Genomic DNA, 67,854 nt, shown 5'->3' on the forward strand with positions numbered 1-67,854 from the left:
GCAGCCAGCGTGAGCGGCCAGCAGCCGCAGTGAGCGGCCGTCCAGAAGCCGGCGACTGATCTGCCTCGCCAGGGAAGAGCGCAATGATGGTGCCAACTTGGGCCAGTGAAGCAACGTCCTCCACAGCTAGACTGAAGAACAAAAGGACAGCGACTTGTCTGTTCCCCTTCCCCCAATTCCCCAGCGCTGTTCCCCTCCCCCAACTCCCCAATGAAAATCTTTTTTAAAAAAAAAGAAGTTCTAATAAGAAAGATTTTTCAGTGTTAATTTTCACTCCCTTAGTAATACAGCCGATGCCACTGAATAAATTAATTTTCTTTCTCGCTGTTGTCAGGGACAACTTGTATGACACTGTGAGAAGAAGACAAGCCTGTTTTATTGATTTGTCATAACTATATTTTTATTGAGTCAGAGAGCTAAAAAACAATAAAAGAATTCTGGCCAACACGGAACCCCATTTTTCTCTACTTTGTAGGTCATGGATGATTATGACTGCTTGCATTTTCTCATTATCTTAGCCTTAACTTAAGCTCTTTCGTTTTCACTTCAATTGTTTTCATTTAAAGTATTTTAAAGATATATTAATATTCATGTTGCCTTAGTCAATAGAATGTAAGTGATTATCATATGATCTTTCTTTTGATTTTGTGTATTCCAGGCCATCAGGCCTATCTCTGTCCACATCACCTATTTTAGAGTGAATGATGGATACAGAACATGTGGAAGACAAGTACCGGGTATGTACTGATCAAGGCAAACGTTCTAAGTTGATTTTTGAAATTTTACTCCCTAATTAGCAGCTTTGTTGATGTAATACTTTCTCAGAAAAGACAGTTACATTTTAAAACTCCATTTATTTAAGAACTCTGGCTAGGTAAAGCCAATATCTTATTATAGAAATCCATAAGCATGATGAAGCCTACATACACTGTTTTAGCCCCACTTCACTGAAATGATTTTATAATACAGTAAAACAAGTACAATTAATTAGACAGTGTCTTAAAGACTCCTAAACTTAAATAGAATTTAACCGCAGATATTTCTCAGGCTATAAAGTAAAAAACTATTCTATGAAAAAGAAAATGTTAATAAGGAGCCAGCCAATTTCTTCAAAGAGTGTATATCTAATAGAAAATGTTATGCAGCAAAATATGTGGCATTTAGAACATTTCTAGCTAGCGTTCTTAGTATTCAAGGCATTTGCATAATTTTTACCCAAGTGAAGACATAATTGGTAAATTTATTTCTTATGTTGTAGAAAGAGAAGGGAAAAGCCTTGGCTGAAATATCTGAAATTCAGCTATGTCTTCCAACATCACTTGGTCCTGTTCTGGGTCTCGCTTGCTTCTCCCTTTGTAAGCGTATAGCTCAGCTTGATCTCAGATTGTCTTGAAGTTAACAACTTCTGCACATTAAGGAAGCAAAATTGAGCCTCTGATCATTGGTATTCACTCTCACAACAGGGAAACACTGAAAGAAAAAAGGGTCTCACAGTTCTCAGAGGGAAAAGATGTTTTTTTTAATTCCAAATAGGTTTAAAATTTTGAAATAAAAGTTTGATTCCATTTTTTAATCTCATAGTTATCATTGAAAGATCATTACTGAAAAGTTGATTGAACCCAAAGCATTTTTAATGCATTTTTATTGTTAATTCATATCAAACTACCCGGGAGAAAATCCTCAGAAAGTTCTCCTTTCCTGCTTACCCAGGAAATACCTGGGCTGAAGAAAAAAATCAACTTCATCAATAAACATATGTATGTATGTGCCAACATAAAGGTGGCAAACTCCTAGAGTCTCTCAAATCTGTACAAAAACAACAAAGTTAGCAGCACATTGAGCCTCCCAACAGTCTGAATTTTCCCCACTGGGGCTCTTTTACTGACAAGAAGCTGTGATTTGTGTTGCCAAAAAATGTCGGCTCCTAATTTGGATGAAGATGAGGTGAATTATACATAGGTCATTAGAAGCAGTGTGGTCCGCAGTGAATGAGAGATTGCAACAAAATTCAACCACTGATGTGCTGAGTGCTTTGAATAAGGCAGTCATCATCCGTCTGCCTCAATTTAAGCATTCAAAACATGCGGGTTTGCAGACAACTAATTATTAATGTATGCCTGTAAATTATTTTGAACTTCTCTTAGTAAAAACATAGAACAAAGAGAAAATATTCTCATCTGTCTAATAATAACCATTATTTTGTTTTCCTTTGGGACAAATGTTCTTCACCTACATTTTTCCTGGCTCCCTGAGTCAGTTGCTCAGTTGTTCCCACCTGATTTATTTTCTAAATGATCATTTCTAATGATTTTCTGGTCATCACTTATAGGAGATTTTATATCATTCCCTACCAAAAAGAAGCTGGGTGTGGTTATAGGGTTGTCTGCATCGTGATACCATTTATGTCAAGCAATGGGAAAGTTCCAGTTAGGGGGACACAGTTATGAGTACATCTCTTTTCTGCAATGTAGATGGAAAAGAATTGGGCTAGTTTCATGATCCTAACTGGGAATGATATGGCTACCACTGAGATTAAATTCTGATACATTTCTCAATATGTGAAATCTTGTGCTCTTCCAAAGAATTTAGGCACAGACTAGGAACGGGACTGGGAATAGAAAAAATAACACAGAAAAATGTGAAACCATGAGACAGACAGTGATACACAGTTTAGCTAAGAATAGCCAAGTGTTACAGAGTTCTTAAGTTCTAACCAGAGGAACCACTGAGCTAGAATGGAAGTTAGATGAAATCCAAAATCCTGAACATAGTAAAGCCAAAGGCAATTAAATTCACCTGTCAAAAGGAATGGTACAGAGAATAATGCCAGGAATTCTAGACTCACATGGACCCAGCTATCTCACAAATAATATTTGGCTGATAAGAGAGTAGTACAGCTAGAGAATAAAGGTGATCTGTTCCATAAAAATGCATCATCTCCCCAGGAAAAGCAACTCAAAAGAAGTAGTTCATTTTTTTATACTGTTTAAATCTATGCTAACCAAAAGCCCCATCTTGCATGTATTTTCAAGCAAAATAAACAAGTTTTTATCTGATGCAACTTTCATATGAGAAAATATAGCTAAAACTGTCATAGTAATATGAGTCCATTCTACCAAAAGGTGAGTTTATACTTGCATCCCCAGCTCATCTTCCTCAGGGAGCTTTAGAGGGAACATTGTGGGGGGGGAAGGGGAGTGAGAAACCATTAGAACTGACATTACCGAAGAAATTCCAGTAGCAAAGATTTTTAAAAGCTAAAGCATAAGCAGGGAAACTTAGTCTGAGCCACAGAAGAAAAATAAGACAAATACAAATTTCATAAACCAAAGTCTGCTTGTCTTGGACATTTTGCAAATGGAAAACATTATATTATATTAAATCTTAAGCTGTTTATTTAAGGTTGATATTTTACATTTTGAATTTACACCACCGCCATTTCATAAACATCAAAGCAAGTCTGTTTAACTTTTTCTTCCCCCATCCTTACACTAACATGAAAGCTGAATAAGAAAAACCAACCCAGCCAACTACAGGTAACTCAATTTATTCTTGTCCGTGTTTCAATATGAAATATCAGGATTGTGGACAGAGAGGGGTACGGGGGAAGAGTAGATCTAAAAATAATAGTGAACAATGTATATCTGTTGAAGACCTGGCCAAGACTGACCAACAACTGACCATTGAAGCTGCCACCCATAATTGAAAATATTGAAGTTGCCCAATTTTGAGTACTTTCATCCATGGCAAAATCCCACAGAATGCCAGCTGTCATTGTTTTGGCACAGGCGGTATTGTTTCTACTCTTGCCAGGCCCACACATATCCTTTGCCTTCCTCCCTCAGTTATTTTTACAAGCCAGCCAGCCCCTCCTACCGCTCTTCCTGCTGTCTCTGAGGTGCAGATATTTCCTACTTAACTTGTTTATATTTCAGTGAGAATAAGCTAAAATTTACTGGACAGGAGAAGAATTACCCTTTTGTTATTAGGAGGAGGAGGAGGGGAAGGAGGAGGAAGAGGAGGAGAAGTTGTCTGAAGGTAACATAAAAGAAATTCTAAGGCAGGGCCTCCGCAATACGGCCACGTCGCTTAGATTGCACACCACACAACACCATACAACTCCATGAGACAACATTCAAATGGACTACATGATGTGAATGATGCCTCCAGAAGTTGTAAAACACAGTGGCTTTGTTCCGTGTCCAGAGAAGTATAGAGAGTTTAACAATCAGATAAAACTGATCCTCTTCTCAAACATCTTTCTAAGTATTCTTAAAAAGGTGTGTAAATTCTTCTTCCATTTTCAAGTTGTACAAAGAATTCCTGTAGAATTCAGTTTCTTTCATGAGGCATTATTAAAAGAACTAAAGAGGGAGAAAATCTCCAATACCTAATTTTCCTTACCAAAAAGAACATTTCAAAAAGAAGGAAAACTGTTTGGTTTGTTTGGTTTTTCAGCTGGTGCTCAGAAAGAGTCTTCTTTATTTTTTTTTATTTTTTTATTTTTTAAAGATTTTTATTGGGAAATTGGGGGGATGGGAACAGTGCTGGGGAATTGGGGAAAGGGGAACAGACAAGTTGCTGTCGTTTTGTTCTTCAGTCTAGTTGTGGAGGACGTTGCTTCACTGGCCCAAGTTGGCACCATCATTGCGCTCTTCTCTGGCGAGGCAGATCAGTCGCCGGCTTCTGGACAGCCGCTCACTGCGGCTGCTGGCCGCTCACGCTGGCTGCTGGCCACACACGGTAGCCCATGGCAATCCACTGCCACAGGGACTGCAGCCCACGCCGTCGCCGGCGACTCATGGCAGCCCAGCTCCAGGTTGAGCTGTTGTTCAGCATCTTAGCTGTGGAGGGCAGTGTCACTGGCCCTCATATGTGGGATCCGAACCGGGGCCCTCTGGCATCCCAAGCGAGTTCTTAACCATCGCGCCACTCGGCCGGCCCGAGTCTTCTTTATTTTTAATGTGCAAATGTACAAATGGCCTTTTCTGAAAAAAAAAAAAAGCATTTTAATTATGTGAGTAGTCTTCACTATGTTATTATGCTGAGTGGCAATTTTAATTTGTTAGGTTAAATCATTTCAAAGTTAAATGGTTCTATTCCCATCTACTCATCTTAAAAGGACAAGAAAATGATTGAATTTTTTTATTGGATTTAGTTTGTCTTTTTCCCAATCAAATTGAATGTGGGTCAATTGTTTGCAGGTTCTGTTGTAAATCTAAAAACGTTTATCTTAATGATGATCTCCTATTATATTTAAGAAAATAAAGAACCCTGGGAATGACACATCTCCTTTTCCTGTTCCCTCAAATAGTACTGAGAAGAAGGAAGTCAAATATATATATATATATATATATATATATATATATATATATATATATATATATAAAATGTCACTGATACACTCCAATCTGAAGGATATGGTCTTGTGAGGAGGAAAGCATGACAAGACAGAGGATGTAGAATGTCCTTCTAGATTTGAAATTCCTTCCCCCACAATAGAGAGATCATAACACATCAGAAGCCAGAATAATTTCTAAATCACCAAGTTGCTTCTTACTCACTTAAAAAGAAGCAAGAGAAGAACCAGTAGTGACTTTGCAAAAATAATTGTACCCACTGCAAATGCTGAACAAAATACAATAAGGAAAAGCGAAAAATGAAAACACACTGAAAGGTTAACCAACCTAGTGAAAGAATATTAGAAAACCCTATGTAAATATCATCTACTATGTTGCAATTAAATAGTACCAGAATTACCTCGAAGAATTTTTAATTTTTTTCTTCTTTCACCTCCACAGACAAAGGAAGAAAAGCAGAGAGACCACTGGAAAGAGAAAGGTGGATGAGGGCTGCAGAAGTGAAGGCCTGGCTGAATAGTCTGGAACCCAAGGACATCTTCCAAGGACATCTGATGCCAACAATCTCCATGGGGTACAGTGGAGGGTTCTTCACGTATATCTCATGGCCCAGGACACTTCCCTGACCCAGGACCTTCTGCGGGGTTTCTCTTGCCCCAACACTCAGCCCCATTGGGCTGGGTCCTGAGAAAACTCTAGCCTAACTATCTTCTCCATGTGCCCCTTTGGCCGGCAGGCAGACTCGAATGTTTGACTCCCAACATATTACAGCGTACAATTTAACCAGCTTCTGGCTCAATCCCTGAAGAAACACACCAGCCTGATTCCTGCCTTCAGGGTTTTCCAGCAAGAAGAAAGCACAGGCCTCCTCATTTTGCAAAAAGCTTTACTAATTTTCTGGATGGTTCTTTTGAGTCCCCTCTCACTTGACTTGAGGAAAAGAGAATGGACTACATTCTCCATCCTCCCTTTTCTTTCTCATGAATTAGAGGAAAAGAAATGCCATGGCATTCTCTACTCTTAAAAATTCTCTTCAAAGAGCTCACTTGACAAATCTAGCCCCTTGCAATACAGACTAGATCTGTGTGGTTGCCTGTAAGTGCTTCCTGCAAAGATGTATCTATCAATAGCATATCTGTTTAGGTCACAAAGTAGTTATCCATTGATCTTAACTGTGAGGGTTAGCCCATGTTCTAAACTATCAGAAAAAGTTTTATTTACTTTATGTTATATAATATTTGAAATAACTTTGTTGATAACATATGTTTGTGGCCACATATTTTGGGTTGGTCTAACTCATATTGGCTAAACTAGAATGCCTTGCTTTTCTTCAGAGACTTGGAAAAATAAAGCATCTACCTATACTGTAATGTCACAGAGGGGCCATGATTTGAATCTTATGATTTAATGGTTCACTGAAATGTCAAACAAGACATTCTCTTTTTAATTAGTTAAAACAACCAATGATTGCTAACTTTAATTTTAATGTCATGTAAATTGAATCTTCTCCCATTGTTCCAGATTTTCTTTTAAAATACCAAAAGAAGTAAGATATGGTTAGGTCTATTAAATGTATCATCTAAATGCCATGCTTCCCTGGTAATTCCAAATGGAATAGTCAGTCCTCATGTCTTGAACAGAGTACGGATGCTCATATCCACAGACTTGTAGATAGCTTTGGAGGCAAAAAGCAAGAAGCACATCATTATAGGGAAAAGTTGAACTTGAAGCTATGTGACCTTTAGCAAGGCATTCAATTTCTCTAGAGCTCACTTTCTTAAACATATAGCAGATATGCCTGATGCCCCTCAAAATTTGTGTTTCACTCTTCTTTCTAGGTACACAACTAGACTACATTTCTCAGCCTCCCATCAATTAAATGTGGCTAACTAAGTTCTAGCCAATGGAATGTGAGCAGAAGTGATGTTTGCCTTGGAAGCCTATCTCATAAAAACCTCCCAGCTGTGCTCTTCTCTGTTCTCTCTTCTTCTGGCTGGCTAGAAAGAAGATGCATCAAAAAGACTTTGCTTATTGGATACAAACCTATGTGCCTTCTCAGAATGTCTCGTTGCCTCATTCTTTCCAGTGATCCAATCACTGCCTGGACCACTCCATAGCCAAGTGTGCTGAAGGCCCAGGTGAATCCCCATGTCTGCATGGCCCTCATGGCCCACTCATGCCCCATGTTGCTCTGTGATCCTCTCCACTTCCACATTTGCATGAAATGCTACACTGAATCTTTAGTGGCTGGCTTCCTGAGTGGTCACTGCAGGTAAAACCATACAACTTAAAAGTGCTAAGGAGTTAGAGCCCTGTAGTATGAAACTCGAGCACTGAGAAACATGAAACAGGAAGACCAACCTTGGTTGGATAAATGGCTCCACATTTAGAGAAGCCCTCTATGCTGGGCTCCTTTTTTTCTAGCATGTCTTGAGGAAAAGGTCCAAAAGGGCATTTTCTACTTCTCTTTACCCCTTTCCCTTTCCTAATCCCAGCTACCTTGTGTCTTTTCTATTTACTCATTCTATTTAATATTCTTCTTTACTCCGTTTTTTAAATGTTTTTTGATTCCTGCCTTATCATATGGGCTACTTCTATTCAGAGTAGACATACTACAATCCATGCATGTGTTAGGGAGAAAGTTTCCATCATGTAAGCAAAGGGAATGGCAGATTTATCACAATGTATTATGTGTTATTTTTCATGAGTTAGCTTTTTCCCTTTGTTTGAAGAGTCAATCTGGTTAGCAGTAAAATGATGGGGAATATATTTATCTTACTACCCAGGCTATTTGAAGTAGGAAGAATGTGATGACAATTCTAGGTCAATAGCTTTAAAAATATGACCTTTAAACGAACAAAAACTTCCCCTGTTGTGAGAGAGGAATGAATTTGGCAAAAAGAACAAGGACACAGATAATTGTACACATCTGATTCTGCAAAAGAAGCGACCAAACTTTCCAAAAGGACTCCGGGCTGGTTTGATTACTTGTAGGTGTTGTATCCTCTGCTTCCTTCTAAGGCTGTCTTCGGGCTATGCTTTTGCTTTTATTTTGAGCCCCAGTTTACCAATAATCTCTACTTACTAACCATATCATTTTTGGAAAATAATTTAAATTTTTTGAGTCCCAACCTTTTACCATAAAATGTGAATAGTATTTATTTCCATAAGTTGTTGGGAGGATCAAATATGATAATATGCTTAGAATAGTCTAACATATGATTTGTCACATGGTAAGTACTCAGTAATATAGTATGTCGAGTCTCTCCTTTTCCTTGATCGTCATGTCTCTGTAGATAATTGAAACTATGAGTCAATGCTGAGCATGATCAGGAATGGTAGACTGCATCCATCTGCTTGCAAGTAAGAAAGTTAAACTAGAGCTGGCCGAGTGGCTCAGTTGATTAAGAGTTGACTTAAGAGCGTGAGCTCTGAGCAACAGGACCGCTGGTTCGATTCCCACATGGGCCAGTGATGCTGCACCCAAGCTGAATTGTCGCTGAGCTGCCAACAGGTGGCAGGATGTCTCAGCTGGTGTAACAACAAGATTGCCTGTTTGATGGTGGTCTACGCCCACCCGCAACTAAGACTGAACTTGGCACCTTGAGCTGAGCTGCCATCCAGATGGCTCTGTGGATAGAGAGTGCGCTCTTAACAAGGCTGCTGGGTTTGACTCCAGCATGGAATGGTAGCTACGCCCACCTGCAATTAAGATTAAACACAGCACCTTGAGCTTAGAGGCCATGAACTGCTGACAGGAAGCCAGGTGGCAACTGGCACCCTCCACAACGAAGATTGAAGAACAACTTGGCTGGTTCCCTTCCCCAATTTCCCAACACTGTTCCCCTCCCCCAATTCCCCAATAAAAAAATCTTTATAGATCAAATTACTCCAAATTTTTCTACAGTTTTTACTCAGAAATAACTCATAAGGCTATAAACTTCTGAGCTTTACATTTTTAGGAACTTGTTCCTTCAATTTTCTGGAGTAGATGCACATTTTGCACAAAAGCAAAACCTCTAAAAGAAGCAGAGTTGCTAAACAGGTCTCATTTTCTCTAGTCATGTTTTAATAGAAGGACATAATTAAAGATCATAGTCTATTTTTTTTCTTTTCATTTGGAATATTAGAAATAGAATTGAAGATTTTACGGTAGCTGCCAAGACCTAGGCACATATTGATACCTGTCAAAATGAAAATGCAATCAGCCCACATTGTTTATTGATTCTATACTTGCAAATTCACCGACTTGCTAAAATTTATTTGTAACCCCAAAGCCAATACTTGCTGTGCTGTCATATTCACAGACATGCACAGAGCAGCAGAAGAAATGGGGTCGTTCCATGGCCACGTTCCCAGCAGAGGTTGAAGAAGGAGACGCTCTGCCTTCTTGTTTTAGCTCTCATATTATAAACAAGTGTCCTTTTCATGGTCCATTTAGCACGATGTTTTTCACATATTTGCTTTTTGTTGGTCGTTTTACTATTTAAAATAGCCTCCAGGCAAAGTAATAAAGCTATCTCTAATGTTCCTAAGCGCAAAGAGGCTTGATGTGCCTTGTAGGGAAAATACATGGGTTGGATAAGCTTCCACCAGGTATGAGTTATGTACTGGTGGCCATGAGTTCAATGTTAATGAATCAACACTGTATATTAAATAAGATATCTTTAAACAGAAACACACATAAAAGAAGGTTATGTATTGATCCCTCACACACTGATTGATGTTGTGACCAGAGGATCACAGGGACCTAACCCTGTTTTCTCCTAGTTCCATATTCATTAATTCCATGTTTGAGGCAACTTTATAGAACACCACTACTGTGAATAACAAGAATCTACTGTAAATACTTGTGGTGAGAATTAGTCTACAAACAATCAGACGATGAATATGCTCTCAAGCTGCCCTTCAATATGATCCCACAGGTGCCTTCAGTCGAGCTTTTACCTCCTCCCACTTAACCAAGAGCTTTGCTCACTTTACCCCTCACCCCCACCTCATTTTTGTAATCACTCGTTAACTTGGGGTCTCCTAGGTAATATAACAGGCTCAAATCCCTATAGAAATCTGAAGCTAATCTTGGGATTTCTATACATACCCCAGGATTTTATGTTTTCTTCTTCACCTCTGGCTCATTCTACCAGTTCTGATTTCATGCAGTCTATGGACTACTTCACCATCCCATTTCCATCAAAAAAGATAAATACACAAAAATCTAGGGCCGGCCGAGTGGCTCAGTTGGTTAAGAGCTCGCTCAAGAGTTTGAGCTCTGAGTAACAGCGGTTTGATGCCCGGCCCAAGCTGAGTTGCTGCTAAGCTGCCAAAAGGTGTCAGGATGGCTCAGCTAAAAAAAACCAAAAATCTCATGTAAGCCATTGACAAGTTTCGTGATATCAACTGAAGTTTTGAGGCTGTGGAAACAAGACAGAATCATAGTTCTGGAAAATAAGCAACTTCACAGTAAACATTATTTATTTCATTCTTAAGATATCCCTCAGCCACACCATAACTGGAAAATTTTGGTGCTTAGCCCTCCTTCAACATGTCTTGGCCTCACACCACCATACTTCACAGAGAAGCAAAAAAAAAAAAAAAGAAAAAAAAAGTGTATTTTATTTTCTCCTACAGAGAAATTTACTATCTCATTATTTTGCCCTGGAACAATATGTTTTTCATACCTCAAGGGTTTTATCATCTATACCAAGTGAACATAAGGCCTTTTCCTGAACAAAAATAAAAAATGTCCTCCATAATAGGAATCTTATTACCAGCTATCGGTGAAGAATATGAGACTTGGAGAGGTTTAGTGCCCTCTTAGCATCACAGAGCTAGTACACAGACGAGCCAGGATTGTAGCCCACACATTCAGGTGCCACAGTCTGTTATCTTAACCCCAACATTATAATGTCTCTTCTTCACAAAAACCATCCCTTTCTCCTCTTGATATACTCACTAAATCCATCTTTCAAATAACAGCATAAGAAAAATTGTATCAATCTAATAGAAAGCAAGGAAGGTGAAAAGAAAAAAGAACAATAACCACAAAATACAAAGATAGTAAAAATAGCCCAAATATATGAATGGCCACCCCAAAACTTCAATAGTTCAAGTTATACCATTATCAACTAATTTTTTATTAACTTCAACCTATGCTCTGCTTTCAAAAAACCTCACTAAAACCAGGCCAAACTGGGAAATTGAAAAGAAAGGAACAGAGATACTATCAAAATACTAGTCTTATAAAAAGCTTGAATAACAATACTATTATTGGGCAAAATAAGGTGAAAACTCATTAACCAAGATAAAGAAGAAATCTACACAATAATAAAAGGAAGGATCCACTAAGAAGAAATAATATTCATGAACTCGTATGTACCTAATAGCATGGGCATAAACATAAAAAGCAAGAATTTTTAATTACTTTTATTAGAAATACATATCAAGAAAAACTTCTTTCTACTGCCACCTGGGAAACTGGCTAATTATGAGACCTCACATCAATCAGTTAAATTCTGCTCTCTCCTTGTGAAATGGTGAGATTCATCCTTGTATTACTAAATGCAATGTTTTCGTTTTAACTAGATAAAGCTTAATAGACATATATACCTATATGTATATAAGTATACATGTATATATAGGTATATATATTTACACATGTGATGCTAACAGACAAAAAATGAGAGGAAAAAAAGGAAAAACAGAAGAAACAGAAAAGATCCACCATAAAAATTTAGGCACCATCAGGTACAGAGGCCTACATAGAAGGAGATGGGTAAATCAGGAGGAAAGACAAGAACTACCAAAGAAAAGATGGATATTGGAAAGAAGGAAAAAAGGAACTAATTACACAGATCTTGATACAAGGAGTTACAAATAATAATTAAGTTAAACAAAAAATACATTTTCTTTGGGAGTTTGCATTATTTAAGTCACATATGAGATCAGACACTTAAGCTCTCAAACTTGTTGCAACGATGTTGCTAACCTTTTTTGATATCAGAAGATTATTCATTATGAATTTGTACCAACTGGACAAACAGTTAACCAAGTTTACTATTTGGAAGCACTGAAAAGGATGCGTGAAAAAGACGAAAATGACCTGAACTTTTCATCAACAATTCATGGCTCTGCATCACAACAATGCAGCAGCTCCCACGGCACTGTCTATGAGGGAGTTTTTAGCCAGTAAACAAATAATTGTATTGGAACATCCTCCCCTACTCACCTAATCTAGCTCCCAATGACTTCTTTCTTTACCCAAAGATAAAGGAAATATGGAAAGGAAGACATTTCTATGACATTCAGGACATCAAGGATAACACGACGATAGCTCTGATGGCCATTCTGGAAAAAGAGTTCCAAAATCACTTGGAAGGGTGAGCTAAGCACTGGTGTCAGTCCATAGCTTCCCAAGGAGAGTGCTTCAAAGGTGACCGTAGTGATATTCAGCAATGAGGTATGTAGCACTTTTTCTAGGATGAGTTTGTGAACTTAACTGTCAGAACTCATGGTAAATAACAAATAACGTTCTTGACTATTTCATAAGTGAACAAGTTATCAACATTAAAACAGAACTAATCCTTAGCTCTAAAGTATCTCCTGAAATCTCTTGATAAAAATACATTTTGATTGGATTGTGTCAGAAAGTCATGCCACAAGGCACTTGGTTTGGTGGAAGCTTTTTTCAAATGTTGAAGACAAAATGAGCTGCATCACAAAAATATGTAAAATCTGACAGTTTATATGACAGGTTAAAGAAAAATTTACAAAGGTATTTTGGTGCTTTAAGAATAGAGGTAGTTAAATAGTAATGTAGTTCACAAAAGTTGTTGAGTTCCTTCCCATTACTTTTACCTGTCACCAGTGTATGTGACACTACTTGAGGCTAAACAGATTAATTCATGAATTCTCGATATCCTTTTTGCCCTTGGAAAAGCAATGTCCATTGAAAGACTTCACTGAAAACAGTTTTCTGAAAAGTTGAAAACTTGTAGAACACAAGCTAAAAAGAGCAGGTTCTTCTATAAACCTACCACCTAAGGCAGACAATACTGATGAGGCCAAATAATTCAATTATGTCAATAAAATGCAAGACAATATAAGTTAGTTATTTATAGAAAAGAGTTTAAATGTTTTCTTGCCTATGAGCTTTTCAAAATTGGGATCCGTGTGTTTTTCAGGGACTAATACAGGTCCAGGCATAAAACAGGTACTCAGAACTTGACTGTTGGATGGAATTGAACTAAGAAGGCATTGGTACATTTAACTGGATCTGAAATGAAAAGGGAACACCAGAAAAGCCACATGTGTGGAGAACAGTGACATCCATGAATGGCTGTGTTCACCACTCAGCACCCACTCCTGTTAGTCCTGGTAATAGGGCCCTGATGCTGGCTCTCCTGCCCTCTCAGCACATGTGCCTCAGGTGAGCCTCCACAGATAGTTTAGGGCATGTGTGATACAGACCTCAGCCAATCAGCATAGTGCATTACCTGGGCTGTATTGATTGGCTCAACGATGCACACCACACCCAATTAGAGACAGATACTTCTAGGAATCCAAGGACAAAGGTTCTCACTGTTTTGCATGGGGTTTGAAGAGCAGACCACAAAAAGATTAACAGCTGCTGCTGACCATGAGGGGAGAGCCCTCCTGGAAGTCAGTCAACCAAGAACAATGTAGAGATGAGATAGAAAGAGAAACCTCAGCTCCAGCCAGACCATATGCCTGCCATTCAGTGTTATTTTGAAACACAGCTTTCAGCAAAGGGAATCATAGGACTTTTTTTTCCGTATCACACAGTGTTTAATTTTCTCTGCTCTTGCCAGATCTTACTGATGTACCTCTTCCTCTTTTCTTTATTCATGCAAGAATATTCTTGGTCCTCAAACCGTCCACCTTATTTTCTCTGAGTCTGGTCATTCTACCCCTTTCCAAATGTCCTGTGTTACAGAATTGTCTTATTTGTGTGTAAGCCTTTTTTCCTTCTGAAATAAGAGCTCTCCCAGGAAAGGGATTATGTCTTACTCATTTCATATCACAGAGCCTAATCAATTTAATTTCTGGAACATAGTAGGTACTGAAACTAATTGTAGAGACAGTGTGTGTGGAGCAGTAGAGAGAGCTATAAAGCAAGCACAGCTAGGTTCACACTAGCTACCTTTCTACAGTATAGAACACCTCGGCATCTCAGTGTCCCCATATGTAAAATAGGAATAATAACATAAATTTCATGATTTCGGTGAAAATTAAATAAGGTTTGAAATATATCTACATAATGCCTAACTTATAGAAAGTCCTCAGTAATCATCAGTTTTTTTCAATTCCATTCCTAATAAACATTGTATAAGTTGATAATTTGAGCAAGGGGTAATGAGAATGTGTAGAGGACTATAGTGACAAGGAAACAGAAAAGCAAATTTAGGAGAAAACATAAAGTAAAAACAAATTTTGGCAAAGGACTAAATAGATGGAGTGAAGAACACAGATAATTAAATGTAAACTAGAAGATTTGAGGACTCATAGAGACCGCTGATGGTTTCATCATGACCCAGAAAAGAATCACAGACCATGTTATCAGCTGGTTAAGAAATCCCCCTCCAAAGTTTTAATAATGCAACTGGCAGTAGCAATAGTAAACTGTAATTGAACTGCTGTGAACATGTTGATTAGTCAGACTTTGATTCTCTGTTAGAGTCTCCAACAGCCATTTGAGCAATTAATTGCCCAAATTAGCTGTAAGCATTGAGCTCATTGATAAACATTTAATGATAACATGCAGCATACAGCAACAACAAGAAACAGCTGAATATCCAAAGTGAGGTAGAGCTATCTTATAGCAGAAACTACCTTAGTATTGGGTTATAGGAAAAGTCATGATGCATTTTTGCAATGAAAAGTATAGAAAAAATATATCATGACTTTTCCAACAACCCAATATTTAGTTAGTACAATTCTCTCACTAACTACTTAGGGTCCCAGGCCTTCCTATGGAATTTCCACTAAACCCTTCTGATTAGATTTGCCGACTGGAAACCTCAGGAATTAGTCTAAATAGTAAATACCAAATGAAGTCGAGGTTGAAACATCTGTTCAATACATGGATACTATACAGATCAATGAATGAGATATCTGAGCCCACTAATCTCTCTCTGTCCCTTTTATTTTTCCCCCACTACTAGAAAGGAGTTAAGCTTAATTATGACAATGCATTTCCACTGCTGGAGTGGATAGTGCCAATATGGCTAATGAGATTATATGTAGCTTATCTGTAATATTAGCCACAATTTTATTCAAGCAATATAAACCCATGCACACAGATTTAGACAAAGGGTGTAGCATCTTGCCTATGGGACTTTAGGTGAATGGATATTTCTGGAAGACCAACTGTTAATTATCTTGGGTGGAATTCTTTCCAAAATAAATCACTTACTTGCATGACTCTTTAAATAAAGACTATTGATGACTAATTTATTATTATAAATAATGTTATTAAAGCTTACAATACTTGGATATTCTTTAAACTAATATTTTCATGACTAGGAATTTATCTTTACTGAATAACCATAAAGGTGCATAAAGATTTGACTACAAGGATGTTCATATAAAATTGGTTTCATAAATGATTATTTATATACAGCAAGTCCCCAACTTACGAACATTCTAGTTGCAAACTTTCACAGATAGGAGTGGACCTCACATTATGAACATTCGTAGATGCGAACAAATCGCGGAAGTGGCTCACGGGTCCGCCGGACACTGTCACAGTTGTGCTGCTATGTGCTTACCGTACAGTGCGATAGTGCACAGTAGCACAGTGCTCAAGCAGAGCCCAGGGTGTCTGGAAGCAAGAGGAAAAGCAGTCATGATGTGGAGGGGACTGCTAGGAAGCGCAAAGCAATAACCATGGAAACAAAAGTGAAAATAATTGAGAGATTGGACCAAGGTGAAAAGATGGTGGACGTCGCTTGTTCTTATAACATGAATCATTCAACCATTGGCTTTACATTGCATATTTGTGTCAAAGGTGGATAAGACTCACTTTGTCAGACTTACGAACCAATCTGACTTATGAGTGTTTTCCTGGAACGGAACTCATTCAAAAGTTGGGGACTCACTGTAATGTACACTCAAAAGCCATTAAAATACTATAGATGAATAAATATGCAACATTTATAATATTTTTACAAAATGAATGTGTCACAATTTTACGAAAGGAAAATATGTTACTATGAAAATATTAATTGTGAGATTGTGCAGTGATACAGTGGTGACCTTAAGACCAACTGATGAACATAGAGCTGTTTGCTCTAACACATACAAAAAAACAGGCTCTATTATTGTCCTTTTCAGGTCTTGTGCCTAACTATTAAGATGTCTCTGCCTTTCTCCGTTGCTGTTGTGCTGCCTGCTCTCTTCTCATTATTGACAGTGCACCTGTCCTCAGCTGCCCTCCTCCATTTTCATTCTCTTCGAGTCATGTGATTGAGTAGGACGTCAGGAATCATTGAAGCCAAACACCTTCCGAAAGCTCAAGTCACCTCACTGACAACTCTGCCAAATGGCATCCAGCTGAAACTTGTACCCATCCACTTACAACTTGCTTCTTCCTCTGACTGCCTATGGCTTCTTTCAGTTTTGTGAATCTCTTATCTATTGGCTTGTTGGAAAAGTCATGATATATTTTTCTATGTTTTTCGTTGCAAAAATGCATCATGACTTTTCTGACAACCCAATATTTGTCTCCTTGCAATGTTCCCTTTTTGGTTTCGGTGATTGCCCTTGAGGCCATCCAAATCTAAACTCCTTTCTAGTTACAGTTCTTTTAAATATATCAAAATAACTCTCATGATACCCAAAGTCTTCTCTTTTTCTTCATTGTTTTATTCATTCAATGAATCATTAGTTACTCCTGATTTTGTGCTGGGTACTGCTCGAGACACTAGGAATATAGTGATGACTAAGACCAATAAGTTTCCTGCCCTCATCAAACTCACATTCTGTGAGAAAGACATAATTCAAAAGTAGCATTTTCCTGTGGAGACTATATATAACAGTGTGCATAGAAAAAATTCAGGGGAGAACAAAAGAGATGAAAAGCTTTCTGGGTAAAGAAAGCCAAAATTATAAAGTCTGTCCTCTAAACATCAGAGCCTATATATAGTTCATGTGTTTTCTCCTCATCAGAGAGCCCAGTGGATCTCAAAGTGTTGTCCCTGGACCAGCAGCATCAACATCTTCTGAGAACTTATTAGAAAGGCACGTTCTTAGGCCCTGGGCCTACTGAATCAGAATTTCTGAGGGTGGGGCCCAGAAACCTATGTTTTCACAAGCCTGCCAAGTGATGTTGGTATATGCTATGAGAATTGTGGGGCTAGCCCCTTGCTACTTAAAGTGTGGTTCTTACACCAGTAACAAAGGTGTCACCTGAAGGTACTAAGAAATTTAGATTGTTGGGTCCTACCCCAGGCCCATGGGATTAGAAGATGCATTTTAACAAGATCCTCAGATGATTCATCTGTACATTAAAGTTTGGGAATGCTTGGCTCACTGTTCTGTTGTAGTTTTCAGCCTTGGGTGCATAATAAAACCACCTGGAGATGTTTAAAGGATTACCTCCTGAGATTCTGATTTAGCTGGTCTGGGGTGGTGTCTGGATACCAGGGATTTTTCAAAGCTCCCCATGTGATTCTAATGGGCAGGCAAGGTTAAGAACCACGTTAAGCCCTCAACAGACTTTATTAACTTTTGTTTCTAACAGCTTATTTTATTTTATTTTATTTTATTTTTATTTTTTTATTGTGAAATAAACATTTTTTAAAATTAGTTTCAGCTGTACAACACAGTGCAATAGTTATACTTTTTACCCCTCAAAGTGACAACCCCCACTCCCTCCATCCGCCACCCCACTCTCCCCTCTAACAGCTTCTGTATGTGATTTCCAACCTTGTAGGAAATCTCAATCTTCAGCTACATTAATAGAAGACCATCCCAGGTAGGAGAGGTAAGTCTTTCACTTTATTCTAAATGAGTGTACAATAGATCCCGCCCAAAGCACTGCCTTTAGCTCTGGGGTCCCTTCAGTAGAAGAATGTAGGAAAACTAGAGAATGTTGCATGGGGTGGGACCTAGAGAAGCAACGCACATCATTCCTGTGAGAAATGGTTACAGGAATTTGTAACGTTTAGGCAGCCAGAATGATCTTTCTAAATATAAATCAGAGTTTACCACTCTCATGCCTGTCACTTGCCATTGCCCTTGGAAAGAAACCCAAGCCTTTACCAAGTCCCTACACAATGTGCTGCTGTGTACCTCACCCACCTCAGCTCATATCCTTAGGTCCTCTCATTTCCTACCCTCTCCAGCCATCGTTATCCCTTTATGACCACTGAGAGTTTTCCTATCTGAAAGTGAATTCACCTTCTGTTCCTTCTGCCTAAAGTGCTTCCCTCTTGGCTTTTTCCACGAGTGGAGCTTCAACTCCCACATCTCCTCAGATACAGTGTCTCCCCTATGTCCTCTGTCTCTCCTAGTGTCCTTCTGGAACAGGAGCCTTCACAGGTTCTCTCTGATCCCTACTATGATCTGTAATTATCTTGCTTACTTGTTAATTTTCTTATTTATTATCTTTTCTATAATGCAAACTAATAAAAATACATGCTACGAAAGTGAGGAGAGTTGACCACGATAAAGAGAAATACAGTGTATTCCTCCCCCAACACCAAGTGTTTCTCAGTAAGCATTTTTCTGAATAATAGTTTTCCTTCATGCTTATCTACATACTAAAAAGTTGACAGATATATTACACTTCATCAGTTATGTGTATTTCTGATGTGACATCATTCATTTCCTTTTTCTGTGTATTATTCGAGAAAAGATTATTTAAATACGGGGGTGCCAAAAAAATGTATACAAGTGGGCACTTTGGTCAGCGTTGCTCAAGCAGTACTTCACGATAATCAGAAGTGTCTGGACATTGATAGTAACCATTTTGGGCAGCTCTTGTAATTGCAGAAGTCAAATGTGACTTGTATTCATCTTTTGTTATTGGATTATATTGAGTATTACAATTTTAATAGTCTTTTCCTTTCTTAAAATGTGTATAAAGTTTTTGGCATCCTCTGTAGTTTTATTAATAATATGTGTTTAACAGAAATAGTCTCAGAGACACAGAGGAAAAACTGATGGTTGCTAGTTGGGGATGAAGGAGAAGGGGAAGGGACAAGACAATATAAACTGGCAACTACAATATGGCCTTAGGGATAGAAAAGACAGTCTGAAGAATATAATCAATAATGTAGTAAATATTTTTTAGGAGGCCAGATGAACTCATGTCTTGTTAGGGAGACCATTTCACAGATGGTATAGAGACCTGACCACTGTACTGTATATCTGAAGCTGATGTTGAATAATACTGTATGTCAACTATAATTATATATACATATAGGCACGGGATATGGAGTAGAGGGTGGGAATGGAGTCAATGGAATTGTAATAGATAAGTATGATATCGGGGGTGGGAGGGCAGTGGATGGGAGCAGGCGGGGTTGTCACTTTGTGAGGGATGAAAAGGGTAACTATTGCATTGTTTTGTACACCTGAAACTAATAATTAAAAAAATAAAAATAAAAATAAATAATATGTGTTTAAAACAATAAACCCAAAGTCTCTATTTTCCCTATATAAATACTTGTTTATTCAATAAATATTTTGATGATATCCAGGAACCACAAATAATATATGATTAACTATCTCTAATGTTCATATTAAAAAAAAGTAGCAAGCTTAGCACTCTTTATGAATCAGTTAAGAATTTATATGGTTATGATACAATCAAAAGTTAAAAGAAACAAAAACCTAAAACAATTGTGCCACAATTCACTTCAAAATAGCATGGATTCTTACAGCTCTAAATTATAGTACAACGATGCAAACTGCACGCTTGTCAAACCAGGCATGGGAGGGTAGGTAATTGGAAAGCTCCAAGTATTCCATCAACTACCTATTATTCTTGAACAAAGGAGAGTAAGAAAAGGTACATAACAGAGTTCTTTCTCCTGTTCAATTTAAAATGTCAAATTACTTTATTTTTTAACCCTCCTGACTAGAAGCATTCTTTGAAGGATAACCAAAAAAAAAAAAAAGAAGGAAAAGTTTCCTTCAAGCTCCATTTTCTTGAGTTAATTTTAAGAAAATAGAAGAACAAGATTGATTTGAGGACTTACTCATAATAAATTTATTCTGGCAGAAACCCAAACAGAAACTAGAAGTTTCACATTGGAAAATGGGATTTGATTGACATTTTGCTTGATATCAGTCTCGACAGTTTAAGAAAAATCAGTGTCTTAACATGGAGTGCCTTGCAAAGAAGTATAGAAAACCCAAAGGATACACCAAGATTCAGATTCCTTGTGATAAATGTTAGAAAGGTAAATTTGGACAGTGAATTCAATGATATGCTAAATTTTGAATTGTCTTTTTCTCAAATATTTAACTACAGCATGCAACTGGCTTCATAATTTCTTTATTGACTCTTTTATTGGATTACCCAGTATTGACCAGCTCCAGGATCCATGGCCGGAACTGCATTCCTGAAGTCACCAAGTTACGAGTATTGCAAGTGCACACAGTCTGATTAAATGAGTTAGCCCTTGTAGTGGACAATTAGAATTTGGGCACCTGGGAAGGCAAAATGACCAAAAGCACCTGTAACCAAAATAGCTCTACCTAGGAATTATTATTTATGCCAATATTAAGTGTTTTTAATTTTTTTCTGTGACAAGGGAGAAACTAAAATTATTGATTGATCTACATTTTTTTTTAAAAAAAGTAAAAAACAACAACAAAAAGAAATCGAACATGCCATTTGGCAAAACTCCAAGCCCAGACAGTAAATTAGAAATGTAAGATAAACTGAGTGGGAGAAAAATGCTACCTATAATTCTAAAGAAGTCCTTTAGAAGCCAGTATCATTCAACATCTTCATTGAAAGCTTCGAGTGGAGATTTTAATACTAATCAAATTTATAAATCATTAGGAGAATTAAACAATGTTTTTGAAAATTAGGATTAAAATAGAATATGAGCCCAAGAAGTTGAAAAATTGGTTAAAAAACAATAAAATGTTTCATTCAATAAAGGAAAAATGTGAAGTGGTTCACACAGAAAACAGTGATTACTATAAAACCCTAATGACAAGAGACCACCATAGAGCCTGAGAAAAATTAAGGATATCAATAATGTGTCACTAACATAAAAATTCTATACATTTTATTCTTCATTAAATATAGCATTTTTGTATGCAAAATTTCCATAGTAGTTTTATTTGTAATAGCTCAAAAGTGGAAACAATTCAAATGTACCTCAACAGGTGAATGAATAAACAAATTGAGGTACATCCATAAAAAAAAAGACTACTAAGATGTAAAAAAGAACATACTGCTGATACCTGGAACAACTTGGGTTGATCTCAAGGTATTTATGCTGAATTTAATAAGGCAATGTGAAAATGTTGTAAAATAATGTATAATGTATACATTATACATCTATACATTATACATATAGTTGGGGCTACTCCCCCTCCAACACCGCAAATAAGGTTGAACACGGCACCTTGAGCTGAGCAGTCGTGCAGTCGTGAGCTGCCAACTTGGGCCAGTGAAGCAACGTCCTCCACAACTAGACTGAAGAACAAAAGGACAGCAACTTATCTGTTCCCCTTCCCTCAATTCCCCAGCACTGTTCCCATCCCCCCAATTCCCCAATAAAAATCTTAAAAAACAAAACAAAACAAAAAAAAACTACAGTTTGCTCTCACTCTTTTTATCTTTTGTGCCTTAAATTTAACTCCTAATATTTCTAAACTCAGCATGCCCTTTCCTACCTAAAATATCTGTGTGCTCACTCTATTCTCATTCCACATATATATAATTGGCAGTTTTCTTTTTCTTGTGTCTTCCCTAAAAGGCCTACATTACTTACCACTTCTCTGACTGCTTTGATCAAACTTTGGCTGTGCATATGAAATGTGAGGCACTCTGAGAGGTATTAGTAGGACATTTGGGGAAAATGTAGACCAAGAACCAATAACTATAACTAAATGCACCATTTCACGTATTTTACTGTATATAGTTATCAAAAAGGTTTTCATGTGGCTTTAGGTAGTTTTACTAAAGAAAGGTATGGTTTTCCTAATTCACTGGACATCTACATGCCTAAAGGAGAGAGAACATATTATTGTATATACTTGGGTAGGTGTGAATGTGAAATCAATCACGGCAAGCACCCAGTGGTCTTTCATGGTTCATGAATCCTGTCACTGAGACATGAACTATGGGAAGTGTCAGATGAAGGAAAACTGGGCTCTATTTTATTAAAAATAGATCATTTAGTAATATGAAGGCTGTTAAAAACAAAAATATTTATATAAAAAAAGAAAATAATGCAGACTTGATCTGCAAATAAATGAAATGGAGCCTTCAGAACTCATATTTTTTACATGCAATGTGAGAATTTGGGGCCAGGCAAATATCTTGATGTCAGGCAAAGAAATATTGAAGGGATTTTCACTAGGAAGTTTAACAGTCCAAACATAAACTTAATTAAGTCCAACACTAAATTCTTGCTTTTCCCCCCATACAAGATTTAACTTTACCTGAGCCCTCTGTTCCCATCTTTTTGTGTTCAAAGAAAGAGGTAACCAAAAAGCAGATAAGAGCCCTGTCCATTCTTCTCCAGGATTCACATAAGATGACTTGATGGCCTCTTGCCTATTTGCCTCTCTCCCAAAGCCCCTTTCTTTTTCTTTGAGATAGTCCTCATTAATGACCTTTCTCCCTGTTGCAACACACTGAATAAAATCATCTCCCTAATTGTCTGTTGCATTTTGTCTTTCACACACCAAGAACCTGGTCCAACTCAGCTCATTTTATGGTAATCCATGTGGATGATGGCTCAGACCAGAAGCCTTAGAGCGACCCTTGGATTCTCTCTTCCTCTCCAACATCCCCATTTAATCTATCAAGAAATCCTTTTCATTCAAACATCAAACCATATCCAGGATCTAACCACCGCTAAACAATTCCTCTGCTACCACCATTGGTCTAAACCACTATTATTTCTTACATAGATTATTGAAATAATCTTCCCACTGGACTCTCAGCTTTCACCCTTCCCTGGCTATAGTACATTCTTAACCAACATCATAAGTGAACTCCTAAAATTCAGATCACGTCATTTTTCTGCTCAAAATTCCCCAAAAGGCCCCAAATTCCGTCAGAATCCTTACAATGGCCTGAAAGTTCTCTGAGATCAGGGTCCCTAAAATGTCTCTAGACTTATAACCTACCACTCTCCCTTGCTCACTTCATTCTGACAAAATGGCCTCTTTCATGAATATGGCAGCTACGCTCCCACCTCAGCAGCTTTGTACTTGCTGTTGCCTCTGTCTTTAACTCCCTTCCTTCAGATAGCTACATAGGTTCCTCAGTCAACTCCTTCAGGTGTTTGCTCAAATGTCGCCTTCTCAGTAAAGCCCATGTATTAAAAATTGTACATACAAACCAGCATTCCACATCTCACTGGCTTGCTCTATCTTTCCCAGAGCACTTCACTCCTTTTAATATGCTCTAGAATGTCCTCATGTTCATGTCTATTGTTTGTCTCTCCCTCAAGGAGGGAGAAGGAGTTTTATGTTTTATTCGTTGATGTATTTCTTAGCTCCTAACTCTTTTTCTTTGATATGTCCCTAGTGCCTAGAAGAGTATTGGCACACAGTAGAGAGTTCAATAAATACTTGTTGAAAGATTAACTGGCCAAATAACTAACTGACTGATAATGAATAAGTGGACATAACAACACAAGCTATCTGTTTAAAGTAATGATGAGTGCAGTAATGAAGCTGCACACTGATGATCAGGATTATTTTCCATTATGATTCTATTGGACTGTTTCCACATTATTACTCCTCGTTCTCTTTCCAGGCTCGGAATGTGGTAGGAAACCACTAGTATTACTGTGTACCTGGCACCATGGAAACCACTTATGCATGGCCATAGTCACACAGCCCTAAATAAGGAAATAATAAGGAAATGGCACAATCTAAGTTGTGGAACAGGCAAGAATATGTCCATAAGATAATTCTGCTTGTGAATTTGTTAGAAACTTGGGGGCCTCCCACTGAAGGAGTGTCTATCAAAACCTGTACTCCCAAGATCAAGCCATACGCTACTGGGGCATTTCACCAAGCCAAAAATGTCTGTTCAAGTCTCAACAAGAGCTGTACAGAGTGGCAGAATATGAGTTGAGGAAATAAGAATATGAGTTGAGGAAATAAGAAACTCTTCAGCTCTCCGTACTATTGAGAAGAGAGTCTTGATTGGGCTAGAAGAGAACCACAGATTTAATTTACAATTTCTAGAAATAATTCTTAAGGTTTTTTTTTTTTTTCCCCAACCAGTTCATTGTCAACTTCCCTATTACACTCATTTTATTTGACAGTGACTCAAAGCTCTTATGATGAATACCTGTGCATTCCAACATCAGGACTTTCCAATAAATAATATAAAGCAATGAAGTCTAAGAAACAACAGGACTTTAGGATCAGAACAGCTTGGTTCAAATCCTGCATCAACCATTGTTTATGTATCTTTGAGCAGGTTTTTAAATTTTTCAACCTTTTCTATAAAATGAGAACAATAATCTGTGCTTCAGAGAGAGGTTGTGAGGGTGAAGTTAGAGTCCTCCAGAGCCAGACACCAGGTGTCACTCCTAATAGTAATAAATGCTACTTCTGTTTCTTATCTTCCTGAGGTTTAGGAACACCAAGAAGTCTCCTTCATTCAAATGCCAACTGGGAATTAAAGAACTAATTGCAAAAAATTCTCCTGGTAGTTGCTTTCTGCCATAATTTTCTCTGTTTCTTGAACACTCCAATATTGTTCACACGGTTAAAATCAAAACCGGAGACCAGACTTGAAATTACCCTAAGCAGACAAAACCAATTTAGTCATACAAGCAAAGCTTAATTTAGCTTATTTTGCAAGACAAGCAAAGCTAACTTGACCTGGGTCATTTTTTGCGCATGACTATGAATATCATAAGTGGAAATTTAAATTGTTCCCCAAAATTGATATAAGGTAGGGCCGGCCCAGTGGCGCGTTGGTTAGGAGTTGGCCTGGGACGCCAGCTCTGAGCAGCAGGGTCTCAGTTCAGATCCCACATGAGGGCCAGTGACGCTGCGCCCTTACAGCTGAGATGGTGAACAAACAGCTCAACCTGGAGCTGGGTTGCCATGAGTCACCGGAGATGGTGTAGGCTGCAGTGGGGCTGGCCGGCAGCGGGCGTGAGCTTTGGTGAGCGGCCATCCAACTACCCGCCAGAGACTGCCTCACCCAGGAAAAGCGCAATGATAATACCAACATGGACCAGTGAAGCAATCCTCCACAACTAGACTGAAGAACAAAACGACAGCAATTTGTCTGTTCCCCTTCCCCAATTCCCCAACGCTGTTCCCCTCCCCCAATTCTCCAAAAAAATCTTTTTTTACAAAAAATTGATATAAGGTAATCACTAATGAATTCCCTCTCATTTAAGAAAATTCTAATATTGTAACCAAGCACTGTGAAGAATAAGCAGTCACTGTCTCCAAACTATAGAAGTACTTTATAACAATATACTTCTCAGTCTTGTTGTGTGTCTTGGTTTAAGTGTTCCCGGTTTGCAAACTATCTTTTTTGGTGTATACACAACGCATGTTCACCAATCACTACTTCAGTGATTCATTGGCTTTTACTTCTGTTTGTTTCTGAACTGTTGACACCACCTTGAAACCTTGAGCTCTGCCTGGAACTCTTTCCCCCATTTCATTACAGGCCTTATTAGCAAGGTATCTCAGAAAGTCCTTTCCATTAGTGGCGATTCCTTCTCTACTCTCTACCGTTCCCCCTATTCTTTAAACTCTATAGCATTATTAGTTATTTTGTTTATTGACTTGTTTACTTATTTATTCTCCTACCACCAGAATGTACATTCTTAAGAGCCTTGTCTGAATTGTTTACAGCAGTATCCCCAGGACTTAGAAGTTTGCCAGGATCATTAGTCGGTGCTCAAAAACCATTTGTTTAATGAAAGAATTAAAAGAAAGGATTTGTGGGGTGGCCGGTTAGCTCAGGTGGTTAGAGCGCAGGCTCACAACAGCAAGGTTGCCTGTTCGATTCCCACATGGGCCAAAGAGCTGAGCCCTCCACAACTAGATTGAGGACAACTATTTGACTTGGAGCTTATGGGTCCTGGAAAAGCACACTGCTCCCCAATAAAAATTTCTTTAAAAAAGAAAGAAAGAAAGAAAGAATTTGTATTTGATAATAAACCCTTTCTTTAAGAAGGAGCAAGTATCCGGGATGCTGATTGCTTACCAGGGAGCCTGGGGGTGTGCACCCCATCACCCTCAGGGGTCATCCCCCACAGGGGACAAGGGGAAAGGGAAACTTCATCTATTTCACAGGGATCCCTGCACCAGTCATGCATTCCTCACATTCTTTGTTGATGGACAATCCCAGCTGGGACAGCTGAAGAGCACATTAACAACTCAACAGCAAGAGCCTGACCTCTGAGAATCCTTTCCTACTCCTAAACTGTATTACTCTTCTTTTGAACCAAGTCCCACTCCTAAATTCAGCCAGATTTATGTCACTCAAACTTCTGACGAACATGCATTGTTTCCATCTCTGGGTTCATTCTCAGGCTCGAATCTAACTTTGCTTTTGGCATAAACTCTACCTGAGCCTCTTTATGTGGCTTGGGCAATTTGAAAGGATGGGGTGATGAAATATGAGAAAAAGAGAAGAAAAAGGAGAGTACTTATTATTTCTGTCCTTGTGATTATTTGAATACTGATTTCTTTGGTCCCATTATTGTTTCAGTCTATTAAGTTGAGTTAAAATGTATCTCCTTGGAATTTTCTCTAATATTGGTAAGGTATAAATATACATATTATCTGTGTATTGGAATACACTTTTTGTTTGTTTGTTTTTTCTTTTTTTAGTATTTAAACTGTTCATTGGTAGTATCCATTGGCTATTAGAATAGAGAGTATCCAATTTCCCAAATATCTTAGATTTCATGGACTTTTAAGGGTTGTGGTACACGAGGATCTGTCATGTTTTAATAATGTTCTTGCCACTGTGTACACAGACGAGTGTGGAAATAGAGATTTTGTCACAAAGAGAAACTATAAATTACCATGGTAGGTCTAAATCAGTTCACAGAAAAATAACTTCATAGTTATGTTCTAAAAAGATTCTTTTCCAACTTCTTGAAGTTTATTTCTTAACAAGCAAACGTAATGTAAAAGAGTGTCGTGACTATTTCAGGCATATATATTGTGTCTCTTAAGAGTTATATTACAAGATCTAGAAAAGCTAGTGTGTGTATGTCTATAATGACTGCAATTGAAATAATCAAGAAAAGGAAAAAGGCCAGTCTCGATGTTTCATGTCCTACTATTTTACAGAGTCATGAATGGCTTCAAGAGTCATGACAAGAGCTTTTCTAATAGCAAGCAGACAAAAAAAAGAAAAAGGAAAAAAAATAGCTTTTTGCCTGACACTGCAAGGAGATTATTGTCTATTTTTATCACATATTTTTCCATGAATATTGACTTTATTAATTTAATATGCATTCATTTACCTATTTTATTTTGTACATATGTAGGAATACTTCAGAATTTCAGGATTTCCCTAGAAAGTCAGGCTTGCATTGCTGTAATAGTTTTCATTTTCTGAAATATATATATATATATATATATATGTGTGTGTGTGTGTGTGTGTATATATATATATATATATATTAAACTAAGTGTCCAGAAGTTTCATTTTTAAGATTTACAGTTTACCAGAATTCTTTACCTTAATTATCATATGAACTGACAGTTCAAGACTGCTGTCTTACATTTTTGTATAGAGGGAAAGAAAGCAAAGCAATCTCTCTCACCCTTTTAAAAGTAGAAGTAGGTCTTAAATGCTTTGTGTTTTTACTCAGTTGAAACACTGATCCTATAAAACAAAAAAGATCTTGGTGAATTTTAATAACATTTAACTGAATGAAATATTTTTATTAATCACATGCAGAAAGTAGCATTTTCTTCTTGTATTATTTTATAAATATTTCATTCCTTACCAATCTTATTACTAGTGCTACTAATATTTAAAATGGTGTGATTTGTTATTAATAATAATAATTCTCAAAAACTATGAGTAAATAAAGGAATTGTTAAATTGGGCATCAACCTGAAGCTAGAGAAGAATTTCAACAAAACATGCCAGAAAAGCAAAACAAGAAATACTAGAAAACAAATCCCTATGCTGTTTGATGATTGAGATGATTCCCCCAATTTGCAAAAGAAGAAAGTTAGAAACATCAAAAGTAAGCAAACTCTGACCTTGACAGCTGGAAAGTTGGATGTATACATTAGCTGAACATTTTAAAAGCTGAAGTTCTATCACCGTTAAAGTGGAAATTCAGAAGATGGTGCAAATACACCTTGTATCGTCAGAAGGCGTTTTTATAATCAATATAGAAATGCTAAGTCAATTTTACTGCAAAGTGACTTCTTGTTCCTTTTCTAGCCCCATGTTTTGTTTATTTGGGTTGGTACGACCAAAAAAGCAAGATTAAAATGAGATAGGAGAAAAACGTTGTGGAGCATTGAGCAAGATAAAGAATTTCGGGAGAAAAAATTAGCCACGGATGTCCTTTTTACAAATGGAACATCCAGGGCCTAATTTGAAATATAAACATTTTTCGCATATATCAATTGGACGGTATAGGGAGGGGGAGGGCACAGATTGTCACAAATGAAAGCAACAGAATTAGACAAGCTCGAAATATTTTTCCAGCACTATTGTTTAAAGAAACTTTTTTTTTCCAATGAAAGTGTATTTAAGCATTCTCTTTAATGGACAATTTTTGAAGTGTGCATTGCTATGAAAGCTAAGCATTTCTGAAATGCTTTTGTTGAAATTGAAGAAGCAAGAGATTTATAGTTTAAAAGTTAATACTTCATTATGAAATATTAACATTTTTGTCTGGTTTCCAAAGAGATTCTACACAAAACAGTGAAGGTTGCCCAGAGGGAAAACTAGGGCTCAAGGTTCCAAAGTGAGTGGTGAAGTGAAAATCCAGGAAAATATGATACTAAGGAAAAATTAAATGCATTGATTTGATTAATACATTTACATGATGATTGGCAAGTTATAATCCAGGTTCCACTGCCCAATATTTATGGGAAGGGGTGCGCGGAAGGAAGATTCTGATAGCTTCTTCCTACTATTTATGTGCTGTGCAAAGCCAGCTTAGTGGGGGAGTGGTGAAGGACTGGGGCTGCATTAGAAAACATCCTCTGGGCCGGCTTTCTAGGCTTGCTTTGAACTCTTGTTCATCATTATTTTATGTGGCAGCTTGTCTTTGTGTTGGTGGAATGGAAAAGAAAAACACAGGAGACCGCCTTTAGGTTCTAAATCAAAGCTCTGCCCCGGATTGTTGGAGTGGCTTTTCAAAAGCAAAGCAAGTGGGGACTTTACAATACCTTGTTTCTGTGGACCAGGAGCTGAGGTTTCATTCTTATTTAATCCTCAGTAACAAAAAAAGTATTTTTCAACGTATCTTACCTGTACCCTAAAAAATCCCCAGTATTTTTTTTTTCTTTCCTATTTGGCACTTGGCGAAGATAAAGCAAGGTGGGGAAAACACTTTAAAAGGGAATCTACAGAGGGTGCGAGGTAGCGTCCCTTGTAGAATTTCAGAACCGGAAGGAACCCGGCCATTACCCCAAACACACCCTTTCTTGACAGTGTCCTGAAGGTCCCAAAACACTAAATCGGTTGCCTAAGATTCCTACTCAGAAAGTCAGTAGGAGACCTCGCCTCGCTGTATTCCCAGTGCTCCCTCGTTACACTGCCTTATGCTGCCTCTAGCGTTAGACCGAGAAGCTATAAGGAGGACTGGGGTCGGGAGGAAGGGAAGAAAAGCTGGAGAGGGTCAGAGATGCTCCTGACGAGGCAAAAAGTGAAACCTAAATCAAGATATTTGAACATTAGCCTGGATAAAGACAAGCAGCCTGCTTGTCCCAGGCAATGAACGCACAGAACAATAGCTACCACTGAATACCTGTGATGCTTACTTTCAATTTGGGAAGATCAGCCTAGGGAAGAAAGCTAATCGCTTCCCTTTCCACCCTCCAAGCCTTCTACACATCCAAGTGACTGTCGTTCCTCTAACATTTCGTAGGCTTGCTTGTTCTTTACGCGTATAACACACTTTTTCACGTGTGTTTTAGGTGTCTCTTTCCATTCTCTCTCCCCTCGTAATTCCCAAACCGTTATTCTGGGTTTTCTTAAATTGTAAACTCAAGCGACACTGGCACCTTAGTTGGACAGGAGAGATCTGGTTTCCTTATTTCGGCAAAAGTCCAGAGGATCATTCCTGCCACCCACCCACCCATATTTAGACACACTAGGAAGCCCCTCAAAGATCATTTATGGAGAGGAAGGAGTGCATTTTGTGACCGCTGGTGGGCAGCTGGAGAAAGTGGTGGAAAGAGGGGCGGGGGACAGCATCTATGCCTGTACGGAGGCGCAGAATGGGAACAACCTGACCTGCTGCCATTCTGCCCCGGCGAAGGCTGGCACAATCACCAACCCGGAATCGTTTGGTGGTGCCGCGAGTGGGCTAAGGCAACTCGGCGGGCCTGAAGGGCGGCGCAGAGGGTAGTGCTGGCAGCGTGAAAGGCGTCTTTGTGCAGGATTTGGAGTGAAGGGGTGATGAGAGCGGCGAGGGCTGAGCCCGGAACTAGAGGCTGGGGTTCTGGGACTCCGTTAGCCGCCCCTTCTCAGCCGCGCTGGAAAGATCCCGGTAGTGCCGGCAGGGGGCGGTGTAGTACTGTGGGGGTGGGGTGGAGGTCCCTAGGTTTAGTCTTTGACACTGGAGGTGGGGGATGCAGCAGGAGGGAGTTGAGGGATTTGCCTCCCCGCCCCCTCCCCTAGGTGGCAGAGAGATCGCGCTGGCTGGAAGAGTGCAGCCCCTCGCCCGGTGCTCACTCCGCAGTCAGGGAGCCAGGAGAACTGCCCCCGAGGCGGAGCCTCCCTCCTGCCCCCGGGTACCACTACCCCCACCTGGGGTTGAGAGGCGGGAGCCGCGCTGCCCTCCCTCTGCGCCCCGGCCGCGTGGCTTGCGGCTTATTTTCCCAGCTGGCAAGCGTCGCGCTGCAGACAAGGGAATGCCTGTGGTGAGTTGTTTATTTTGTTGAAGTTTGCGGTGGGCCAGGGGGACGTGGGGGGCGAGCGGCAGGCAGCGGCGGGGACTGTTTTGTTTAGGTCTCCGTCCACCTGTGTGGTATAAATCTGCCAGCCTCAGGGCGGCGGGGAGCCAGGGTGAGAAAACCCCAGCTGCTCCAAAAGGCCCCCTTTAGTCACTTGCAGATCTAGAATCACATTTGAGTCTTCACTCCTGGAATCGGCTAGATTCTAGCTTACACTACCCCGAAGTCCCTGACCATTGCTTCCCGCACCCGCTGGGGACAGGGCTGGAGCCCCTAAGAGCAGCCAGCGCCCACGACCTGGTCATGGAAGTTTCTCCCATTGAGGACAGGGGAGCTGAGGTTTTGATATGAGGGACCTCGTGGAATTAGCGGCAGCTTGTTTTGGCTGCTTCTGACATGAAGTCCGTTCAGGGGTGGCGGGTCTGCCCAGTACTACAAACTGGGATCCGGGTTGGCCAGAGTTTCTCAGACTTGAGGCTGCAGGGAGGAGGGCGGTTGGCTCCCGAAGAACCCAGAGGAACCCCCGGGGCTGATGGCAGTCACCGCCATGGCTGCGTTTGCCTGGAAGAAAAACCTAAATACATTAGCGAGCTGGTAAAGCTTTTAAGGCCTTCTCGGGAGTGAGTGGCTGGCTAATGAGAGGTTAATTTTGTTTCGAAGGGAAGGCTGCGCTGGTTTCCTGAGATAAATGGACAGGAAGCGCATTACCTCCGCGCGCTGGCAAGCGGCTTCCAAATGCTTTTTGCACCTGCCGCTTTGAGCAGTGCGAGCCGCGGCGGAGCCCGCAGGGATCGCGGGGTCTGGTCGTGTATGCTCGGGTGATGAGCCTCACGCACGCCCGGGGCCGTCTCCTTCCGGGGGCGCAGCGCTCACGCCGGGCTCTGGGGCTCTTCTCTCACACCCAGGTTCTGCGTGTTCCGGAGCTCGGTGGCCCCCTGATCCCGCCAAGCCCCCTCCAGGAGCGGAAGGGTTAAGAATGATGTAAGTACAATCCACGAGCTGCTTGCCGCTGGGCTGTCCGACTCCTGGGCTGTTTCAGCCCAGGCTTTGCGTACACAGTGGACTGGGGAGCAGCGGGGGAGCCCTTACTCTAGAATGGGTGACACAAATGGCAACTCCGAGACTGATTCCTGATTCCTCTGCCCCAGTTGAGCTGTTAAGCAGACAGACCCTCGTGTTAGATTTTTGGAAATGAAGATATATTAACAGGGAACAGGAAAAGAAACCGCATCTTGTTTAGAATCCATTAATGTTGCTGGCATGTGTTTTAATTTTATCCACTTGCACGTTCATACCGTTGCTTTGCTGGGTCCCCTAATTGTACTGTCCTGGGTTTGTCTTTCCTCCTTGAAAAAAGACGAAAGGAGAAAGAGTACAAGGGGCAAGAAACAGGGTGGATTTGTGAGTTGTATATACAAGCTGTCACTTTTTCTGATTAAAACGTAAAATTTTTGTAAGTCATTGATTTTATGTGTGTTCTAACTCCCTCCCCCAATTTTTCTTTGTGGAGTCTTAAAATCCTCCTTAACTTGCAGCATACGAGCTGGATAAGTGGATACGCTACAAGCGACCATTCACCACGCTCTTGCTTTCCAAGCCGATTTGGGATCTTGCTAGCAGGCAGAATTTACCCAGCGAGTGTGTCAACTGACCTAAAGTCTTGAAAATAGGAACCAACTTGCGGTTTAATTGTGAAAATTAACATTTTCCTCTAGCCGGCTGAACACTTATGCAGCAATAAAAAGTGAATTGTTAGGCTTATAAATCTTGAGCCTGTCAAATTTTACAACAGAGGAGCAATAAAGCACCTTAGAAGAAACGAAGTTTTCCCTCTAGAGCAGTTCCATTTCACACCAGGATTTGCAGTGACTCGAGGGCGCCCTCTATTGCTAGGAAAATAGAGAGCACCTCTGAACTTAAGGAACAGGATTGGGAGGTGGGGGGAAAGATGAGAAAGGGGGAAAAAATCATAGGTCACTGGCGAGAAGGCCCAAACTAAACTAAATTTGACCCATAACTCTTAGTTGTGTGTTTTTAAGTATGTTCAATAAAGTGGGATGCTTCTTTCATAGCGGTCCAAGGAAATCTTGGGTAAAAAAAAAAAAAAAAAAAGAAACATGTTACCGTTAGTGCTTGTTAGCAAAATACTATGAAAAACAGTGTTTACATCTGATTACTTTTAAAAGACATTTTTCGTTAACCAGTATTTCGTTAACTTTATTTCATTAAAAATATGTAGTAATTGCAAGAGAGTAAAATTTTGGCCTAATGGTATTTACTCCATAGTGTTATCTAAAAATCATATCGGATAACTCCCCCCAAACAGTCATTTCTCCAGGCAACTCTGAAGCTATTATGAAGCATATTGTGGATGTACACAAAGCTTGGATTATATCTTCGGCAGTGAAAGGTGTGTTTACCACTTGAGTCATCATGGTAAATAATAAGTAATGAAAACTTATAGTAAAAAGATAGGCATCCTTCATTAGGGACCTAGTGATTTGTACAATTCATAACGTGTCTAATAAGTAAACTAGAGTGATAACAGGGTTTGCCCCCAATTATCTTGGTCCATTGATTAGCACATTGTAACGTGGAATATTAATATGTCCATGGTTGATACTAAATTCCTACTCGGAGGTAATATAGCGGGTAGTGTTGCAAACCTCGATTTGGAGATACTGTAAGTGAATTTAAAATGGCAGCTCTGAGCTGTTTGAGGAGCGGCAAAGGCGAGGGCAGTACTAAGTGGCTCCCAGCCTTTGAGGCCATTCTTGAGATTAGATACCACTTCACACCTACTGATAACAAATTCGAACCTATTATCAACCTCATGACAAGCTGTCCTGTGTCTCCGCTTAGCAACCTCTTTTCCGGCAGACAATTGGTTTTCCCCCTCGTTTTGGATCCATCCAATCGCAAAAGTAGAAACTGACTTGCCACTGAATTAATCTAATAGACTATGAAAATGCCACTGAGCAACAACAAATCATGGCATAATTACTCTACATTGCATTAAAAACTGACTATCCTCATTAATCTAATTACACTGTAACCGAACACGTTGAAATTCGCCCACTCTCAGACCCCTCCCGGCTGCTTTCAGGAAGGGAAATGTCAAAGGAACGAGAACACCTGGGCCTCGCACAGCTGTCTACGAATTCCGCCGGGAGCGGGCGGGCACCTTCCCAGCCTATCTGATCTGTTCTGGACCGCGGGTCACTTTCGGATTTCTAACGCGTCTGGATACCACCTTAACCAAACGTCCGCAATAGGCTCGAAACGCGGTTCAGCAGATGTGATTGGCTGCAAAGGGACTTGCTGGACGGCGCTGGGTAAGAGCGCTCGTTTCCTCCCAAGAGCCAGAACTGCAGCTGGAAGTGGAGGGACAGAGTGCGGTGATAAAAAATAAATTTAAAAACTTGGAGGGAAGTTGAACCCAATCACATTAATTCAAGGAGAAATCAAAGGCCAATTCCTTTGTAACGCCGGCAAGGCAGAGTGGACATCGCCTGTTTCTACTGGGTCCGAGGAAACAGTAAATCGCAGAAAAGGGTGGGTGGGAGAGGAGAGGAGGTAGCGAGAGGCAGACTGGGCTCGGGCGCCGCGGACAGGACCCGCAGCGGGCAGACGCGGAACTCGAATTACACCGAGCAGGCAGGAGGCGGGAGGAGGCAGGAGGCGGTGCGGGGGTGGGTGCTTTGAGCACTGCTAGTGGCGAGCTGGGTCCAGAGGACCCACACTCTCAGCCAATGGGGTTGGAGGGCGGGGCGCGCCGGAGGGGGATGCGACAGGGATTGGTGAATATAGGGTGGGCGGGGCGGCAGTGAGGGGCTGAGATTGATTGACCGCGGGGGCTTTCGCGCAGAGATATCTGGGCGGCCTGCGGTTGCTAGCTAGGGCTGGGCGCGCCTCCTGTGTGCACGCCCGCGCTCCACGCCCGCAGAGCCCACGCTGGCCGGGGCCGGGACGCCCGTGTGCTTGGGGCCGAGCTCCGCACTCGCTCACAGTCTTTGTGTCGTCTCTCCCGCCCCCTCTCCCTTCGCCCCCCGCCTCTGGCCGCTACGATGCCGCTGCGCCCCGTTGCTGCCGCCGCCGACTCGCTCCGCCCGCGGCGCGCTGCTTGCTGCGGCGGTGGCGGCGGCCCGTCTCCGACGCGGGCCTGAAGGAGGAAGAAGAGGAAGCGAGGAGCGTCCCCCGGCCCATGCCGCAGCCACGGCCCCGGACCCGCCACGGCGCCAGCGCCGCCGCCCTCGCCGGAGCCCACGAGACCTGCATGGACGGGCATGGGCTTGAGAGCAGCACCTTCCTGCGCCGCCGCCGCCGCCTCCGCCGCCGCCGCCGGGGCTGAGCCGCGCCGCCGCCCCCGGCTCTGCCCGCCGCCCCTGGCGTTGCTGCTGCTGCTGCTGCTCAGCCTCGGGCTGCTCCACGCAGGTACGAGGCGCGTGCGCGAGTGAGCCAGCCCCAGGGCCGAGTGCTTTGTTCCCAAACACTCCGGGTTCCGAAGGCGCTTGTTGGGGCGGAAGGGCGGCGTGGCGCGACCGGAGAGGCCTCACGAGCGCACCTTAGCCGGGCAAGCAGCCGCGGGGTCAGGAACACACCCGCCGACCGTGCGGCGCGCCCAGAGCGCAGAGGAGAGGCCTTTTCCCCTCCCTCCTTCCGGCCTTCCCCGCCTTCGCTCGGATCGTTGATAAATCTCCCCTCCAACAGCCGCTTATCAAAGATTTAGCGGGCGGAGGCGGTAGGGGCTGCGCGCCCGAGACAAATGTTCCGGATGCTTTATTGCTCTTTGCATTGGTGTTTACTGAAAGTCAGGCCGGGATCAGGTTTCCGCCGCCGCCGCCGCCTTCTCGGAGAGGAGACAAGGAGCCTTGTGCTGCTGCTCTGGAGTTGGGGGTGGCGGCGAGGCGAAGAAAACGCACCACATGGAAAGATTTTTACCAGAGTTTGTAAACTTGGAGGTTAATGGCGGAGTAACTTAAACTACTTTGAACAGGGATTTCTTTCGTATTTACGAAAGCTGCTTTTAATTCTGCTTTCAAACCCTTTGGAAAAAAACTCATGCTTTGTGGCTAGCCGCGTGTTCCCGGAGGGGTTGACAGATATGCCGCTTTCTGGAGGTTGGCGCTTCCCCCTGCGAAGCAACAGTGAGGAATCTGTTCATAGCGACGTATGCCTGCGGATGAGCTTTCTAGAAAGCCTGTGATACTATTTTTCTTTTCCGTTTCATTAACACAACGTTAAATGCCAGTTACACACTCTCAGGAAAGTTGGGGGCGGGGAGTGGATCTAGGACGCTCTTGACAAATACGACCACTTCTAGGAGTTTGTCCAGACAAGGAATTTTCAAAATGCCAAATTGAAAGAAGTTATTTTTAGTTTGAAGATAACTAGAGCATCAGATAAATTTTTCTGCAAGATCTTTTTGTCCTGTAGTTGTATGGCAGCAGTCACAATGCTCTGATCTGGGGAGAATCCTGAACTTTAATGCCACCCAAATGTGGGGAGTAATTTGTATCTATCTGTTAAGTCATACCAGCCTGTGCTAAAAGTCTGGGAGGTCTTTTAAATAATGGGGGGAAATATGGCATTTAAGGAGCTGGCTTAATTTACTTTGCATAACTTGGCGGTAGCTTTGCATTGTGATGTAACAGCTGCATTTTAACACTGTCACTTGGGAAAACATAAACCGAAGTCTTAATAAAGAGTGTAAATGGCAAGTTTTAGAACGATGAAGGCTTTAAATTGATGATTTTAGAACCTTAGAAAATAATGTCAGTCTGCTTACAGTTACATGGGAAATTTTTCATGACGTGTCAAAAAATATATTTAGGACTGTTTTGTGCAAAAAATATGTGTCCATAATGTCACACTGTAGGTTTCTTGAAATGGAAATTGAAGTGCTAGACGGGACTGTGTCCCCCTTGACTGCTTGGATGTTGTTTCTTAGTTGCCATAGGCTCTTATGACAGGATTGGAATGTGGTCCTTGAAGATTTCTTTGCTGGTCCATTAAAGACCTAAGAAGTTGGTTTAAAGGTTTAGAAAATTAAGGTGCCTTAGTTCAAGAACTTGGAATGTCAGATTTCCCTCGGTATCCTAATATGTCGTCACAAAAAGTCACCATTGTATTCTAGCCAGAGTTGGTGTGGTGAGTGCTTTCTGTGATCAACTTGGAGTAGCGCAATTAATCTGGTTATGGAAAAGAGGGCTCCTTTTGAGAGATTTCTTTGAAGAGCGGTGCTATTGAAATGCAAGGGTTGTTTCTCAGCGCAGGGAGCCTAGCAGAGTGCTCTTTGCAGATGGCCTGCCATATGTTCTATGCCTGCATCCATATAATTTGCCTCAGCACCCCATATGGTTCCACATTGCACTAATTCAGCTTCAACATATCTTGTTTCTTTTATTATAAACTGGTGACTGTGCTGCATATTCACACGTGCAGTCCTGGCCTTGAGGAAACTGTCTTGAATGGTGAGGTCTTTATGTCTAACTCATTAACAAGCTCTGGACCCAAAAATCCTTTAGCACTTTCATTAACTGGAATGAAAATACCATCACACTAATCATAGACAATCTGACTTAAAAAATAGAGACCTGTAACTGTGGATTTTGAATCCTTCCCCTGAGAAATGAAAAGAGTACTTTATTTACTTTTTTTTTTTTTTTCACTTAAGCAAACCTCTGCAGTTCCTGACTGGAGATCCAATATGGGAGTTACTTGCTTACTCATACACTTCATGGCCTCCTTGGCTGCATCCTTGAGATTGTTTCTGCTCCGCATTGTCTTGGCATTTTGACAGGAGGCTTACTTTACCGCCTGTAACAGGCAAAGGGTGCATTGTCATGATAAATTCATGAAGCCTGGATATTTCTGGGTGTATGCTGCAAATTAGTCATTATACAGGATCCTGCAATGGGGCTGAAACTGCTGATCCAAGTGCACTTTCTCTCTCTGGTTAGCCCTCCTCCTTCCTCCCATCATCTCTGTTTGAAAAGGCTGTTAGAAACTTCATCCAAAACAAAAGAACCCAAGTTCTGTTTTATGTGAGCTTTCTCAAAGGCATCAACACACCTACCTACTAGGAAACAGGGAAGGAGAAGAGGAAGGAAGGTAAGGGAGCAGGAATCTGAATTCTCTGGGTGGTGAACACAATGCAATATATAGACGATGTTTTATAGGAATGTACTCTTGAAACCTATGTAATTTGATTAGCCAATGTTGCCCCAATAAATTTTAAAAATATTTTAAAAGATAAATAAATTCTGCATCTCATCCGTTCCGAACAGTTGCATCTGCATTTCCACGCTGTTCTTACTTTTGATATTTTATGACTATTTGAAATAATTATAAGTAAATGTGTGCTCAGATAGATTTTATAGACCATAAAAAGAACATAGGTACTGCAAGTTTAGCGGAAAGTTCTTGTGCTGTCATTTATTTGTACTCTAAAGGCTGTTCATTACTGAGTGATCTTGGCCCAGTTTTTATTTCCTTGTTTTCTATTTGCTGTGCATCTAACTTAAAATGAAAAAACAAAATAGTTAAGTCTTTTTTTTTAGCTGTCAAGTACCATTGTGAGAGAGAGGAGTGTCGGGGCGACATGACGTGTGGAGGAAGGGAAATGAGACGGGAGGAAAGGCACCACGTCCCTGGCTTCATACTAGCCGTGTATGAACCAGCCAGGACAAGGGCTTCAACTCCTTTGCCTTGATTTTCCCATTTTTTTATTTAATTGATTTTTGTTTTGTTTTGGTTTGGTTTTTTTCCATAAAAATCATTTAAAATTACTTGATCTACTTTGGAGAGAGGAATTCTATAAATAATGGAGCTGCTTTTGTTAACTTTGGAATGTGCATACACAAAATAGGCCAAACACATGATGATGATTTTGTGATTAACTTAATTTTCTGTTTTACTCAGGTTAAAGTGAATATCCAATTTAGACTACATTTTTCGCTTTTTGGTCTTTGAAATGTAAAAATGGGAGAGGTATCTTGAGAGGTGGTCCTCTCCTACCCTTTTCTCCCCAGTGGAAGCCAGAGACTACAGGCTGTTTAATTCAGATTTAAAAGCAGTTTACTACTGAAAAGATTAAAATATCTTTTTAAATTATCTTTATTTTTTTTAATAGGTTTAGTTTTTTTAATAGGTTTAGTTTTAAGTCTTTATCAGATGAAGTCCTAAATCTTGATATTATCCTGAAGTTCGTTATGCCCACATATTTAAATAATTACATATTTAATAATACTCTACTAACTGCTTTTTTTTCATGCCTGAGAAAGGTCACAGTTCATTTTAGAACAACCTCCTCATTTCTCAGATGAGGAACCTAAGACTTGAGAAGATGGAGACTTCCTCCATAGTTTAGAGACCTATAAAGAATGTTGAAGTCATACAAATACATGTTACAGTTCATGTCTATAAAATTTGAGGTGGATGATAAAGAAAAGAATTTTTCTTTTCAGTAGTTCTAGTGTTCCCACTTTATGGAACAGAATATTAAACTGATTGGCACACATGACTGACCTAGTGTTGGCAATTCTTGTGTTTTTGGTGCTTTGAGAGGTTTTATAAATTTTTATGTGATAAGCTAGTGGCAAAACATCATTTGAAAATGGGTTTTTTAAATATTAGGGTAGTAGTGCGTAGTTTTTCATTACTTCATTTGAGCTTTGCTTCAGTCATTAAGTTTATATGAATTGTTGATTTAAGAAAAAGAGTCATTTATATATACTCTAAGAATTCTGTTTCCTATTGTGTTTCTGAAAAAAATATAGCTGGTGGAATCATCTGTTTCTGCAGGTGATTTCAGTGTTTTGCCCTTTTTAGTGTACTTTTACTGGTGAACTGTTTGGGAGCTTGGATCCTAGGGTGATGGCTGTTAAGGGAGAAGTGAATATATATAGCTTGGTCAAATGAATCACTTTATTTTTTTTTAAATGACATTTACACTTTGTAGAAACCAGGCGATTAAGGTATTCGTTTATATACAGTTTGTTGATAAACTTCCATCAGGAAATGCAGAAAATGTATTGCCTGGATTTTTTTCTTGATATTCTTACCCTGTAGTTATACTAGAATCAGGTGTCTTAACCAGTCGTGCTATAAATTAGGGGTTTCCTCCTACCTGAGGTGTGGAAGCTTTAATGGTGGTTTTGTGCACAGACAGTGCTTTCCAAAGCAAATTACTTACACAGTTTTCAAAGTCAAAACAAAGTTCACTTCTTTTGCTTGTCCTTAGAGCAAAGGAATCTTTCTCAAAATCTATAACAATAGCAAAGTTGATAAAATATGTTATTTACCATTCCCTAAGAACACTGGACTAGACCCATGATCACTTTCAGTGGTTCATACTTGAACGTTTTAAGTTAAATGCATGTAATTTTTCTCCCAGTGGCTTAACTTGTGAGAGACACAGAAACACAATGCAACCCTATTTCTGAAGGCCTTCTTAAAATAGGAGTGTATGAAATAGAACTAACAGTTCCCAGAGGAGAATGTCATTCTCTCATGTAGCTCAGGAAGTTATGAAGCGTTTTTAAAAATATGTGGTCTTATCTTCTTTCCCATAGGTGACTGCCAACAGCCGGCCCAGTGTCGAATCCAGAAATGTACCACAGACTTTGTGTCCCTGACTTCACACCTGAACTCTGCCATTGACGGCTTTGACTCTGAGTTTTGCAAGGCCCTACGTGCCTATGCTGGCTGCACCCAGCGAACTTCAAAAGCTTGCCGTGGCAACCTAGTGTACCATTCTGCTGTGCTGGGTATCAGTGACCTTATGAGCCAGAGGAACTGTTCCAAGGATGGGCCCACATCCTCCACCAACCCTGAAGTGACCCATGACCCTTGTAACTACCACAGCCAAGCAGGAGCCAGAGAACACAGGGGAGGGGACCAGAACCCCCTCAATTACCTTTTTTGTGGCTTGTTCGGAGATCCTCACCTTAGAACTTTCAAGGATCACTTCCAGACATGCAAAGTGGAAGGGGCCTGGCCCCTCATCGATAATAATTATCTTTCAGTTCAAGTGACAAATGTGCCTGTGGTCCCTGGATCCAGTGCTACTGCTACAAATAAGGCAAGAATACTTTTTTTTTCTTCTTATACCTTTCAGGTATCTGATTCTTTAGACAACTTGGGAAGTGTGATACAAAAGACCTGCTTTAAAAGGAACTTTGCTTGGTCTTGGCAAGCAATTAACAGAATAGATGAAGGATTAAATGAAAATTAGTAAAGAATGTCTTGTTGAAATTCTAGGGTTTATGTAAAATGTGGATCTAAATTTAAATAAGCAATCATATGAAAAAATGAAAAGTAAACAGAGAAGTTGAGTTCTCTAGGGAAAAGGCAGGCCTGTTTAATGAAAAAAATGTGTACTTTTTTCAGTGGTGTCTCGAGTGCATATGTGTGTCTCTTCTTGAGGAAATCCATGTTTAGATTTATCAGATGACTGAAATGGGTGTTCTGAATAAAGAGAGCTGTGAAGCCTGAGGGCAATAACCCATCAGGAAACATACTTTATTGGAAATTTGGAAGCTATAGTAAAAAGTAATGGCTGTAAGCCAGCCTCCCAGTGGCAACCCCACAAAGGTCTTTTAGTTACTAACTTTACGGTGACCAAGGAAGTTAAGAATTGGATATTGCAGAGCAGTGATGTATAACCCCCATATAATCTCAGGATAACAATTTAAGTCAGAAGCTGAGGGGAGAACTGACAAAGGTAAGTTAAGCTCACCTTGCTTAGCTGCCAGTGTCTGTGGTTCTGATTGTTGGTTGGTTTTAAAGAAACTAATACTGAATCCTGTAAGTCAACTTGAAGGCACCAATGTGTTAGTGAGTGCAAGTAGGTAGAGAGGAGCCATGAATTGGGTTTTCAGTCAACAGTCACTGCTAATTCAGTCATTCGTAAATAAAGAGGTCAAAAAGTGTTTTTCACAAAAATAGTGTCCCAAGTAACTAGCTCCTTTCCTGTCTCCCCCAACCACAAAATCACACATACATACTATCTCATTTTGATTAATCTCCTTTGTTTATTTTATCTATTTATATTTGCTTTAGACTAAAATACAATTGACAAGGATCAAGCTTTTTTAAAGTGAATTTTAATTTTTTTTAAATTATTTCACTTGGCATTTCGTGGAGGGAATTTTACAACACCTCCAGAGATATCTGAAGACACCCAGAGCTGTCAAATCTAAGATTAGAAGTCATTGATCCTAACAAAGAAGACTATTACATTGGTCCAGACATCTTAAGGGAACTCAAAATGTTTACACTTCAACCCCCAGTACAAGCCCAAGATGGCCTTTCCAAAACCTACATCTCAAATAAACTTTTCTTCCTCTGGTTTCTATAAGTATGCAAATGACTTTCCTTTGTATATTAAAATATGTATTTGCTGTAAGTTATGATATCAAGTTATATAAGTATAAAGTTATAAGACAAACCATGGCCAAAAACCCATCGTTGCAGCAGAGTCAGAGGGCATAAAACGTGGGAATAGTCATTGGGAAAATAACACTGGGAATTCAAGAAGGCAGTTCCATTAGGAATGGAGAAAATCATCAATGATTGTGAAAATAATTGAGGTTTTGGAGGAGAAACCTTCAAACAATAGTATTGAGATTAATAAGTGCTATGTGCATGGGAAAATATTGGTTCAATGGAACAGTTGACACTTGAAGTACTTAGATCATTCCATTTCGGTTGTGGTTGAATCTATCATAGTTGTTAGCAAATAAGTAAATAAAAAGTACAACTTTTTCTCTCCCAGTTTGTTAAGGATCAGAGGTTTTACCCATTCCAAAGGGGGTGGCGGGGGTGGGGGGGTGGGGGGAGTTGTCTTCTGACATAAATTCAAACTGATGATGAGAATGCTTGGTCTTTAATTGCACTATTGGAAAGTATTCCGCACATCTGGTGACCATGCTGTTCAGCAACAAATTTCTCTATGGCTTTATGACCTCTAGTAGTTGTTTTTTTCCTTCTTTTTGTAACTCTCTCCAAAGCCCTCAGAAGCATCTGGAAGGTTACTGTTGAAGGCCCATCTCAATGCTGGTATGACCTGTGCTGATGAAACCAAGCAAAGGCCTAAAAGTTTGCAGTACAATTTCCTTTTACCTACCCAGCGCCAAAATAAAACCTTTAAAAAATTCCAAGCAATGAAAAAAATGATGGTAATAAAAATAAAAAACAATATGAGGCAAAAAGCGCTTATGAAATAAGTTCCAAGAAAGATCTGCTTTTTTCCCCTTGATGTCTACTGCAATACCTAAAAAAAAAAATCTTTCAGAAAATTTTTTTTGTATGAGTCTGAGCTCTACTGAGACCTGAAACACATACCTCCAGCTATTGGATAACCTGACGCTGCACGCTGCAGACACTGTGCTATCCTTATGGTCATGCTCTTTGCACTAAAGCACTAGACCTGGGTGTTTGGTCAGTGACGTCACTAAGACAACTTTTTGTCCTGGACACCTGGCTTTTTGAGCAAGCCATCATCAAGCCTATCTTTGTGAGCTCTGCAAAAAGACAAAGCTTAGTGGAGAAAGTCTAAACAAAGAAAATGAAGTCATCTCTCCTCAAGGGGCCATATGTCAGTTAATCCTTTTTCCACATGGAAGCAGTGAGTTTAGGGCAGCTAGGCCTGCAGTGCTGCACAGTGTGGTCCTATCTCCCCTGTTCTTCCTCCTCCCCCCTAGGAAACCTAGGCTGGTTGTCCAGTTGTCATGGTGAGCACAGGTGTGCTTTCTCGGGGCTGCTGGGGTTTTCTTAGGCCCTCCATCAGCCTGTGAGGCTCCCTCTCTTCGGAGGAGGAGTCTGCCTGGTTGACCACCTTGCCAGGTGGGTGTGATCCAAGGCCAGGGCTGGTTTCATCTCTCCACCCCAGGGGCTGCAAGGGTTTCTGGCACACCTACTCACCTGGCTGAGATCCACATCAGCTCTGGTCCATCGTCCCCACCTTTGGCTGTGAGAGGTGTTTCAGACCTGCGGGCACTGAGGAAGAGAAATGAGAGGACAGGTTTAGCAATGGCAGGGGTGGCTACAAGGAAAGGAAAAGCAGCTTTTGTTTATGGGGAGAAGGTAGTTCACACTAGGCTCCAGAGGGGCCACAGGTCAGTAACTCTCCTGGGCGTCACACAAATCAACCAATCCATCTGTGGCAGGGCTTGACTGCTGCACTTCTCCACATTTTCTTAGCCAGCCCCTCAGACTCAACTTCTGTGTACTTATTTCTGTATGTCTATGGATCTCTGTTCAGGTGGCCTCAGAAAGGATTTGTGTATGCTGTGATTATGGAAGGTGATTTTGAAATAGTTTATGAAAGGATTCTGCACTTTACAGATACGCTCCATTCCTAATAGCATATGCTAAAATTGCCAGTCTCTCAGGTGCATTTAAAATGATTCCTTTTCCAAAAAATTTTAGACAATATTTTTTAAATTATTTTTTACAAGTAATTTGTTTGCCCTTGCTTTGTTTTTTCTTTTATTTTAATGTAACCATGTCCTTTCCCATCGCTCTAGCTTTCTTATCCTATCCTTCAATCTCAGTAAAACAGTTACAAATGGGAGGGGAAACGGGCTGACAGCAAGTCCTTTTATAGATCTTCTGCTATAGAGTTTCCTGTGCTCATCCTTTAGTGAGAGAAGGTGGCTTACCTTAAGGAAAGAGGTGTGTTCTTAGTGCATGACCAAGTCTGATGACTGTTGGCCAGGTGAGTGGGCACTATGAGGTGCCTGGGATGTTCTTGCTGCTGCCACGGGCCACCTGGTCCGGATTACCCCCTGGGCAGCATCACTCAGCTCTGCAAAGCAGGGGAAGAGGCTCTGCCTATCAGATATCTCTATATTTTTAAAAATCCATCATTACCCCTAATTCTTGAACTGTAGCTACTTTCTGGAAATTCCTGAAAACTTCCACTGGATGATGATGATACTAGAGACATAGGAAGACTTAGTTCATTTATTTCATTCTTGCTTAGTGTCTTCCTAAAACTGTAAACCCAAGGTGTTCTCTTATGATAAAATATTAGCTTGTAGGGTCCTAGAGCGTGAATTGGGTCCTCTCCTTTCTGATGCCTCTTAGCATGTAGCTGGTGTACCACGACAATCTGTAGGCATGTAAACCAGTGTTCTGGATCATTCTCTGTTGCTTACAAAGTCACACCAGACGTGCTGGCATTGTGAAGGAAGGCTTGCAACTGTCGTCGTAAGCATGCCTCTGGATCAAGGTTTGGAAATCTGTCCTCTCTTGACCCCAGGCCTAGTGCATTATTTTGTAGCCAAGTTTTTGTAACCCATTATGGTTTTTTTAATATCTTTACAGTGACAGTATGAGCTACACCATACCATGGTGTTCATTCCTATTTCTGTGGACTAAGGAACATGCTGGATTGTACTTCCAGTATATGGACCCTGTTCTTGCTGGCAGCCATGTTAGAGGGGACACGTAGCATTTTCTTTGAAACTATAGAGCCCTTTCCTTCCAGAGTACCAACTTGCAGATACAGTGTAACCAATCCTTAAAATTCAAGATTGTTCTTTATTTTGTATGATTTACCTGTTATGTAGGTAATTCTTGCCATCTTTTTAAGATTTGCTCCTTGTTTTGCAAAACTTACCCCCCAAAATTATAAGACCAGTTGAGGCATATTGGGGAGACAGATGGGAAAGAACATTGCACTTGTATCTCCTTGCTAAGTACAATCATTTCTCTGATAAATTGGATGATTGATTTGGTGCTACATCTGAACCACCAAGCATTAAAGCGCCTACTGTGTGGGGAGATGCAGAGATGAATACAGTCTCTGCCTCAGCCTAAGCACATGACTAAAATTTGCAGCAGCCAGTGGAGAGTTGTGGGGTTTGTGTGTAAAACCAGTCATCTTTAGGGTTTCTTTTTAGAGGAGCATTGCTGGCCTTCATTCATAAGCTGGTTCCAAGCGCTGCTACTTAACAAATTGTTGCCGGTATCAAAAAGGCCCAGGGGCGTAGGCCAGAGAGATGGGCTGCTGTACCCAGGGCCCACTCCTCCGCCCTGGTCAGTGTCACAGGTCACTCTTTTTACTCCTGCGATTTGATACAGTCTCCCTTCCCACCCCCCACGAGCAAGGTGGCCCCTCGCCTACACTGCATTTCCTCATTCCCCTACAACCTAGTAGGGTCTAGAACCCTGGCTGCCAATTTGAAAGGTTATTGGTCTTTGATTTAATACCAGAAAGCTTTCTAAATTTGACTGTCAGAGTCACCAGTTCTTAGCTAAATTCATTTTTCAGGGTCCCATCTCATCTTTACAACTCATAAAAGCTTGTTTTTGATATCCTTCTCCCTGAATGTATTGTAGAAACAATATTGAAACATTAAAGCCTAGTTTTTAGAAGAGCAGAAGTCAGCTCTAATTCCAGGTGGTACTGTTCTTGTTTGTCCTTTCTATTTCCTGCATCGCTCTTGTTTGTACTGGATTATGAGGTCTTAGGCCCAGGAACTACTCAACTTTGCTTCATATCATTTCAGCAGATTGCCTGGAGGTAAAAGGATTTCCAAGTGTATGTGAGGAAAGAAAGCAGGAAAAGGAGAAATTATTAGCTGCATGATGTACCTATAAGTGTAAAACATCATTTTGTCAAATGAATGGGCCTAACTTGGTTATTCTTTGTGCTGCACCTTCCAAACAAGGTACACCTTTATGTTTCCATACACATTAAAATATTCTGGGTAATGAGACTTTTACTATCTTGTCTATTCTCTGGAATGAAGAGACATAGCAGAGGTTGGTAGAAACCGTCTAAATTGTATCAAGTTTGTATCTGCGTAGCTTCTAAGTCCTGTATTTTGAATCTCCGGGACTCTGCCCCTCTGCCCAGATGGGGTTTGGCAGGAGGAGGGTACCTTTAAAATCCCCCATTTGTTAGTGAAATTAACCCAACACCTGCCCTGCCCCGCCAGGCAGGAGTCATGCGGGGCCGTGGGCCTCTGCTGCTTTAAGACAAATCCGCACTCCTCCATAGTTGAAACTAGAGGCACCAGGCCAAGTCTGATACACAGCTGAGAGTTAGAACTTGTTTTTCTGTCACACTTCCAAATGTCTCTCTCTGCCCTGTTAAATTTTCTTTGAGTCAACATTTTCAGAGGAAGGGGCGAGAAGGAAACTTTGGATGGTTGGTACTTTTTTTGTTGGCTTCAATTAATGCTAAGCAAACAGTTTCTGCCTGTGCGGAATGTGGTATGTAGAAAGACTTACCTACAGTGTTGAACAATGAGACGTGCTACCTTACCCGTTTTGTCTTTATTTGTTTTGACTGCAGTAGAACTTGCTCTTCCACTGTTTTGAATTTTGTGTTCTTGTGGGTGGGGTAACTTAAGGACTTTTTAAACTGCCCGACTTGTCAGCAAGTGATAACTAACAGGAATAGCAACACGCGTCTAAGGTACAGAATTTAACTGGACAGCCTTGCCGTGAAAACATGGTGCTGTTGGGTCTAGAAAGAACTTCAAATGAAACTGGGTCTGAAGAGAGAAGAGTTTTTTATGTCCCAGTTAGCTGGTTATTTTAAGAGTTGGAGCCAAAAGAACATTTGGCTCATTCTGGCGGGGTTCTTTCAGTGTTGGAACATAGTATGTATACTGTGGATAGAACTGATATGACATAATTTAAATACTGACTTTCATAAACCCTGAAACGGGAGTCAGGATTTAATCTTTCCATTTAAAGGTGTGTGTAAGTATGCATGTGTGTACACGCATGCACTATGTGGTGGTGTGTCTTCCCCACTCCCTCCGTCGGGGAAATGAGGACAGAAGGATATTGTTTTGTAGCATTCCACTTAACTGGCTTCTTGAAATATATGGCGATGGCCTGTAACCACCTCGTTTCTGAGTGGGCTTTTTATTTAAACAGCCCTGAGAACTTGAAATTGAACCAAGAAGTGACCGATGGTGAGTGTATTGTGAAGACCTTCCAGCCCTTTTATTTTTGTAGTCACCTCCCCAACCTGAAAAGTGATCAAAGAGACTGTGATTTCCTAATCCCCATGGGTTTGGCAGAGAGCTGTGCTGAACCTAGGCCCAGGGCGTTTGCCCAGGGTCTTGCTGGGGCCGTGGGAGCTTTGGCCCAGCCCCTACCCCCCTTGAGGAGTGAGATCCCTAAAGGCCATACCTGCCCCTCGAGCTACTGCCTCGGGCCCTGGCTCTCACCTTTCAAACTATTTTCAGCCTCTGGTCTGAAGCACAGTGGCATCCTAGGTCTGTGGCACTGTCCACACACACCTAACTTCACATCTGGGAGCATAGCAAGCTCCTGCATTTGCTGGGCTCCTTGTGATGGACAGTCTGAACACAACGAACAAACACGTTCCCTGTTGAGTTCTCTGAGTGGCTAAGACTTCAAGGCCCAGAGACCTTTCTTTTTCACACTCAGCACAGCCTTGCTCTGGTCTGCCCAAGAAAGCTAGCCAATTTCCCTGTCTCTGAGCCTATTTATACTTCCAGCCTTCCTTGTTTTGAGTGTACAGAAATTACTCTTTGGAAGTCGACATTTTTGTGCCTGTCCCTTTTATGTGTCATCCCTGGGCCTGCTTCCCTTTCTCTCTGGCATGCTCTTTGCAGCCACTGAGCTGAAAGCTTCTCCCCTGGACCACCCTAGCAGCCTCAGCTGTGGGTGTCCTTCCCTCTGGTTTGGTTTCTTCTTTCTCCGTGTGCTGCCAAGAACCCCTCCAGCAGCCAAGGCAGCCCTTGTTCCTGCATGTATTACCTGGGGCAACAGTGAAGAGTAAATAAGTCTGATCCATTCTATTTCTCTGGATCCCTGTAAGTTCCTAGAGCAGAGCTCTGTGGAAAGAGGCTGAGGATAGAGAAACTGATTTGGCTATCTCTTTAAAGGTAGCAGATTCTTACAGTCTCACTCACGCCCTAAAATGAATCTAGGGTGAGATTTTTAAGCTGCCACCTTCCTCTTAAACACATGTACTGTCTTCTTGTTAGTATCTCGTCCTAGTCCAATAAAATTAGCTAACAAAATATACTTTTGTAGGTCTTGCGTTCAGTCTTCCTGTAGGTAGAGATTTGAAATATAGGCTGAGTAGTAATTGTAAAATTATGCTCCCGTTCATTGAGTTCACACCTTCCTACCAAGCTTTTTTCCTTCAATTTTCAGGAAAATTATCAGTGACATCACTTATTAACCAACCCAGCATTTTTTATTAAATATGGTACCCATAAATACTCTCTTGGGTTTTGTATGAAATTCAAACAGAAAGTTATTCTCAATGACTTTTTTTTTTTTTTTGCTGCTCCCCAAAAAAGGGAGGAGACAAAGAGTCTCCCATCTTATGTGACCAAAGGACAGGCACCTCCCAGCCTGGACAGGTGGCTCAGCTCCAGCCCATCACGCTTCCAGGTTTCCCTGTCAGGTGGGGAGCTGGGGCCTGTGCAAAGCTGGAAGGAAGGTGCCTTCAGAGACCTCAGCTTCCTTTTGGTGCTTCAAAGTTGCCTAAGCTCTGACTTCTCAACATTTAGGAAAACTGACCCTCAGAAATAAAGATGAGCTGTTTTAGAGCTGGAGATAGAGCGTATTTCGTGGAAGCATGTGCTCTTATTGGAATGGCTTCTTTTTTGCTCACTCCAGAGGACTGAATACACATACCACTTACCTGGGTAAGAAAAAAAAAGTAAAAAAGGCTGTGAGCACAGTGATCTCTTATCCTCCCTGGGAGCCACCGGTTTTTCCAATCTGTAATGCACCCAGAGGATCTGATGAAGTGGACATATTAGCTAATTATATGGAATAAAATAATTTAGCTTTCTTTAACACAAGCAGAATTTTAACCAGGTACACATTGAAATTGTTCCCTTATGTTCCAAGCTAATTTCACTTTAGTTTGCTGGCCCATCTTAATCTAAAAGATAAGAGTCCCTTGATCTAAAAGCCCAGTTCTGGTACTGGAGGGTTCCAGTAAGGACCTGCACTTGTAGTGCCAAATGGCCTGATTAAACACCGATAAATGTTTCTTCCAAAATGCAATAAGCACAAATAGTTAAGTGCACAGCCTTTGGGGAATTCTGCTGTTTGAAAACCTATGCGCAGCACTTTACAAGGCTACTGAGCTTGGGGAAGATATGTCTGTATCTTGGCAAGAGTGCCTTGGGTTTTCCTTTTTGTTGGCTACCTCATTTTCATTTAATGTATTTTCTTTTTTCTTCCCTCCCACCCCTACCCCCAATCCCTGTAGAAAGGACAGATTCCTCTAAATTTTGATATTTCACAGCAAATCCTTATTGCCTTTCATGTGTGGAAAGGTTGATTTGTAGCTGCTATCTTTCTCTTCCTAATAGACCTTGTGGGTGGTAAAGATCTCGGGGAGTGAAACATTAAAAATGAATGAGGAGAACTGGAGTAGTTTGTCTGAGGTGGGGGTTGAGAGGGACTGAGGTGGGGGAGGTTTAACAAAAGGCATTGATGTTTTAAATGCACAGAAATGCCATCCATCAATAATAAATGCTGTGGCATAGAACAGATGTGCCAAATTGAGTTATTACAGCAGATAGGTCAGTTCATAGAGAGGGAAAGTAAGCAGCATAGATGGTGTTTTTAAATTATCTGTTTGAGAGCTGTAGAATACAGTTTTGCATACCCTATTTCTATGCTTTGATAGGTGCTAGTTGGAAATATGAAACGTTGGGAATTTCCAAAAATTCTGATGAAATTTGGAATGGTTTTAAACATAAGAATTATTAAGAATGAATAAATTTTGTTTTCTGAAGAGGGAGACAATCTGAAAATGAATTTCTCGCCCTTCATGGCTGAGTGCTTGCTATTTAAGAGCTTGTGTTGTAATTGTATGAGGAGTGAAATTACATTACAAAACTTAAGTCATGTGAAACTGTTACCTAGAGTGTTCTACATTTACATTGATGATATCTCTGGGTACTACTTAAACTACAGAGGAGCACTCAGGAAACCCCTTGCATGCTTGTAGATCGACTCATCACCCTCAGCACTCTATTCAAGGGCTAATTCTATACATAGGTTTTGGGAGAATTATTTCACCCAAAAGAGAAACAATAAGAAATGCCAGCTTCCTTGCCTCATAGAGAAAATCACTCCCAGGTAATTGGACAGACAAAAATCTGTTAGGTAAAATGGAATATTTTGTAAGTGTAGATACTCAGGTAGACGTCAAGCTTTGAGTTGTACTTGATCTTCTCAAGATGTGGGAGTTCCTGTTAGTGTCACAGGCATAGCAAAGGACGTAATGTGTGAGGGTTTGAAATGAGTCCTGGGTTGGAATGGGTGTGCTTAATGAAAACAACAGACTTGGTAAGATGTGGAATAATTCCAGTCCTCTTAATGTTGCCCCTTATTGGCTTTTTTGGAAACTAGTTTGGAATTGGATCTCTGCTTTGTTATCCCAACAAAACTAATTCCTCTTTGCTTTTCCTAAAAAGAACAAAAAAGTACTTAATTCTTGCAAATAATGCCAAGTAGGTTTAAATGTGAGGTTTGTGAGACTAGAAAGACAAATTACTTAGCTGCTGTTGAAGAGTTCATTGAATATTGGAGTGTGAATGTTCTAGTTGAAAATGAGGACAGTGATTATGAAGAGTCTATTACCAACTCTTATTTATCCATCCGTATTAACTTTCATCTATTTCAGGTACAGAATTTAGTTGAATTAATCTTTTCACCTCCAAGGGATCCTAGCTTGCCTTTAAAAAAAACAAACAAACAAAAAAAAAAACCACTGTCAAACTGCCTTTAGAGCCACCAAATAAATCTATTTTATAGTCCCATTAGATATCTAGCTCAAAATCCCATTCACTCTTAAAGAACCTATGGTTGGATGCACAACAAATTTCCTGAAATCATCTCTGGTCCACCTCCTTTGGGTTGTTAAGAAGGTGTTGAAATGTGAGAAGGCTGGTAGTGAAATTAAATTGTGGCTCAAGGTAATTAGGAAGAGAGAAATCCAAGCATTTTCCTAGTACATTGTCTGGCTTTTAGCTGCAGCTGCAAACAACGGATATGAATTGAACCAATTGCTACAGTGCAGCTGGTTCAGATCTGGCTTTATAACTGGCTGAAGTAAAATGAAATGGCTGGAAAATTCCAGTCAAGTAACACCAGTGGGAACATGTGGAATTAAATAGTGTGAGCAAACGCTGGCCGAGTTGAGAAAAAAAAACTTCAGACATAAACTTGAGGGTGGTGGTGAGGACTTGTAGAGAGAGGGGCAGGGAGGGGGCCAGGGCATTTTCTGGCCTTTTTCACAAGGGCCTATTGTTTTGATTAGTCCCCTTGCAGGAGGTGGAAGGTTTCCTCCATCCAGAGTAATTTGTAGAGTGTTTGGCCTGTCTACCTTCCTCCTTGACTGAAGTCACCTGATACTTTATTTTTTTCTTCTTCAAGAAGAAAGAAAAATAAGCTGTTACCTCAGTTACTGACAACACAAATCTCAAACTGGAGGCTTTTTTTTCCCCTTCGGGACAGTTTTTCCACCTCGTGTGACCCAGAAGGCCCTGTCTCCATAGACCTCTTACTCCCACCACCCATAACAGAGATGCTGAGTGTATGTTGGGAGGTAGAGGAGCTCAAAGCTTCCGTTTTTTAATAATTGTTCTAATTTAGGAAAGAAAGTGGGTTCACTAAAGGAAAGCTGGTACATTATCAGTAGTTTTTTCTCCATGAATTGTCTGCTTAATTTGGAGACTTGAGAGTTGGCTGGAGGAAAAAATGTCTGAGAAGTTAAAGGGCCATGTGCTGTTTGGGGAAAACATTTGCTGTAACTAGGTTTAGGGTATTTATTCTCTGCCAGTGTTGGGAGCTGCATTTGCCAAGGGATTTCCCTGTCACAGGGATTAGCCAGTCATGTGAAACATTTGATGAAGAGACTTAGGGAGAAATCTTTCTGGAGGCCTGTGATGGGAAGCTGCTGCTGGGATGCCCCCAACCCCCCCCCCCGCCCCCCAATTTTCTGCTTTCTCCCTCAGTGTTTGTAAGTAAGTTTGTAGCGATTAGTCAAGGGATATGGTTTTACAGTCCAATGAAGAAACTTTTTAGGAATCTAAGTGCTGGTAGGTATATTTTTAATTAAGCCCCTTCAAGTTTCTGAAAAACTGAGAATCTTTTGTTTTTTTCCTCAGAGCTATACCACTGCTCATCTGTTTTTGGAAAATAATCAGTAAAAATTACCTATGTCCCAACACTGTTCTGTTTTAGCAAAGTGAAGAAAATTTTTTCTTGATGCACATTCCCTGGATTTCTGTTGAATTTTCGTTCTAAATACATAGGACTCTTTAGTTTTCCCTTGCAGCTGCAGCAGCAGCAGCACCCATTGGAGACAGGAGCAAAGGGCTGGATTTCTTTCTAGCCACCCAACTCCGCAATGAGGGGGAGCTCTTGCTACAGAGGGACATGCCACCCTGTTTCCCTCCCATTCTGTTAAACTTTCATGTATTTTCTTCCCACAGATCACGATCATCTTCAAAGCCCACCGCGAGTGTACAGATCAGAAAGTGTACCAAGCTGTGACAGATGACTTGCCAGCTGCCTTTGTGGATGGCAGCACCAGCGGTGGGGACGGCGACGCCAAGAGCCTACGCATCGTGGAAAGGGAGAGCGGCCGCTACGTGGAGATGCACGCCCGCTACATAGGAACCACGGTGTTTGTGCGGCAACTGGGCCGCTACCTGACCCTCGCCATCCGCATGCCCGAAGACCTGGCCATGTCCTACGAGGAGAGCCAGGACCTGCAGCTGTGTGTGAACGGCTGCCCCCTGAGCGAGCGCATCGATGATGGGCAGGGCCAGGTGTCGGCCATCCTCGGGCATGCCCTGCCCCGCACCTCCCTGGCACAGGCCTGGCCTGGCTACACACTGGAGACTGCCAATGCTCACTGCCACGAGAAGATGCCAGTGAAGGACATCTATTTCCAGTCCTGCGTCTTTGACCTGCTCACCACTGGTGATGCCAACTTCACCGTTGCCGCCCACAGCGCCTTGGAGGACGTGGAGGCGCTGCACCCCAGGAAGGAGCGCTGGCACATTTTCCCAAGCAGCGGTCATGGGGATCCCCTCGGCGGCTGCTCTCTGTCTGTCGGTCTAGGACTCACATGCTTGATCCTTAGTGTGTTTTTGTAGGGGTTGTCTTTTGTTCTGTTTATTTTTTGTCTATAACAAAATTTTAAAATATATATTGTCATAATATATTGAGTAAGAGAGTATATATGTATATACCATGTATATGACAGGATGTTTTTCCTGGGACACCCACAGTTTGTACATATTGTGTTGGACTGTTTTCATGTATGTTGGATGTAGTATTCTTTGATTGTATCAATTTTATTTTGCAGTTTTGTGAAATGTTTTATAATGTCCCTGCCTGGGGACCTGTTAGAAAGCACTTTATTTTTTATATATTAAATATTTATGTGTGTACCTGGTTAGTATGTATAGTACATATACACAGACACCGTATGCAGCGCCCCCTTTGAAGATGACCAGTGGTAATGTGTGTAGCTGTTCATGGCTGCCCCCTCCTGCCTTTTCCTGTTGCTACTGACATGCCACGCGGGCAGCTTCGCTCGCCTCCGGGGGGAGCCGCCTTGTTCCTTCGAGCGCAGTCCTCACCTCTTCTGTATTCACTTGATTTGGAAGAATGGTTAACTCGCCCTTACAGGTGTTTTTGGCTCTTTTATACTGATCTCAAGGAAGCCCTCCCCCTCCAATAGCTGTCACTTTTTCAAAGGGTGGGCAGAATATTACAATAACCCTTATTAACTAGGGTAGTTGTATCTGAGCACTTCCGGTATGTTAGGCTGAACCATATGAAACTGCTGTTTTTATAGGTCAGAAGGAGCTGGGGACAGCAATGTCATAGATAAATACCAGGCATTTTGCTCGATTCCGATAGCTCAGACTTTTTCTCCTCTCGTGTCCCTGTCTAAACAATACTTTTACCTGGTCTTAACTCCATGCTTCATTGAACAAACAAAACACAAAGATGAGTTTAGTGGTCATACCTTGCTCTTCTCTAATTTGTGCAAACCCACATTCTTAGCCTCCCCCTCCTTGGCTCCTTGGGCCCAGAAACAGTGCTGCCTGTCCCCGGTCAACCCTCCTCAGCCTCACTCTGAGCCCAGGCCGTGGGGACTGGTAGGTTCTGGCTAATGAGGCCCTCATCCCATCACCACATTTTCCACTCTCCTTTGCCCTCCACACTGTACCCTTCTTCACAGTTTTTTTTGTTTGTTTTTTTCTTCGCAGTTTTTGACATGTCTGTACACATGATGGGATGGACTAGGGTGGTAATGACCAAAGCGTCCTGGCCTGACAGTGCAGCTAACTCGGTGCTGGTTACCCTAGATGTTCTTAAGCTGTGCTGCTTCCCAAGTGGCCTCTTTAATCAGACACGCTCCCTCTTAACATCTGTAGCTGAATATTACTTAGTTGCTCATTTAACTTGGTAAATTCCCTAGAAGGTAAAAGATCTCTCTGTACCCCTTCTAGTCTATCATCGGCACCCCCTGCAAAAGGAAAACGCCACCACCAACAGGCAAGCACAGTGACAGGAAGTGAACTCCAGGGTGGGTAGCTTTATATTGTTATACCTAAAATGTAAATGTTCAATTCCAAGAAAAGGTGATAGAATTTGTACTTTTAAGTTTACATAAATATAAACAAAAGGGAATGAACTTTAAATAAATGCCAGGGAGTTGGAAGGAAACCTGTCATCCTTTTATAAAAACTGTGCTAGGTGCCTACCTACCATCAGCCCTGAACTGGGGCTGCTTTGTTCACCTATGGAACCATGTGCCAGGTTCAGAAACTAGTTCGCTATTAATTTTGTTTTGGAATTGAGTAGCATGAAGGAGAGAAAATATTTAGGGTACTTCTAACCACTATTTTTGCGCAAATAGTATAAAAGTAAAGTAAAAACGATAGAAATTTCTACAGTATCTGGATTTAGAGCAAAACAACCACCTCTACTAATAGTTGGGAAAAGAAAATTAGGTCACTTTGCCATGTTTAACTTGAAAGGAAGCAAAAGCATCCAACATCAGTACCAATGTATTCAGCTAGGCTCCCTTTATAACCAGTGCCCCTGTACAACCTTCACACTCCCCACAGATAACTGTTTCAGAAATACAGGTGTTTCTCTAGAGAAGGGCCAGCTTTATTTCCTTTTCTAGGATTTCTAGAGGAAGTACTGCTTGCACATGTTGGTTCCTGAAACTCTCTTTAACCAGAAGAGTTTTGGGTCATTCCGACACATGGATAGGCAGTAGCTGTTCAAAGGTCTCCTGGGGGAGCTGAAAACTTGGGAGGAAAACACTGGTTTTCACAGATGCTCCACATAGCTGTCTTTTAAAAGACTCAAAACATTTTTTGGTCCTCTTTGTTATGCTTGGAAACCCCACAGTGTGTCAAAATCTTTGCAAAGAAACCTTTAGATGTGGTTCCTAGGTATATGAATAAGTATCTGTGTAAAACAGTGAGTGTGCAGTGTGTAAATACTTTAAATTATTATGCTAGAAAAATAAAGTTACATACCATGCTGTGGAATGTTTGTTCTGTGATTGTAGTGACACCTGCTGGAAGAGCTGAGAAACACAGCAGAAGACAGGAAGTGAGGGTGTTCATGCAAAATCCTTTATGGTTACTGACAATAAGTCAGTCATACGACCTGCCCACAAACGCACTTATTTTCTAAACTATAGCACTACTGTAGTTTTTTTCCTTTTTAAAAATTTTAAGCATTTGGAAATAAATCAGTATCTGTGAAACTGGTTCAGTGGTGTTATCCCAAAGGTCTGTCTTTGGTCATAGCTTTGGTCCCTTGCAGACATGGGACCTGCACTTGTTCTTGTAAGGCAACATGTCACAACTTACTCCTGGTGGGGAAGATCTTAGGGGGCAGGATTTTCTGGCTTTGGAACTTTCGTATATCCCTGCTGCTTGGGTGTTCTAAAAAGAGGCATCACAAGATTACAAGTAGGTCTTTAAGAAACATGCCAAAGTAGAAAAGCTTGAAAAAGAAGTAAACCAAAAATAATGGCACCAGAAAGCACTGTTACTGCCACAAGGTAGAATGCTACTACATGGAGTACATTTTAATTAGGGGAAACACGTAATCATTCCTTAAATAGAAAGCTTACACCTTGCACTCCGTGTTTGTGCCTAGCAGTTCAGAACAAACAAAAAGGAAATTGTCAGCTGAATGACACGAAGATGACTGATATAGCCACGGAGTACCTAATACACCTGTCTGTACTGAGTGAACACTAAGAAATAATCTACATCACAATGAAATCTATGATTAAAAGGCAAAAATTCGTTAACTCCTCCAGACCTCCAGCTTTTCAAAGATTGAAACTTGAGCAACTGTCCAAAAACCTGAAAGGGGGAGGGGCGCTTATCAGCATTCTGTTGCCTGGAGTCACCTGTAATAACACAGCCTTGGATCCCTCCAACCCTTTCTGAGCAAAGACAACCTTACTACAGCCCCCGCTCCCCCCCTCCCCAATCCTGTTCCCTTAAGTATCTATTTGTATGTGAACCAAGGAACACCACCTCCCCATAGAGCATGTAATGAAAACGTTGAAGAGGAAGCAGTTCCCAGTTACTGCACTCCCTAGCTCACCTTATTGTTTCTGCTTCCCTCCCATTTTCTGAGTGTTGTCCAAACGAACAAGTCACGCTTGCACTGTTATTATGTAGATGGCATTTTCCTCTGAATTTATGGCTCTTCCCCCATGTACTGCTAGTAAGCAAGATGTTTGACACCATAAACTAATAAGAATCGACAGTCGCTTACACCCAACATGTGATGTCTGTGAGGTATGTACTTAGAGAAGGGATGTCTTTATGTCTCCTCCCAGTTGTGCAGACTTACAAGGAAACTGGAGCCTCCCGTGCCCAGGAGGATACACTCACAGATCCTACAGCGATGGGATGTACACCCTTGGCCTGATGAGAATGGTGTCCAAGCCAACTGAAAAAAACAGTCCTGTCACCTAGAATATTAAAGCCAGCCCAAACTCCAGCAGGAAGGCAGCAGGGCAATGCTTTCTGAGAGTTCTTCATGGGTGACAGTTTCATGACCCATTTTTTATTTCAATAATGAAAACTCCAGCTCTAGAAGAAGGAAAAAAAAGTAGGCATTTTGCTACCAAATTGAATATACAAGACCAAACTACACGCGAATTAACCGAGTAGGAATTGCACCTGCCATAAAAGACATTTTAAAGAAGCAGGATTATCTCAATCAAGAATGTAGCACCGCCAAGGGAAATGGCGCTATTGGATGGCGCAAAGGGCTTCCAAAGCTTTCTAACAGGCAGCAGTCACTGAGGGAAGCGCTGAATGGGACAATAAATTTATTTTCTAGCGAGACCTTCTTCTGAGCTGCCATACAGCAATGCCATTAATTCATGGATGGCGGGAGCAGCGAGGACTGTGGGGAGAGCTATTGATTGCCTCGCTCTAAGGACGAGGGAAGGGTTCTCTGGGCTGGAGTCACCACAAGAGTGTTAACATTCCTCCTTGGGAAGGAAAAGGAAAGACTCATAAAATAACTTGAGGTGGCACAAAATATAAGATTTTCAGTATCCTATCAAATTGGAAATTCGGGTGACATTTAGAGGTCGGGAAAGAAGTGAAAGTGCATCCAGGGAGCTGGGTGGAAGGGTGGCAACAGGACAGGAAGAGCTCACAAACCAGGATGACAGATAATGGGGTGGATACTGGGTGCATTTTGGATCACAGGACCATTCTTTTTTTTTTTTAAGATTTTATTGGGGAATTGGGGGAGGGGAACAGTATTGGGGAATCGGGGAAGGGGAACAGATAAGTTGCTGTCCTTTTGTTCTTCAGTCTAGTTGTGGAGGTTGTTGCTCACTGGCCCAAGCTGGCACCATCATTGCGCTCTTCCTGGGTGAGGCAGTCGCTCGCCGGCTCACGGAGGCTCATGGCAGCTCACACGCCAGCTGCCAGCCAGCCCCACTGCAGCCCATGTAGTCGCTGGCGACTCACGGCAGCCGAGCTTCAGGTCAAGCCGCCGTTCACCATCTTAGCTGTAGAGGGCGCAGCGTCACTGGCCCTCATATGTGGGATCCAAACCCGGGGCCCCGGCTGCTCAGAGCTGGCGTCCCAAGTCAACTCCTAACCAATGCGCCACTCGGCCAGCCCCACAGGATCATTTTTAAGGATTCATTTGCGTGTAAATATTTTATATATCCTACCTTAGAGGAGGCAGCATAAAATAGTGGTCAAGATTATTGATTGTGGAATTGTGCGGCCCTGAGTTCACATCCACCCACTTTCCCAGTTGTGCACTCTTAGACATGCCAAGCCACAGCCTCCTCTTTAAAACGGAGACCCTGGGCCGGCCGAGTGGCGCGATGGTTAAGAACTGGCTTGGGATGCCAGAGGGCACCGGTTCGGATCCCACGTATGAGGGCCAGTGACACTGCCCTCCACAGCTAAGATGCTGAACAACAGCTCAACCTGGAGCTGGGCTGCCATGAGTCGCCGGCCACGGCATAGGCTGCAGCCTCTGTGGCAGTGGGTTGCCATGGGTTACCGTGTGTAACCAGCAGCCAGCGTGAGCGGCCAGCAGCCGCAGTGAGCGGCTGTCCAGAAGCCGGCGACTGATCTGCCTCGCCAGAGAAGAGCGCAATGATGGTGCCAACTTGGGCCAGTGAAGCAACGTTCTCCACAACTAGACTGAAGAACAAAACGACAGCAACTTGTCTGTTCCCCTTCCCCCAATTCCCCAGCACTGTTCCCATCCCCCCAATTCCCCAATAAAAATCTTTAAAAAATAAATAAATAAATAAATAAAAATAAAACGGAGACCCTAATAGAACTTCACACCTCCAACATTCACTGTGAGAGTTAAATGTGTTACCACATCTGAAGTTCTTAGTACAGTGCCAAGCACAGACCTAGGGAGAACTGTATGTCCATTTTTGAGAAGTGGCGAACCCTTGAACTATTCCTAGAACTAAATTTGCATTTAAACCCCCATGGACATTCCAGAATTTAGGGTTGGGTCTGTAGGCACCTGAGTTGAGACATCTCCATGAGGATGATAAACTCTGTCCGTGGCTCCTAGGACAATGGGTAAGACCCAGTGCAAAAGCTGTGCATACCAGCTGCCTCCTGCCTGCTTCCGCCCCACAGCCACCCCAGGAATCTCAGCATAAACTCTTTAAGGTCCCTAACAGAGTAATCCTGACTTGTGAGCAACCATTTGCCCCGGACAGAACTTCAGGGATTACAGGTGGCCTGGGGACAGGGCGAACCCTGAAGGAAAGCTACTACGAGTGAAATTATTGCTGGAGATTTCTGATCATGTATTATACATTCCAGTGAACAGGAGTCCCAATGGAGACAGTATCCAGCTTTTTGGGAAAGGACATTATGAAATGTTTTTATAGATTGGATTGCATGTAGAGGGTTTGGAAATATCCTCCAGTGTTCACGTCATAACTTTAACTCATATCCATAGATACCATCTAGTTGCTCAGACTAGGCCAGTTATAGCATCCCTATCCTCTCAGAATTGCTTGTAATACAAAATGGAGAAAGAAAAGAGGAGAGGCCTACTGTGATGGCTGACAGATTTACATTTGCTCAATCAAGCAAAATCTTTCTACTCTGATCTTGGGATTTTTTCAAAAGTAAGAAGTGACAGGAGAGGAGTTGAGAAATTGTCACAGACACTCAACAAGAAGTCAACATGGGGAAAAAGTGAAGCAAAAGAAAAGATGTTTAAAAAGACTGCAAAAATAATAGAAATGGGAAGGAGAAAGAAGTAAAAGGTGAAGGAGGGATGTTTGAGAAAAGTCATATACAGCAAATAAACATGGAAGAGAGATACAAAAATGCAGGCAGTGCTTGGGGGTATTTATGGAGAAAAGCAGTGGCATGGAGGAATCAGATTTCTGCCGTATCAGAGTTCTACAGAGAAACAGAACCAATAGAATACATATGTGTATATTCGGTCTCCATAACCCCATGATCCAAAGCCTACAACAAGACTTGTTACAGGCTGCTGGTTTAAGTCCCAGAGCCTGAAGGCCTGAGAACCAGGAGCTACCTGAGGGCAGGAGAAGATGGACGTGCCAGCTCAAGAAGACAGGGACTTTGCCCTTTCTCACCTTTTGTTCCATTCAGGCCCCCAAAGGATTAGATGATGCTCACCCACATTGGTGAAGGCAGATCCCTTTACTCAGTCTACTGAATCAAAAGCTAACCTGTTCCAGAAACATTCTCACAGACACACCCAGGAATTTTTATCAGCTATCTTTGCATCCCTTAGCCCAGTCAAGCTGACACATAAAATTAACCATCACATTCTCTTTTCATATATTTTCTTTTTGAAAATGTATTATACATCCCTCAGGCATTAAAGGGCTAATAATTGGTCAAGACTATTTTATTTCACCGAGTCCAATTTGAACTATCTCAAACTCAAAGCTGGGAAGGAAAGATTGAAAAATTAGAGTTTAAGGGCCGGCCGAGTGGCGCGATGGTTAAGAGCTGGCTTGGGACGCCAGAGGGCCCCGGTTCGGATCCCACATATGAGGGCCAGTGACACTGCCCTCCACAGCTAAGATGCTGAACAACAGCTCGACCTGGAGCTGGGCTGCCATGAGTCGCCGGTGACGGCATAGGCTGCAGCCCCTGTGGCAGTGGGTTGCCATGGGCTACCGTGTGTAGCCAGCAGCCAGCGTGAGCGGCCAGCAGCCGCAGTGAGTGGCCGTCCAGAAGCCTGCGACTGATCTGCCTCGCCCGGGAAGAGCGCAATGATGGTGCCAACTTGGGCCAGTGAAGCAACGTCCTCCACAACTAGACTGAAGAACAAAACAACAGCAACTTGTCTTTTCCCCTTTCCCCAGTTCCCCAGCACTGTTCCCATCCCCCCAATTCCCCAATAAAAATCTTTAAAAGAAAAAATTTAGAGTTTATCTTATGGAACCCAACAGCAGGAATGGAGCCAGGCCCACAGGCTACAAACAGAGCCTGGAGAGCTATCAATATTAAGGTCTCATCTCTGCTTCTGACGGTACAAGCACTTTTTTCTCTCACCCTGTAGGCTAATTTCTCTATCTCACAAGTACTTGGTGGAACATGGCCACCTTAGAGTTATGGTGCCATGTACCTACAGAGAGTTCACATTTCTGGTAGGATGGGGGAGTCTCTTTGGCCCAGCTTAGGCCAGATAAGTGAGCGTGACACAAAATGGGCAGCAGACATCTTCCTCACCTCACCACAGACCTTCGGGACGCTTTGGCTCTTTGGAGCTCTAGGGCATAGGTGTTGTGCCCCACTTTATTCAGGCTTCGAGAGGCCCACCATGACCACCCAAACTAAAGTGATATCCCCTCCCTCACTTTCTACCCCCAAACTCTGCTTTATTTGTTTCTTCACTATCACACAATATATTGCATTTCATGTTTATGTGTTTATTATCTGTCTCCCCTGATAGGATGTAAGTTCCACAAGGACAGGTTATTTTTTTTCTATTTACTATTTTGTCCCCAGAGAAGACAATGATGCCCACTACGTATAAATAGAGTATTTGTGGAAGGGAAGAAAGAGAGAGGGAGGGAAGGAGGGAGGAGAAATATAACTTAGTAATGACTCAGTAGTAGAACTAGGACTGAAACTAGAAGAAATAAAGAATGAGGAGTCAAGAATAAGCTGACAGATGTGATTATTATAATCAGGAAGCCTTCAAGCTTAGGGTAACCACTTTTTCTGACACATCTATTAGCATTATTAAAATTGTGGTGGAAGAGTTTTCTTGGGGCCAAATAAATATATGATGATAGAAGGAGAACTGACTCTGGGTGGTGAACACACCATATGATAGATAGATGATGTATTATAGAAATGCACACTTGAAACCTATATAATTTTACTAACCAATGTCACCCCAATACATTTAATAAAAATTTAAATAAATAAATAATAAAATGGAGGCAATGTGAAAGCAAACAAGTTGATTCTAGAACTGGACTGATCCTGCATCCAACAGAAGGGAAACAAAGGGGCCTAATATTTATTGATCATCTACTATGTCCCAAATATACAACAGTTACCTTGCAAACTCTATGAGATTCGAGTTTGGAAGTTGAGCAGAGAGGTTGAGTAATTAGACTGTGATGACCAAGCAGTGAGGGGTGAAACTTACATTAAAACCCAGGCTCACTGGGACTTATAAAAACCATGCTAGCCACGTGAAATTATGCTCCAGCTCAGTAATGTTTTACTATTGCTCTATGGTGTGGCTTACATTAAATTAGAGTACAGAGTTGAAAGGAAATGCTAACAAAGTCTGGATAAATAGCCCTACTAAACACTTTCTTTTATGAATGAGTAAATATTACAAATTACCATTTTAATTGTTTACTAACAGGCATTTAAAATATTTCAGAATATTGTCATAAGAATGTAAATAGTACATCTATAATCTTACAAAACTCTTTGTTTAGTTGCTATAAAAATAAACTTTATTATCCTTGTTTGAGTCAGTGGGGTCAAAAATTTAAAAATGTTTAGCCTGTTTTATGTATAAATACCTATATAAACATATATATAATATATATAATATATATATACATATATATATATATAAAACACTGATAAAACCATTTATAAGTTTCAACATCACTAATCACCTCCAAGATATATACTGAAACTTGTCAACTTATCAGAACTGCATTCTTTGGCAATCATGGGATAAGATTATCAATTCGATTTATAAAATAACACATTGCAATTGAACAGGGATTTCAATGAGTAGGAAAATTGGACTAAGAACAATATGAAAGGGAAAATGTATTCATTTAACAACTGTTTATTGAGTACCTTCTAAGCATCAAACACTGTTGGATGCTAGCGATACAAGGCTGAATAGTCATATTTCCTTACCTAGAGGAATTTATAGTCTAGCATAAAGGAATATTATGTTCAACCCTCGGTGCTCAACTTTGAAAGGAAATCTTTTTAAATGAGCTAATATGGTTTGCAAGCGTAATTCATTCTATAATATCTATCTGCAATTTCATGGTTCCATGGATTGGCTGGGTTCAGCTAGGTGGTTCTTCCTTGGGATCGCTCCTGCAGAGGTGGTCAGAAGTCACCTGGGGATGCAGTGATGTGAAGGGTCATTTGGGCTGGACATGTAAGAAGGCTCACTCAAATGGCTGACAGTCAATGGTGAGTGTTTGCTAGGAGGTCGACTAGGGCTGCACATGGCTCTTCCCTGTGACCTGACTTGGGCTTCTCATAGATAGCATGGCAGCTCTAAGACAAGCCTATCAAGAGTGAGCATAATGCAAAAGCAATTTCTTCATATCAAGGGGGGATAATAAACCAAGCACAGTTAAGGGCCCACCAGGAACTAGCACAGTGTCACTTCCACTGTACGTTATCAGTCAAAGCAGGCACAGGACTTATCCAAATTTAAGACAATAGAGAAACTCTATCTCTTGATGAGGGATTCTCAAGATCACACTGCAGAAGATAATGTGGGATTAGAATTATCTTTAGATATCTTTGGAACCCACCATCTGCCACAGATACAAAGGTCATTTCAAATTATTTTAACCTAGTATTAAAACTTTTCCTCATTTCAATCATCACCTATCTGGCAAACAAGGTTATTCTATTTACACTTTCCTAAGGGAAAGAAGGAAATGTCTCAGCTGGAAAAGAACTATCCTCAGATAGTTAAACAAGTACTAGTTCCAGGCTAACCCACACCCCACACAGCACAGAAACAAGTCTTACTATCCAGGGCAATAAATTCAACACAGTCTTCAGTGATAATAATTCTAAATGCTTATCTTAGAGTGCCCTGTCCTTTCAGCTCTTCATCAATTCAACAGAAATTAATTTATTTTTTTATTTTTTAAATTTAAAAATATTTTTTAATTAGTGAAAGATGACCCATTCATGAATTAAGTCTAAAAATCTTTCACTTTCATATACGAAGTTCATAAAGAATACCTTATAATAAAGAACAACCGTAGTGAAGATTTATTTTTAAATAAATTATAATGGAATTTGTTCATGGAAATGGGTGTATACACGAATGTTCTAATGTTTTTAATTTAAGCATCTTGTGATATATAAATCTATGCAGTACAACAGATTGACATCTGCTAGTTGCTTTATTTAATTTTTCACTTTAAAGACAAGATCCAAATCAAAACCTCTAAACTTATACTTTTCAACTTTAAAGAATCAAAAAATCACTATAATTCAAAAGTAATGTCAATAAAGCAAATATTATTCTTATGAGCACTCATAGACTATACCGAAACAAGGTAAAATATAAATATCTGATTTTATACCTAAATTGAAGTGTTGCCAGTGAAATCAATTACAGATGTTTACTCTGAAAGATGCTACTGTGAAGACTGGAGACTCAAATACTGATAATGGTTATTCAAAATTAAATGTATGGACTACTCAGAAAATAGGTTGAATTGGAACCTGAGGATGGTTTTATAATATTCATTCACAAAAAATTTTTAAAGACATAGAAGGCTATTGTTTTATTATAAATCAGGAGTTTTAAAATCATCTCTAGTGCTTTCAACTGTCACATAGCCATAAACCAAAGACCCAAAAAATTTCAAATGATCAGATGTTATTTAGGCAACAATTCTCATGTGTCAGTACTTTTAATGTGGTGTACATAAAATTATAGTAAAAAGACGACTATACACAAGATGTAGCCCCTCTATTTTCATGAACAGCACACTGCATTACAGTAAACCGGGTTTATATTCTCCCTTTACGTGTGGTTCTCCCATTAGTTCACTTTGTGATGGGTCATTAAGAATCTCTTCAAATCCAATAGTCTCATTATTACCCCTCAAAATATCCAGTGAAAGGTTTGAGCTTGGAAGAAATGGAAGACACTGAACCTGCTGCACCGCCTTGAATTCCATTTGCAATTTTAGTGGAGCAAACAGATCCCGGATGTTTCTTAGTGTGGAAAAATTCATTTTATCTTGGTTGAGCTGGAAATTTTTTTCTGATAATTCAAGAGGGTGACTGTGCAAAAGTTCATTTTTCACTCAAGAAAAACCTTTTCGAAGAAGATCGTGGTTTTCAAAAGGTCTGCTTGCTGAGAGTTCAGTAACAGGAATATTGTCCTTTAGCTGAGATCCAAGTCCTCTGGCATTCATGTTCAACTCATTCAGCAAACAACCTCTCACAGAAATTAATTTATTGAAATAATCTGTATAATATTGTTAAGTGCAGCAAAGTTTATAATCCAGAAATCAAGACTTCCTGTAATTTACAACCTATATCAAAGGACTGAAAAACATTCTCTTCTTCAGGATTAGTCTCAGCAGCGGTTAGTGTGTCCCTTATTATTGAGTGTGCTTGTTTTTTTGGCTTTTTCCCCCCAAATGACTACCAGAATTAGTTGCACAAAAAACAGAATTAATTTTGAGTAGACTGCCTTTTAACCTGCATTAATTTAGAAATAGATTCAAACATCTCTTTTTTGCTCAGCAGTAGAGACAAGATCATTGTAAAAGTCTCAATATTTTCCCCTAGTGCTCCATATAAAAGAGAAATATGAATAATTTTGACGATAACTAACATAAAATAACTTTGGGAAAACTGTTATCAACTCTTTATGTTTAAATAGGTTCATTAGGTAGGCTTGGAAAACACCAAAATATTTTCCCAATGCTCAAAAACTTCTCTTCTTTGTATGTTTTGGTCTTCTTAAAAAAACAATTTACTTAAGTGAGGTCTTAGAAAATTCCAGGTGGTAAATATACAAGTTCTGGAATCAGGAGGAGAAAAACGGGTGTGAGAAGGTTGAAGTGTTTTCTGACAAGAACTTCCTCCTGCCTCACCTTTTGGTTACAATGCTCCATTGTCCCAAGGGAGTGCTTTCTTTATCTCACGTTCTCCAGGAGCAAAGATTCAGTCCCCTCTCCTGGATCCCATCTCCAGTGTAAGCCTGGCTGCCATTTATCAGTATGGACAGGCCTGATGGCTCCCAAGCTCTCTGAATGATGAGATTAAAAAGAAAGTAACGAGGGCCGGCCGAGTGGCGCGATGGTTAAGAACTGGCTTGGGACGCCAGAGGGCCCCGGTTCGGATCCCACATATGAGGGCCAGTGACACTGCCC

General features: G+C 41.0%; 1 protein-coding gene and 1 pseudogene across 4 annotated transcripts; one reads left to right on the top strand and one right to left on the bottom strand.

Moving 5' to 3' along the window:
* The first annotated feature begins 31,365 nt into the window (after positions 1-31,365).
* RGMB (repulsive guidance molecule BMP co-receptor b) lies at positions 31,366-57,238 on the top strand. 4 transcript variants are annotated; one of them, XM_019668739.1, is made up of 6 exons: positions 31,373-31,640; positions 32,579-32,654; positions 34,780-35,008; positions 35,842-36,107; positions 41,249-41,757; positions 54,146-57,238. In XM_019668739.1, exons 4-6 carry the CDS (start codon positions 35,960-35,962, stop codon positions 54,812-54,814), a joined length of 1,326 nt encoding a protein of 441 aa, XP_019524284.1. In that variant the 5' UTR covers positions 31,373-31,640; positions 32,579-32,654; positions 34,780-35,008; positions 35,842-35,959; the 3' UTR covers positions 54,815-57,238. The 4 variants fall into 4 exon arrangements, with proteins under 4 accessions (XP_019524281.1, XP_019524284.1, XP_019524283.1 ...); XM_019668736.1 differs by lacking the exon at positions 34,780-35,008 and having other exon boundaries at positions 31,366-31,640; XM_019668738.1 differs by lacking the exons at positions 31,373-31,640; positions 34,780-35,008 and adding an exon at positions 32,249-32,267.
* Positions 57,239-66,462: 9,224 nt separating this feature from the next.
* On the bottom strand, positions 66,463-66,888 carry LOC109396703 (proteasome maturation protein pseudogene; annotated as a pseudogene).
* Between the last annotated feature and the right edge of the window lie 966 nt (positions 66,889-67,854).

Source organism: Hipposideros armiger, unplaced genomic scaffold (genome assembly GCF_001890085.2).
Source record: "Hipposideros armiger isolate ML-2016 unplaced genomic scaffold, ASM189008v1 scaffold_536, whole genome shotgun sequence".
Lineage (NCBI taxonomy): Eukaryota > Metazoa > Chordata > Mammalia > Chiroptera > Hipposideridae > Hipposideros > Hipposideros armiger.

Bases quoted from the DNA above. Each gene is read 5' to 3' on its own strand.
- RGMB (XM_019668736.1), top strand. The intron at 36,108-41,248 runs GTACGAGGCGCG...TCTTTCCCATAG, and splicing joins CCTCGGGCTGCTCCACGCAG to GTGACTGCCAACAGCCGGCC. The intron at 41,758-54,145 runs GCAAGAATACTT...TTCTTCCCACAG, and splicing joins GTGCTACTGCTACAAATAAG to ATCACGATCATCTTCAAAGC.